General features: G+C 40.7%; 6 protein-coding genes across 10 annotated transcripts; 1 reads left to right on the forward strand and 5 right to left on the reverse strand.

Annotated features, from left to right (window-relative positions):
- Positions 1–822: 822 nt before the first annotated feature.
- Positions 823–1,834, reverse strand: LOC116261142 (vacuolar iron transporter homolog 1-like). Its single transcript, XM_031639772.1, has one exon. It carries the CDS (start codon positions 1,792–1,794, stop codon positions 1,099–1,101), a length of 696 nt encoding a protein of 231 aa, XP_031495632.1. The 5' UTR covers positions 1,795–1,834; the 3' UTR covers positions 823–1,098.
- A 7,072-nt stretch (positions 1,835–8,906) lies between these two features.
- LOC116260558 (autophagy-related protein 13a) lies at positions 8,907–14,666 on the reverse strand. 2 transcript variants are annotated; one of them, XM_031639001.2, is made up of 4 exons: positions 14,314–14,666; positions 12,035–14,108; positions 11,752–11,933; positions 8,907–9,400 (listed from the first exon to the last, which is right to left on the reverse strand). In XM_031639001.2, exons 2-4 carry the CDS (start codon positions 13,748–13,750, stop codon positions 9,097–9,099), a joined length of 2,202 nt encoding a protein of 733 aa, XP_031494861.1. In that variant the 5' UTR covers positions 13,751–14,108; positions 14,314–14,666; the 3' UTR covers positions 8,907–9,096. The 2 variants fall into 2 exon arrangements, with proteins under 2 accessions (XP_031494861.1, XP_031494863.1); XM_031639003.2 differs by having other exon boundaries at positions 12,035–14,111.
- A 2,801-nt stretch (positions 14,667–17,467) lies between these two features.
- On the reverse strand, positions 17,468–18,748 carry LOC116260967 (RING-H2 finger protein ATL79-like). The gene has a single exon (XM_031639522.2). The coding sequence runs from the start codon at positions 18,382–18,384 to the stop codon at positions 17,878–17,880; it is 507 nt and encodes a 168-aa protein (XP_031495382.1). The 5' UTR covers positions 18,385–18,748; the 3' UTR covers positions 17,468–17,877.
- A 3,150-nt stretch (positions 18,749–21,898) lies between these two features.
- On the reverse strand, positions 21,899–31,546 carry LOC116260365 (sphingoid long-chain bases kinase 1-like). Of its 2 annotated transcripts, none has more exons than XM_031638661.2 (9): positions 31,219–31,546; positions 29,430–29,910; positions 28,956–29,321; positions 28,571–28,664; positions 28,406–28,443; positions 25,449–25,595; positions 24,366–24,465; positions 22,650–23,584; positions 21,899–22,479 (listed from the first exon to the last, which is right to left on the reverse strand). In XM_031638661.2, the coding sequence occupies exons 2-9, from the start codon at positions 29,853–29,855 to the stop codon at positions 22,330–22,332; spliced, it is 2,256 nt and encodes a 751-aa protein (XP_031494521.1). In that variant the 5' UTR covers positions 29,856–29,910; positions 31,219–31,546; the 3' UTR covers positions 21,899–22,329. The 2 variants fall into 2 exon arrangements, with proteins under 2 accessions (XP_031494521.1, XP_031494520.1); XM_031638660.2 differs by having other exon boundaries at positions 29,430–29,913.
- Positions 31,547–40,097: 8,551 nt separating this feature from the next.
- On the forward strand, positions 40,098–42,199 carry LOC116260686 (uncharacterized; the record flags this gene model as incomplete). The annotated part of the gene is made up of 2 exons (XM_031639123.2): positions 40,098–41,489; positions 41,672–42,199. Coding segments are annotated over 2 exons (1,572 nt in total), but the record flags the coding sequence as incomplete, so codon positions are not given.
- A 21,679-nt stretch (positions 42,200–63,878) lies between these two features.
- LOC116260311 (trihelix transcription factor GTL1-like) lies at positions 63,879–68,762 on the reverse strand. 3 transcript variants are annotated; one of them, XM_031638553.2, is made up of 3 exons: positions 67,771–68,762; positions 65,538–67,116; positions 63,879–65,066 (listed from the first exon to the last, which is right to left on the reverse strand). In XM_031638553.2, exons 1-3 carry the CDS (start codon positions 68,163–68,165, stop codon positions 64,854–64,856), a joined length of 2,187 nt encoding a protein of 728 aa, XP_031494413.1. In that variant the 5' UTR covers positions 68,166–68,762; the 3' UTR covers positions 63,879–64,853. The 3 variants fall into 3 exon arrangements, with proteins under 3 accessions (XP_031494413.1, XP_031494412.1, XP_031494414.1); XM_031638552.2 differs by having other exon boundaries at positions 63,879–65,108; positions 67,771–68,761; XM_031638554.2 differs by having other exon boundaries at positions 64,955–65,104.
- Between the last annotated feature and the right edge of the window lie 2,154 nt (positions 68,763–70,916).

Raw genomic sequence — 70,916 nt, forward strand, 5'->3', positions numbered from 1 at the left:
CTTCCTCAATTTTTTTAAAATTTACATGTAAATTTTAGAAGTTTTATTTATTTTATTTAAAACTTTTGAAAATTTTTATATTTTGACTCTTGTTAAAATTTTGAAACTATAATTTGGCATTCCTCATAAAAAAAAATTTGTATGTATACGGGTACAGATATGTATGTATGTGAGAGTAAATAAAGATCAACAATACCATTCCGTTATTAAATATTTCATGACTGGTCTTCCACTGAAAGTGTTGTTTCTCTGATATTAAAGAAAATTAACGATCACCAATGTAAGTAGAGACAGTAATATATTTTATCTAAAAAGTTTGCATAGAAGTGACACTTTCTAACAGTGGAGCCTATGACTATTTTCCTGATCAACTTGATACTGACATAAAATTTTATAACCACATGGTAGGCCAAGTTATAATAAAAATTTAGCTTGGTTTGTTCCCTACACAAACCACCTGCCGTGGCGGGCGGTGAGTCAGGGTTCGTGTTTCTTTTCATGCATCCTGACTTTTGAAACCGGCGGCGGCAGCCATTATGGGAACTAATAGGTCAATCGATATATGGCGACCTTTTCAAACCTGTTCTGCCTAGCAAGTGCTAACCTCTCCTATGGACGCAGGATAGCCATTGCGCTCAATTATATATGATTAATAGTTTATGGTTGATACGACCTGATATAGAACACGGGCAACCGGCGAGAGCTTACTGTCCCTTTTTTTCTGATGAGTCCTAAACGGAGCTGGAATCGCATTGGTTTCACAACGTCCACCATGTTGCTTTGCTCTAGCTTTCTACGAGACAGAAGAAAATAATATGCATCCACATAACTAAATTAACATGCAACTATTCTCATTGATCGTCATCGTTATGCCATCTATCTCTCGCGTTGATGGCCATGAGACAAGATACATACAGAGAACATAGATATATTTTCAACAATACATTTAGTATCTTACACTAGCCGATCTCTTAAGAAGCCTAAAACTGAACATAAATTTATTCACCGGGCATTCAAGAAGGAAGGCCACGACTAGGTTTCTTGAACCATGACGACCCTGGTAGGTACAAGTATCCTCTGGATCATGGTAGAGCTGAACTAAGCCGACTGAGATATGTCCAATTTGAAGGCCATACCAAAGAGCTTAAGCACCCCAAAAGTTACAAGCATGGCTGCCCATCCTCCAACAACAACACGAACCGTCGATTTTCCTACTGACGAGCCACCGAGCTTAGCGGCGGTCCAGCCAAAGAGGGCTAGAGCTAAGGTCGAGACACCAGAGACCACGCCCACCCTGGTCCATCGTTGCTTGATGAATGCGCCGCTCAGCAACGGCACCACTGCCCCGATGCCAAACGCCAGTGCCGATGCGCCGGCCGCCTGTAAAGGGCTCGGCAGCTTCTCCTTCTCCTCCTGCTCCTTCTCCGCCGACACCTCAACATCGGCATACCGCCTCTCCCTCTTCATCTGCGCGAGCTCGATGTCGACTTGGGAGTAGACGGAGACGTACTCGCCGATGGCCATGCTGAATGCTCCTGCGATGAGGCCGGCGAGACCCGAGACGACGGTGGCTTTGACCGATTGGTTAACTGCGCTCACACCCAGCATGAGGGAGGCAACAGAGACGAGGCCATCATTGGCGCCGAGGGCAGCGGCCCTGAGCCATTGTGCACGCTGGGAGTAGTCGAAAGGCTCTTCTTTCGCTACCGTGTCGGCCGGACAGCTGTTCCCAGGCTTGTCCACTATATGGTTTATTTGGTTAAGTTGAACAGAAGAAGGCAAGTAAGCGGCCATTGCCAACTGAAGAAAGAGAGAGAGAGAGAGAGGGTGTTGGGGGGAGAGTGTGGAGAGCACACGCCTGGCTTCACCAATTTATAGAGACAGAAAGTGAACAACGTTGATATGCGCCTTTCTGTTCGGCAGTCAGTTGCCGCCGGAATCTCAGAGCCGTCGGATTTGATGAATAAGATGATATCTTCGGGGTAGAGAAGCGGTCAAAAGATATGACGTGCCACATCCTCTCGGGGCCTGAGAGGAGCCCATATGTCACCAAAGTAATATTTTATACGTCAATGATGCCTAGAAATATACCATTGCACAAGCTATCTCCAAGTCAGATAGTTTGATCGCATGAAACAAATTAATAATTTAGTTGTAAAGATGGGAGCAAGTCGTCTCATCTATTAGATTAGACGATTTTTGGTGTCTCTCGACAACTCAAGTCTTACATTTCACATTCTGATCAGTCTTTAACTTGAAAATTATAGTAAGAAAATGGAATGAGTCGAATCCAGGAATATACAGGAAGCAAAAGATGGCAGCAGCCTTGCATGAAGGCATGAACCATGTCTTTGAAGGCGTGAATGCACGTCCTATGGAAGATGGGTGCATGTCAAACAAGGCGGATATCAACAATTGAAGAATTAGCTAAGTCTTGAACTCTCTTCCTCTCTCTCTCTCCCCCTTCCTTCGGGTTTAATTTGCTAGTCAAAGATCTCTACATTCAACTGTTGGAGCCAGGAGGCGGGAGTTGTTCGTAGATAAGCGCATTCGGAGGCCACAATATTATTCTGCAGCTGTTGGCCGTCCATTTCTAAAACCAAGTCGTGTCTTCGGCTCAGATCAAGTAAAGATGCACGCATTGCAGCACAGGTGCTACATAGTGCACAAATAATCAGCCCCAATAAACCAAAGTGTAGGTAGACCAAGAAAACACAGAGAACACACACACACACTCTCTCTCTCTCTCTATATATATATATATATATATATATATAATGCATCATACTACTCAATTACGTTTAGAATCTCTTTTGTGAAAATTTTGAACTGCCCAAAGTCATTTCACTTGCAGAGTTTCATTTATATATCAGAAACATCGGCTTGTAACATTGACCGACTTTACAAACGTGGAGATGACGTGTGTACAAATATAAGTTTAATAAACATTTGTAAATTGGAGATCTTATGAATTGCTTCATAATTGCGTCGGTTCAACACATAACTTCGTATGTCCAATTCTACGCAAATGAGAAATATCTAGTTTCATCTATAGTTTCATAACTTTTTAGTAGCAGTAATAGTATGTGTTTGTCTATATAACCATCAAATTCAAGCTTTCTGAAATTATATATGGAAGTGAGTTTTCATGGGTGCATTTCTGAAATAGATAAATTGAGAGAGAGAGAGAGAGAGAGACTAGGAATTATTTTCCTTCGACATTACCTTGGCAAAAGAAACGCGCAAAAGAAACGCCTTCAAGATTTTGGAAGGATACAAGTATACCAGCAACAAATGAAAGAGTAGGATGAAAGCGGCAGAAAGGCAAGCGTAGTCTAATAATGAAGAATGCTAGTAGTATGCTTACATAAGATACAGAACAAATAACATGTCTAGAACCATCCTCTGCAAGCAAGTTTATAGTAAAAATAAAAATTTCTGTTGTTATTGTTATTCTGATTATTATTGTATTGGCGGATATCGTGCTCTAGCATCTGATTTGGCCGATACTATCGTTTTCCTTTCCCAGATCATTTCAATGCATGGTGAGCGATACGTGGAGGCGACAGCGAGAACTAGCAAGGAGATGATGTAATCAGCTTCGGTCTATCCTGCCCATACCTTCTTACAGTTTAATGGGGATCGCTGTTGCCATCCCCACGCGCTCGAGGACGTCTCCTTGGCCGCGGAGGCGTGGCGCGCACGCCTTGAAACCTACGGCCGTCTCTCTCCTCTCTTTCTTTTCCTCTTTCCCGCTATTCTTTTCTTTTTTCTACTAATAACAGTCTTCTTCTTTTTCTTCCCCTGGTTCAAACCTGCTCCAGCCTTGATGTCCTTCCCCCGAATAGAAAAATAGTAGCAGCATGTGTCACACACGCGGTCACCCTCAAAAAGTAAGCGGGCACTCGCCTTCTTTCGTGAGCTGCCCACAATCCACTAGTTATTTAATGATGATCATCATGCTGACTATACACTCCTCTTCCTACTTCTTCTTCTTCTTCTTCTTCTCTGTGTGCTTGTTTTCGTACTTCTTTTTTTTCTTTGGCTAGTGCTGTGCGACCTACGTCGATCAGATGTAATGGTGTGCCTTGACTTTTTGGTTTTTTGTTTTTGTATGTGAAGGAATTCCATCTTGGTGAAGTAATTATGTGGGCGTAGATATCTTCAAACTAATTTAATGCACCAAGGAAACGAAAATCCTAACATCCCCAGACGGCTTCTCCCATAATTTAAAGTCCTTCGGCTCAACCCTTGAGGCGGCGAAAGGATCTGGTGCAATGTAACCTTGCGTTTTTCTGCAATCATATTTTATTAGAAGCCTTCTGTTTATGTGTTTTTTTTTTGTTTTTGAACATCTCCAATGCAGATCCGCAGTGGAAGCAGAGTCTGGTGGGGTATTCCTTAGATTAATGACGACAGAAGATGGCCTAAACATCAGTATAATCTTAATGATATAGCAAAGAATGGGCCCTGCAGTTCAAGCATTTGATTTGTCAACCATCTTGTAACGTATGATCACCGTGGCAGAATGAGTTGGATTGTGTTTGACATAATGGTATGTGCCAGAATGAGTTGGATTGTGTTTGACATAATGATATGTGCCAGAACACTAACACATCGTTCTGTATTTGAATAAGTCGACACAAACATTGGACAGCAGAAAATTCTTGAACTCCGGGTTCCCGTGGTAAAGAACAGAAACACTGGACAAAGTTCTTGCGACCTCCTTCACAACGTGCATTCTTCTTCCCTCATCTCGCCGCTGGCTTCTTCTTTTGTGATGTTGACTTGCCTCTTGTTGGTTCAACAGAGAATTCAGTTGCAGAGGTGTCTGATTTAGGTGACGAGATTAGTTTCATGATGCATTTGCAGAACTCTATTGAGGGAAAGAGATTTTTCGGCGTGGTAGTTCTGGTGAGACCTTTGGTAATTTCATGGGTTTATTTTGGTGAAGTTACAGCAAAGTGGCATCCAAAATCAATTCCAAGGAACCCTTTCTTTCGATTGATGTGAAATGGATGGAATTGATTGAAATGGTAGAGACATGTTCCGTAGTTTCCGTTTTGTCCTTGTTTGTAGGTAAATTACAATTAGAGAAGGTAAAGACAAATCGGATCTAACGCGATGTAAAACTAGTTCTCCATTGTTTAACTGATCAATTCTGAGGCATAATAGCACTCTTGCACGGTTAACTTCAATTCTTCTACCTTTTCATAGTTTTTGATGGTAATGCTACTCTGGTTTCTCATCTGCAGAAGATTTGTTTTGGGTACTAAATTGGACAAGTTGGAGGGTAAGCTATTTCTTTGGTAACCTTTTCATATTTCTTGTTCTTTTGATATTGAAGAAGAACATTATCGTACAATGGAAGTTCTCCTCATTATTGGCTAATGTTGCAGTTTTTATTTGATATTTTGCTGTAATTTTACTGGTATTAAGCGACGTCATTATGAATTGTCTTGACCACGGTAATCAAACGAGTGAAAGGAATCACACGCTTGTTCCGTTCCGTGGAAACCAAACGACGAACAGACGTACAGTAATGCTTCCTTGACTAGCTGCTCCTGTTCCGATGAACAGCAGAACAGATCATCTATTCTGCTTATTCTAAGAACAGCAAATCAAACATACTCTTTAAGTATGAGTTATTCAAAACTCGAAATTTGGGCATTGTTTCAAGTTTTTTAATGATCTTATATATATAAACCTTTAAAATATAATATTTTCAACAGAATTTCCTGTGTTTCTTCCATTCTCGGAGAAGCATTCAGGTGCCCTTTCGGTAGGCTTCTCGGAAACGCATTTTCCATGAGCCCAAGAATTGATAACCATGAATGACGAAACTATAGTTTTCTGGTACCATAGTTTCAGTACGACAGTTGGTCACTAGGATTGGGCTTCATAAAATACCATGCAGAAAAGTAAATCCGATTACCTGTCAAAATCACATTTTCACTTGGTCTCATCCGATCCTACTCGATGCAACTTGCAAGTGCCGAGGAGTGAGCTACCAAAAATCTATCCTTTTGAATTAAATGTGTTTTGGCAGTTCGTATGATCTACGATTCCTCTCCAACGACTTCCCAGATCTTTGTCAACGGAAGAAAACTGAACCGACTCACACATAGACCACATGATTAGAAAAAAGAAATCTAAAGCCACATATCCATGAAGAAGGCTCTCCATCATTTTTTATGACATTTTTTAGATGTAATATCGAAAGGCTCAACTTCTTTTCATTTGATATGGCGTTCTGAATCCACCTCCATCCATGGGACTCCTCTGCAACCGGAAGGAGCTTCTGTTTCATCCTCAAAACACAGAAGGGCTACCGGAGAAAAGCAAGAATGACAGCATTCATACTTTTCTCCCCTCCTCTGTGCTAGTTCAAGTGGGGAGGAGAAAGCAGAATGACAGCATTCATACTTTTCTCCCTCCTTTCCTCTGTGTTGCCTAGATGTTCAAGCATGTGGGAAGGGTACTTACAGATTCACAGGGAACAGAGGACAAACAGGTTGTCACTTCTCTGGCTGCGATATGATACTTAGTTGTGACTTTTTCTGTAATCCAGCAGCTTCTGATAAGTATCGACAACTTGTCATCGTCATTCCCCATCGATCGTCATCCATCTATCTTAGTTACTTTTTAATTTTGCTGCTGAGTCAACCCTTTCACAAGAAACCTGGCTACCACCAGTCGATATCCAGACCATCCTATTCCTATATATAATATTCCACCAGGAGCACCGACAGGCGGTATCGGAATAAAATGAAGTAGCGCAGGTGTTTAACTTAACTACAGCAAATATGGGAAAGTTGGTGCGTGCATAGACGAGGCTTGTGGGGAGCACAAGCTTGAGGAGACTTCCATATAGTGGGAGAGTGTGGCGGCCACATGCGCAGTCCTACAGGAATAAATAAAAGAAAGAAACAGCTTTAATTAAAAAATTGCATGCTGCCGACACTGGATACGAATGATACTCTTTGGAAATTAATTATAGAGTATTATGTAATGGAGATTTTGATTGCGCGAGTTGAATTCTTGGAAAGATATTCTTTCAGGGACTGGTGCAGCCACATATCTAAAAATTATATAATTTGCAGATCTTTGCTCATCTTTTTTAATGTCAGTGTCATAGAGTCGCTTTTCTTTTCTTCGAACAGGAAGCTTTTGAAAGTACACCGAGGGTTTGGTAGTATATGATAATGAACAAACTCAGCCTGCGCTCACTGTTGGTAGAAAAACAAATCTAACATTTTTACGCTTTTATCATTAGTATAAATTGAAGCAATGAGGTATGGTGATCAATCTGATCAGGCTGTCCTTTGTCTGTTTATGTTTTTCCATCGACCTTAACCTATATCCGGCACTACTTAGTAACTTTGTATGATCTTGAAGATCAATAAAAGAAAATTATCGTGTTTTTCAGATCATTTTAGATCATAAAGTGTTAATTTTGTCACTGTCGACTAATTGAATGCGAGAAACACAAGGACCTGCATGTTATCTAAACAAGTTAAGATCATCCTTCATTATCACCACATTCTTATGTACGCTAATCAAATTTTTGCTTACGTCCGGGTTTTCGCTGTAAAAATCTCATTATACCCTGAAGCTGATCTGTGCAAACTCATTTATGCGGTTTGTAAAAATTGAGCACATACCAGACACAAGTAGTTGAAGCTTAATCCAAGTTCGTGTATGTATTAAGTTCAGGAAAGTAGCGCTGAACCAGATCCAAATGTAACTAAATTCAATGAACAGAGAATGATCATATAAAATTATCTGTCGAAAAATCACAATTAAGCTATTCGCCGGAGCTTATCTCACTTAGGATTCCTTTTTCTCAGTATATTCTGCATTCGTTACGACCTTGTGCTCTTTATATGGTATTCAGATCCAACCACGACCAAGGCTGAAGCGCTAATTGTAAAGGCGTCCAAGGATCACGTTTTACCCGGGCCAAGCTCGTATTATTTCTGTCATTTTCCGTGTTTGGATCCAAAAAGTCAGGGATTTGGAGTAATGGCCTTCTTATATTGGGGGAAATATTATTTTCAAGCCATATTTTAGTTTTGCTTATAATAAAAAAAAAATTTGTTATTTATCTATAAAAATCCACACTTTCCATGAAAACTGTCAAATGAGAACATAAAGTGAATTTGTGTTAACTCGAGAAAAAAAACCAGTCATTGCAAATTTCCTTTTAAACACCCTCTATGACTAAATCACACTCTTAAAGTTCAGCTAATGTGTTCTGTTCTTAAACTTAGAAGAACTCTCCTTGAGGCCCGTATTTCCCAGATTTTATGAAGGGAGGCCTTTACAGAGAAAATCGCAAAACTTAGTTTTTTTTTTAAATTATAAACAGTAGATACGCCTAAAATAGGAAATTTCCTTGTATCTGGCCGACCACTTTATTAATGAGATGCTTGGGTTTCTCTATAGCATGACCATCCAAACCCCAGGTTCGGGTCTAGTACCTATTAATTCAAAATGGGAGATGGGCTATTAGTGAAATCCAACGGACGTGTATCAATCCAGTACCACTATGTGCTCGCCCTTTTATTGTATTTCAGAAAATAAAGTTAAAGGCTCCTATTTCAAGTACCATAGTTTAGACATGTGCCTAGTGATGCAAGATAATGCGGGGAGACATAACATATCTGGATCTACCGGTAGGAAAGAAAATTTTACGAAAGAAAGTTTTAGTATTACCTATCAAAATTTCAAGAAAAAAGGCGTATTGAACGTTTTCAATATATACCTTTTATTTTTCAAAACTTCAAGGGAGACCAAGGCCCCACCTGCCCTCTCGCCTCTTTTTCTCGATTCTCTGAGCAATGTTATATATTAGTATATTCAAATAAAAACAAAAAAAAGGGATGAAGAAGATAGGCGACAAATTGGACAGAAGACCATGGGCAGTCAGCATTAAAACAGTGAGGTTTCGAATACAGCAGCAGAATATTTACAGATGCTTGATTGGTAGGCAAAACACACCCCTTTATCAGCTCAATTTACGTAAGAAGTTCGATCCGATTTCCTTCCAAAGCCACAACCAATGTGTAACCGCTTACTGTCGCCATGACTGCTTCAGTGATCTGATGGTTGAATCCTACTCTGGGAAAGAAGCAGGTCTTTCATGGCCTTGTAGCTACGAAGTTCTTCCAGTGCATCAGAAGCCTTCCGGGAGATGAGAAACCCAGATGCTCCAATGTCATTAAGGTCACCACCATCAAACTCAGATCTAGATGCCTGAGAATAGTAGCTGCGATCTTGCCGAAGAGGTGGCGCGGTCCTTAGCATGTGTACAAGCATGCCAACAGCCGCATCTTGTGACTTTCTTGCTGGAAGGAAGACTTGTGCAGGATCTGAAGATTCTTTACTGTCAGCACTCCTGCAGAAGGGCATTCCCTTTCTTAATACAATTGAATTACATGAAAACCAACCAAAACAATGGTGCAAGCATGCAAACATTTCATGCATAACTTTGTAGGTTTATCCTGCTCTCTCTCTTTTTCCATCGTGAGTTAATATGCATGTTGGAATGTCACTTAAAAAAGTCTAGTTTTGCATTGAAAATTGTAAGAGATCTTCAAATACTTATAAAAAAAGTTCTCAAGTGATTGGTTGTCCTGGCTGGTACCTAAATTGCTAGAAGGCAGGTTGGGATTCATCGGACCAGAGGCCCAAGACCGGTGCACAAGTGGGCTCGGTTGCTACATTTGGACCTGAGGTCTCATACGCATAGGCGCATGTGCCTTAAGGGGGTGGATTGTTATGTCTCACTTTGACAAGTTTAGTCATGTATTGAAGATGGTGAGAAATCTTCTATGGCTTATAAACATGGTTGTTAAGTGATTGGTTATCCTGATTCTTTTTTTTTTTTCAAGTTGAAACCGAAACTGCATGGATGCGAGTTGGGATCCATTAGACCAGGGACCCCAGCTTGGTGAGAGAATGGGTAGGTTGTTACAAACCCTCTTGATAAGTCTTCCAAAGATTTCTCACAATCTTACACACAGGACTAAGCGTTACAATCCACCCCTTGTAGGGGCCATTTGGGAACAATAACATTATATTGCTATCTCATACATCTAATTCAAAAATCGGTTAGATTCATTGTACACTTAGAAAAGTATTCTATCAATCTGCCCCACTTTTGGGGCAAATGCATGGAACAATAATACACTGTTACTGCTCCTAAACAACCCCTTAAGGCACATGCATAGATGCATGTGGGATCTCAGGTATGAGTATTGAACTCTTTGATACCAACTCTCACATTGAGCTTAGGCTCTTGTTTGATGGATCCCAACCCGCTTCTAGCAACTTCAATTGCAACCCTAAAAAAACTACGAACCAAGACAATCAATCACTTAACAGCCTCTTTCATAAACTTTTAAAGGTCTCTACAATCTTCAATAAACTTTTCAAAGTGGGGCATTACACATGTTCTATTGAAGATATTACTAAATACACAGTATATTGCAATTTCCAGCTTATAGTCATGAAGAAATCTGAAAATCATGGATCAAATTAAAGGCAAGAGCAAAATTACTAGGAATTAGTTTAAGAGCATGAAACCGGATAAGATATTTTACAACTTCATGGTGAAGAGAAGAGAGACACATCTAAGGTGGAAGGAGGTTGTGAATCAGTCTATTCCCTAGCTAACCAAACCCCTTGTTCTCCAATGATGCCTATACAGAGACAAAAGAGCAGGGCCCTCTAGAGCATTACTAATGCTTTTCCACTTCTGTCCCATTTGAAATGACGTTCCTCATACGTAAGGACCAAAGGAGTTGAACCATCCCAAAAAAAAAAACCAAATTGAAATAAATTTTAAAATAAACCTGTTAACCCAGGTTGGAGGAAAATGCAGCGAGAGAGTAGTCTAGCATATATATATATATATATATATATATATATATATATATATATATATAAGGAAGACAGGACTAAAGCTATGGACAGCTTAAAAAGAAGCAGTTTAAGAAGAAAAAAAAAGTCATAAAACTATATAAAAGAATATGAATCACTGAATGAAAGCAACTTAAAAATATATTGCCACTGACAAAAAAATACAACAGACAAGAAATTATCAGGAGAACAAGCAGTGAACTGCCATATATATCGGCCTCTATAGGTCAGGAAAAGCACAATTGATGTACAAGAAAATAAAATGACATTAACCACAAAAAAGAATCAATTTTAAAGAGACATTCCAAAGAAAATAACAAAGTTACAGAATGCTAATAAATGTGTTTTTCCATACAAAGACTGGTCCCTTTTCTTAGATGAAGCCTCAAAAATTTGAAAGGTCAACTAAATTCAAAAAGACAAAATTCAGATTATTTGTGAGGGTAGTATCAGAGAAGGATTGGATTTGGCCATGAAGTTCACTGTTGATTATCTAACACTTCTGTTCTATGCTGTAAAATCAGACAAAGTTGTGTATGCATCTTATGTGGCAATGTGGAACATTGTCTTGAATTTTACTCCATTTAGTAAGCATAGATGAGGACCTAGAAAATTGATCCACGGCAACAAGTTGTCAGGAATGGTGTCATCCAGCAGCTCAACACGCATTGTATGTTACTCATATAAAAATGTACCGCAGGAAGCTCGCAAACATATACATGAAGTGTCAGTGTTACTTGCAAAGTCTATCTATATGCTAATGTTGGCCTTTCTATTAACATGCAAATGCAACTTAGATTAAAAAAAACAAGGATTGAGGACTACCTTTTCGGAGAATCTGACACATCAACATCATCCACAGCAAATGGACATGAAAAATCATAATCATCTAGCTCATCTTGGAAAGATACCCTGCTTGAGCTCCTTGAAAATCCAATGCGTGGTGAGCTGCTGGAAGACACCATTCCTGAGAACCGACCAGAATCATCTCTGCAATCTTTGAGCACCTGAGGAAGAGAAGCAGACACAGGTTGAACAGGCAAAATTATGTAAAACAATTTCAAAATGGTGCAGAATACTAGCTTTTCATTAGAGCAAATACCATTACCTTTGAACCAGAGTATATATGCAGGTTTGTGGTGCCTGGGTAAAATTCCCCTGGTTTTAGAGAATCCAGCTTCCTGAAGCTTTTACTTTCAGAATATTCCTGATATCCTAAATTGTTGCCAATGGAAGCCCTACTGCTATCGTCCTGAGAGAAACTCTCGGGCTTCGAAAACTTAGGGGATGGAGGTGGGAGAGGAAACCTGTTTGATTCAGACGAGCTTGAGGTTGGATATCCTGGACTTCGACCAGACAAAGGCTGAGGAATGCTCACAGGAGCACTTTCAAAACGTCTACGAGAATCACGAGACAATAATAGATTACGACCAGATGAATTTGTTGGTGGAGATGGGGAAGAAGATGGTGAAAATGGAGGTGAGGGCCAGTACTCATCTGTATTCACAACCTTCTTATGAGCTAAAGATCTACTACTAAATGATGAAGATCGTTGGGCATTCATTTGTGAGCTTATAGGAGGGGAATTACCTATCAGATGATGATTATGATATCTGTTTTGATGCATATATAAACTTGAAGGTGAAACATTAGCATCTGATGATGTGGACGGTGAGGGGGATGTAGCAAGAGGATTTGATGGGGATGAGCTTGTGTGGGTATATGGGGCAGCTCTATGAAGACCACTTGTCCAACTATGAGGACGCTGAAATGGGGCAGAAGAAGGTGACTTGAACTGTTGTACTGGAAAAGAAGTGGCTCGACCAGATCTATCCATAGATTGAGCAGGTGATCCAGATGAGAATATCTTCAGAGGATCGGCAGCAGGACTACCAACATAGTCTACTATTATCTGTGGTGCTATCAGTGTGGAAGACTCAATATTCAAATCTGAGAGGCATGTGCGGTACCATACAGATGCATTGAGCTGACCAAAAGGTGTCTCTAAAGGGGAGAAATTGAACAGCTTCATTAACTCCTCTTCTGTGCGTGAAAAAGGTTCTGAAAAGGACGAAACTTTGTAGCTAAGATTAAAATTGCTGACATTGTTTGTGGTGTTAAGCATTCGAAAAAGTCCATAGGCAGGCAGGAGTCTTGAAGTCGCATAGATGGAACGCAAACTTATAGTTAGCCTCTTATACATCCGCTTAATGACAGGGTGTCCATCAATAGAATGTGTGGACATCTGTGGCGATCCAACCTCAATCCCTCCAGTATTACTCCGTCCACTAGTGCTTCCGTCTTCATACTTTGCATTTCCACCACCTGCCCTTATCTTACCCAATGAAAAATTCCTAGTGCTTCCCCTTAGAGATTCACACTGAAGAACCCATCTCTCTATGATTGTCTGCTTGCTTGTTCTTGATGAAGTAATATTATCACTTCCAACGCCCCAGGAATTCAGAGGCTGCCCCCTAGGAGAGGACACACCCACAGAGTTCTGCTTCAATAGTCGTCCAACACCCAAACTAGAGCCTTCCCCTTCTGATCCTGTTTCCTGAACAAGAATTACATCTAAGACCAGTGGACCTCCAACATTCTTGTACCACATATTCATGCACTCTGCAGCCATTAAACATTCTCCAACGGCCAGACTGAACCATTTGTCCCTCCGCTTTGAACGGGAAGAGCCTGACACGCAATGGTCAGTGTTCTGATATTGAGAACGTATACAAGGGATCCTCGATTCCAGTATTATTTGCAGGCTTTTCAAGTAAAACTCGGAAATGATCTGCTCTGCTTTACCCGAGTCTGAATGCGCCATAACGTGCAATTGTGTGATGTCTATCAATTATAACCAATGGAACTAAAAGGTTGACGATGGACGGATATACCTATGATACCCAAACCATAAAAAGGGGTGGAGACCAAATGAAGCAGCTGAATTCAAAACATAATTTCTATTAGCGCCTACTTTCAACAGCTATCCAAATAAAACTTCGTCCCACATTCTTTAATAACTCCCAGTAACGCAAAGTTTCAGTGCCAATCCCCGAAAACGTAAGTCGTGATAAAGAGTTCCAAATTCAGTACGCCGAAACCAGCATCACCATGAAAAGGAATTCCTTAGATCATGCCCCCCGTTTGTCACAGCGAAAGATGATTTGAAATCCGAAAAATACCTGCTAGAAATCCGTGGACGAGTTGCAACATTAAACGACCGGGATCCAAAAACACGGAATTTTGGGGGAACCTCAAAAGTGACAACCAGAATTTCAAATTCTCAGGTCAACCCTCTTAAAATCGTAGCAGAACGAATCATATAGCAAAACTAAGAGAAAAGGAAATCAATAAGGAAATGAAGAAACGAAATCACGTCGACCTTACCTGAAGAAAAGAATTCCAAAAACAGGAAAAGGAAACGCACAAGACCAGAAACCCCACACTTCGGGTTGATCAGAAGGCCCACCAGTCGCGATCGGAGACCGGACCAGCGGTCCCAGGGGCCGGCGGTTTTCGTCCGGTCAGCGCGGCCTCCTTCACTCCGAGAAGCGATCTCCGGTTCACGGAATCCGGTGCGCCGGCGTATCTCATGGCACCCCGATTTAATCGCACCAGTTGCCGCCCCCAGCCACTCTCCCCTTTCACGGCTTCTCGAAATCCAATGGGCGACGAGATTAGAGGTGTGATCCGACCACCCCCTCTCCCTCAGGCGTGCCGCAGACACATTGTTCTCCCTCTATCTCTAGCTTTACCAGAAGTGGAAGGAAAACGTGACGTCACGATCACACGAACAACTCAGAGCAGTTGGATCTGAGCCGTTGATTTTGATGGAGAACGTGCAAGGAAGGAAGCGTGGGGAATTTGAATCAGCCAAATATGCGTAAACAAATCCAATTCTGATCAAAATTACGGCCACTTTTAATCCTGACTTATTAGCGCAACTCGACGGTAAGGTAATTCAGATTAAAAGAATTTAACTGAGAACATTAGTTTGCATTCTATCCAAATAGAAATGTTAATGAATTCAATTCAAATTGGATCTTATTTATCAAATATTCACATATTTGGATTCATAATCTGAATCTGACTTTAAATGCAAAGCTGAATTTAAACCACATTCTGATAGGCTAAAAACTGATTTCAAAATATATGGGTATTGGGTATAGGATATCTATTTAAAATTGATTCTGAATCTAAAATCGGATACTTGTCTGAAATCGAATATGAATAGGATTGAATGTAATTGCTTAAATTCGGATCAAATTTCTTAGTTGGATGTTAAATTTTTTCTACGTCCAACTTTTCTCCAGCAATTCAATGGGATATTCAATCTGAATATAATCAATTGACATCTAGACGTATCTAACAAATCCAAATCCTAACCAACTTTTTGGGTTTGTCGTGAAATATGAACGCATGCTCCGATGTGCACTTCTGCAACCTAGAAACTTAAAATTTGAACCTGATGTGAGTGTGGAATCAGTTAAGGTTCCGCTCTAATTACTTCATGATCCGATTCCAAATGCAATTGCGTAAAAGCCATGTAAATTGAATTTGGAGGATACCAAATATGGCCGAAAAGGTTCGAAACTTCAGGAAGTCATTGATAATATTTTCTGAATCCTTTGAACGAAAAAGGATGTTTGCGGGTCTATTTAATCAAAACAATCCTACCATATTCATACAATCAAATATGTCCTTATTAAATTGATATCAATTTTGTATGTGACACAACTAATAATAATTGTGCTTCATTCATCGTATGCTTATCTTATGTCTAAAACGAAGGTAGCTTCCAGCTTTCATGTACATATAATAAGAGGTCGTTTGGTAACAATAACATATTGCTACTATCCCATGAATCTACCATAACAAATGATGCTGATTCATAAAACATTATAAAAGATACTATTCTATGAACCTATCTTATTTTTTTAGATAGATTCATTGGATAATAGCAGTATGTTGCTGTTGTCAAACAGTTCATAAAAATAACAAAAACATCTATTGTGCCATGAATTTTTTAGTGCCTTTAATTTCTGCACCACTTTTGACTACGTTGAAACTTTGCGTCGTTAAAACCCAAAAATGCTTTCAAAGTTGAAAAAACCAGAAAAAGGAGTAGAGAGACCTACCTTATCCAGTTTCGGAATTCTTATGCTTTTTAAGTTCAAATTTTTACATAAAAAGACATTGATAATATGCATGAAGTCAATAGGTCAATAGTATGCGATAGGAAGCTGCACCGCCCAAACACAAAAAACGTACAGTCGCATGACAGCATGTGAAAATATATTGACCTTCTACCATAGGATCAAATTACCATACACTAGTGATCTTGTGAATTTGGATGCCACATTTCAGATCTACCAAGTGTTTCGAATAATTTATTTATCATTTTCGTATGGTTTAAGCACCTTTACTACTACTTTGTCATGCTAAGAAAATAAATGAAAGGGAATGGTGCATAACGACATTATTGACGTGCCTCTAAGCATAGGTAAATAAATGACAAGTTGTAATATTACACGAAAAGGTTTATGAAACATGGGCAATGCTTATGAAAATAAATGACAAATTATATTGCATTCAAGAGTTTGCTGAATATGGGCAGTGCTAAATATGAGCACTAACTGTGTGCACTAACAATTACCAATAGATATATGCAGAGAAATTTTTCCAAATGATTGTACAGTAGTTGTCTATTGAGTTAATATCTTCTCTTGTTTTTCTTCCACACATGAATAAAAGTTTCTCCTTTTTTTTTTTTGAAAAGGCATGGCCCCTTGAGGCATGCATCGGCTTTTGGCCTAGGAATCTCATGGGGTTTGGATAGGGCTGTACAACTTGGGCCAATTTGAGCTCGACTCAAACTCACTTGATGAGGTTCAACTCGTTTGTAAACAAGTTGAGCTCAAGCTTAACTGAAAACTTGAGTTTATAAATGTGTCGAGTACAAATTATATAAAATTCGACTCGATTAAACTCGAGTAAAGCTCGTTTAATATAGGTTATCCTTTTTTTTTTTTCATAATTTCCAAAACTTAAAACCAAGAGAAAACATTAAGTCAAATGGGGAGTTTGGTAAAATGGGTTTAAACTAAACTAATGGAGCTCAAGCCAAGCCTCGGTCTATGGAGTCAATCTCGAGCTGACCTTGTATAGCTTGACTCAAGTTTGAGCCCATCAATATTTGAGTCAAGTCAAGTCGAACGACTCAGCTCATGTATAACCCTACTTTTGGATTTCAATTGTTTTCATGATAACCGAACTCCTTGGAACTAACAACCTTCTTTGTTGTTGTCAGCAGTTTTTATCAATGAGTTTTTTTTTTATCGATTAATATGAATAGTATTTAAGATGATGAGTGCATGCACATTCTTACATTCGGTCCCTCTCATTTTCTCTCTCTTCGTTTGAGTGTGTGTGACACGCATTGAGTAAAACTAGAGCTAGTGCATTTAATCTATAGGAATATAAGACAAACTGGGAAAACTGTATGGTCTTGCTCTCTTGCGTAGGGATTGAGCAAGATTACTTTTTACGAGTGGGTAAAAGAGCTCATGGACCACTCACTACCTTTTAATGTCCAGCAAAAGGTAACAAATAATCAATGCATCAACAAATCGATAAACAACTAAAAGGACTCCAGAACTACCAAAGTATACGAATCTTGAAGAAAGGGAATGAAACAAAAACAATAAATTAGAAACGAAGAAAAACTTTGCCTTTATCAGTAACTTCTTTCTGCAGAGAAACAAAAGGCCACGTCGATGGCTTCACGCAAAACCAAGAAAGCCTCACGACTTCATGACATGAGAGGAAAAATCCGAAGATCAAAAACTCCTTCCCATGATAGGAAGAAGACAGAAGCTGCAACAACTCTCAAAGGGGCAACGTAAATGGTTCTAAAGGTCTTCCAAATGACTGAAACACTGCCCTTCCTTCTCAGTTGGCCGGGACCGGGAGGGGCATCTCGGGGTCCGCTTCCGCGCGGCAGGTCGGGCAGGAAGCGTGGGAAGCGAGCCACGCTTCGATGCATTTGACGTGGAAGCCGTGGCGGCAACTCGGCAGCACCCTGACGCGCTCGCCATCGGCGAACTCCGAGAGGCAGATGGCGCAGGCGGCGTCCACCCCGGCGAGCTCCGCCCCGGAAGAGTACACCAGCGTCGGTGGAGGCCGCCTCTGGAGAGCAACGCTGGTGGGGCCTTTTGCCTCTTCTCTCTGGTCAGCCTTCCACCAGCGGAAGAAGAAGCGAATGGTCCAGTTGATGGCAAGGCCGCAGACGAGAGCACACACGAGGAAGATGACGATGACGAAGATGTTGGACTTGAAGTCCTTGGCGCCGGAGTAAGGCCACCAATTGCCGGAGGAGGTCGCCGTTGTGGGAGAGGGATGGTAGTTGGGAGGAGGGGCCGAGGAGACGAATGGTGGCTCGAGGAGAGGCCTTGTCATGGCTTTGTGTGGGGTGCACAATTTTGTTTCAGAGGAAGATGGAAACGAAAGAAGAAGCAAAACGCCGAAAGCTGTTTATCACTTCGATACTGCCGTGTCTATCCGAGAGAGAGAGCGCGGCACTGCTTTCTAGGTGGTAGTGGAAAATGAAAGCGCGAACGGAAGAGGAGGCTGGTGGCGGGGTTTCATTTATAGTGGGAGGGGTGCAGAGCCCTCTTGGTTTTCACCTCCTTTTTTCTACTGTGATCTTCTTCACAAAGCCTAACCACAAAAGAGCGCGAGAGAGAGTAATTCAATCCAAGCTTGAAGCTTATGTTGGCAGTCTTTTAAGGTTCAAAGTCTGAGTTGCTTATCAAAATTTAGCAGTAAAAAAGTAATATAATGTACCATTACTTTGTTGAGAAACAACAATCCAATTTCCACAAGCCCCTGTCTGGAGAATTTAGATAATCATAAAAAGTACCTTCATGCTTAAAGGTTAAATAAATGTTTACCCCTCAAAAGAACTCACTTTTTCCAAACTTCGTTCTTCTCAAATCGATCTTGTATAGATCACATTCAATGGGCAGCAAGTAGAAGTAAAATATTGAGATCTGCTAGGGAGTGACGGCATTGTTACGACTCTTATCTAAGAAACCCTTTGGAGTATAGCTTTTGTCTCTATTTATTGTTTAGCACTAGTAATTAATTTGGATGAACGACTTGCGTGTTATTGTGGCCCAACCTGTGCCATGCTTGAAAGCGTCTTTTTTCTGCGACCGCCAGCACAATTACTGTTCTATCCAGTTCTGATCTTCAGGGCGAGAGAGTGAAGTTGATATGAGCAATGGCTTGCGTAGGCCTGTAAATGGCTTGTACCAATTTTAACCGTCTCAGGCTCTCAGTGTGGGTCAATCTACGAAGCAGAATCGATGGGCTTGTGTTACTACCTGCGTTGAGCATTACCGGGGAGGGGAGGGATGCCTAAAAGAAGACGGAAGTCTCTCTTCCTTTTTAGTGAAGTTTAGGGCTGTTTTCAAATGAATAAGCATTCCTAGAAATCAAACTGAGCCACCAATTCGACCAGCTGTACTGCACCCCTTCAAACAGGATTACAGGGATATGGCGAACACGTCTAATTCTTTTCATCTATAAATCATAAGAATATTTACTTTGAAATCTCTCAAACCACTTATTTCATATGGGTACGTGACTCCCCATTTCTTAATTCGTGTTTGTTTCAATCTCAAACAGACTGTCACTGAATGTCAAAATCTCAAGCAACTTAAACCAGGTGGACTCTCAACATGTTGATCCAATTTGAACATGGCATAGTAGCACACATACAACAATATGCGACAAGTTAACTTTAAGTCCACAAACCGAACCCTAGTTGGGTCATGAAGCTCACCATGCATGACTCAACTTGAGTTAGGGATGCAAGTGGTTAGCATATGGTTTTGGCTCCCAGTTTTTTAAGCGTAACAAATTCAATCAAAATCGAGGTTTAATGTGTTCAAGTTACCAGAATCCGAACCGTTTACATTTATAGTTGGAGCCCCGGACCTGGTTCTTCCAGGTGACTGACTCTATAGAGGAAAAAGGCCTTCGGGCAGGGCTAATTTGGGACAGATCTCTGAGAGTTTATCCCACCTATCCTTGTTGCAGAGATCCTTGTCTTATTATGGATGCGAGGTGGATGGGCCATGAAAGACTTTAGTGTTAGAATGTGATGTGGGCACTGTGGATTGGTCCCTCTGCATCAGTTGTGGTGCTTTCTTTTGCCCTCCTGTTTTGGCTCCAAGGCTACCATGTCAATGACTGAAAAGGGACCAGAAACCAACCATATTTATGAGCAGCAAATATTGGTCGGGCCCCCATTGTACAGCAGAGCCTGCATCTAGACTTCCCTTGAACGCAGGGCAAGCAGGTAGGTAAGCCCATTATTTTTGTGTCCCGCCTTCTGAGGGCATGAGCGCTCTACATCTTAAACATGTGGCAGAATTTGATACGGATGGAATGTTCTTCAGAATTCTTTTTCGTTAATGAAAATGGACAGAAATGCGGGGTAGTTTGAAGATGTTTGGTCCCTCCTCTTACTAACACGCACATCATATCGATGTGTGTTATCCGACATTTAGGAGAGCCAAGGTTGTAAGTGTATAATACGCATTTGAGCGGATTAATGCAATCTATTGAAATAGGAAGAGCTCCAAGAGCTGAATGATGAGGAGAGCGGTCCGTGCAAGAGTGTCTAAGATATATAGGATACTTTTAGGGTGAGCAGGGAAGATGTGTTGAAGCTCTTACCCAATTCATATTGTCCTCCTAAAGTATATAGGGTCTACTTTTCAGGTGTCTCAAGTTGTCGTTCCTGCTGCATTTCAATTTATACATTGGTGACCCTGACAGGAGGCAAACCATTGCACACACCACCTTGAGACAGATACTCGTGGCCTACTAACTCTTCAATCCAAACCATTGCACACACCACCTTGAGACAGATACTCGGGGCCTACTAACTCTTCAATCCAAACCATTGCACTCGCCTCCTTGACACAGATACTCGTTCATGAAGGATTAAATGCGGCCAGCAGGGAATGGGGGCAGTGAAGGTCGTGTTATTAAAAGCGAGGGGTCAATCCCACCATGGTTTCACCACTTCGCCTTGAAAGAAAGACGCAGGAAACGACAACAAAAAAGAAGAGTATACAAGAAGTAGTCAGGCTATCTCAGACCATTAATGCGTTCAAATGTAAGCTTCATAGTGGAGGTGTTTGATCGGTGACTGCACAAGTATTTTACGTGTCCATTACGATTCACTATCAAACAGTACTGGTTCGTTTTTTTTCTGGGGTTTTTTAGTTTATCCTTTTCAGGGCAAATCTATATCACCATGTATCTCGACAGGGCAAGTGTTAGTATGGACTCGTTAAGTATAAAACGGCAGAGATTATTGTGCCAACTGCCTATAAATCAGAAAACTAGTTTTTCCGTTGTCCGAGGAACTATGAAAAGATCGAACCACTTAATGGCAGTATACCCACATGCATGTCCTCAGGTTACCCATGTTCAGCGTGTTTGCGAAATTCATGGGGGTGGAACATTCCTGTCGATCGATCACGTGAAAAGTGGCATTATTAGAACTTGATCTTGGGTTTTCACTTCAACACTAATTTTTGCTGCATCCTTTCTACTGCTTTCCACATTGGTGGTTATAATATGTAGCCTATTGAGTGCAGCCCACCATTTATCATTCATTTGGTTGGAACATAGCCTCTATTATGACATGGCAGTCGCGATCAGCAGACATGGGTTTTCTTAATGCGTGTACATTACCTGGGCAGGTTTTTCGAGTGGCATAGAGGTTTTGATTGCGGGTTCATAATAATTAGGCTTTCCAACGGATGCACAGATCTTAGGCTGCGTATCTGAACCATATATTATTGTGCAACACGGAGAGAGGTGCATCCACTGATCAAAACGCCCCTTTGTTTAAACCTCTGGACAGGAGACTCCAATAAAGGTAAGGGGATAGTAAACTGTGCAACTTTCTGTAGTGATTTCTCTTGATGAATCCGCCACAACAGTACATATTTTATATTCCAGGTTCGTCACAAATAGACTCGCAAAAAATGTCTGTTAAAACATTTAAAACCAGAGTCCTAGGCATAAGGAAAATCCCACCACGGAATAATATCTCGGAACTACAGGAGATGAGGCCAAAAAAATGTACATTGATACTCACTGCAGTTTCCGGACTAACTCAAAAAAAAAAAAAACCGAGGAAAATACAACGGGAAAAAGAATCGACTCTCATAGGGCTGAAGAAACATTAATTTACATGAGCATCAAAATAGGTAAAAAGAAGAGGTACAATAGATTGAATGTTCCAACAGCGTAGTGGTTGCTGGAAGTGGAAGTAGAGCAGACCTCTTCAGAAGCAACGGCTCGAAAAGAAGATCACTATACACGGTCCTGGGCTGGACGACCAATCAGTCTGCACTGTTCAGGAAGCAGTGAAACAACAACCTGACCCTTCATGGAAAGTAGTTCACCATCTACGCCACACCCATTATGAGCATTTTTCCCAGGTTTAAGTCTCAATGACTTTACCTGCAACAGCATCGAGGTACCCAATAGTTAATTAGCAGTTTTCATAGAATTGTCATAAAATAAGTGTCATTAATTTTTTTTTTTTTTGGGGGGAAGATAATCACAGGGTAATAAGCACTTTGGGTGCATAGACGCATCTACCATTGCCCAAAAGTGTAGAAGGGACATACCTGTACGTACTCCACATAGGGCAGTGAGAGGTGTTTGCCGAATTGCATTAGCAAAAAGAATCTCAATAACTTCAGCCTGCCATTTCCATGAACTAGCAACAAATCCAATGCCCTGTCGTCATGCTCTGCTTTCGGGGCCAACACCTGCGAATTCAGATTTTGCACAGTCTTGCATGCATGGTTACAGAGCAAAACACCAAGAAACTCGCCTTTCTGACCAATCCACTTTTCCTCCTGTTTCGGAATTTCATGTTTACATGCTTCTGTATCGCCACCCAGCCCCAGAAACTGAAGTGGGTCTTCAGGAAAGCAGTTGAGATCAGTATCCCACTTTGGCTCTGCATCCCAAATTGGCCCTGGATCTGACAGGGTTGATGAAATATCTTCTTTGTCATTACCTGCTGCATGCGCCCACGATCCCCGTGAATCATTTGTGGTAGTAAGAGTCCAACCCTTTTCCGTCCTTGATTTTGATCTTGTCCTTGGCCGACTAGGGGTTGCTGATAGCGCCGGAGGATGAAGAACTTCTTCGGGTTCATGGGTTGCATTGCTTCTACCAAAAGACATACGCTTTGCTTTAGGGTCTATACCACGCACAAAATCTGAAGGTTCACTGCCAGCAATAGTACTGGAAGTTGTGTCTAGTTCTCCTGACATTCTACTTGGAGTCAAAATGGAGTCGATACTTGATAAGCTTGATGCCCTAGTGATTCCAGCAATGGTAGACTTCCTCATGATATCTGGATACAAGATTGATGAATCTTGAGGATCTCCATGTGCTGCAAGAGTCCCTTCAACATCTGATATAGCCTTTGATACAGGAAGATATTCCACTTCAAAGCTGTACCTTGGCAAACATAAGAATTTGAGAACCCCTGCAACTAGGTAGCGGAGAGGACCAAAACGCTTCTGATACTTGTCAGAGAGCTCCAGTACTGCAACAAGAAATTCAATTACATCAATACAGCAGCATACCCCCACCAAAGAGAGATGGTTGCATTTTGAAAGAAGTAATATATGAAGAAACAAGCTAAGCTCAAACTTTTTCTAGAATCAATGCATTATCTGTTCAAAAAAGCCAAATGTGCATCAGAGATCAAGTCAGCTCTAACATGTCAAATGATTAATCTATTAACTTGATATACCTGCAAACTTTATTCACAAAATCAGGAGTCTAGCATGCCCATAGAGAGTTAGGACCATTAGGTAACAAAATAAAGAGTCTAAACTCTGAGCAAATAAATCTAGTGGGAGATTACTTTGAAGCATTGAGGCTGGCGCAGCGCCAAAACAAGAAGCCTGAAACCAGTTGGGACTAATCCTAAGGGGGCTTTTGAAAGACTGAAAAAAGAATTCAGGCTAGGTTTCTCCACCCCCATGATGGGTAGATGATTTCAAATTTTCAACAAAGATAGGTCCGTCCTTCCCAAGTCGACCTTTCCTGAACAGGTGAAAGTTTCTGAAAATTTCTACCATTGTTTGATTTCAATATGTAAGAACAGGTGGAATTTCACCCATAAATGCATTTCTGAAACTCCTCTCTCTCTCTCTCTCTCTCTCTCTCTCTCTCTGTGGTGTGTATACACATACACACATGCACTGTCTTGCATCGAACAAAAAGAGAACATGGAAGCATGATGAAGTATCCAACAAAAAACAATGCACTACTGTTTAAAGCTAAACCAGTTGATTTTCTAGAATGGTTAATAAAGTTACCGTCACTAACAAATCCATAATATGAAACAGTAATTCCAAAATGTATTCCACCACTTTGTATCCACTCAACAGCAAAAACATCAGTAGCCGTAAGGCCCCCCTGCATATAACAAACAAATTCCAAAACCAGAGTAAAGAAAGGATACCCAATAAATTGTTAAGGAACAAAAGCATTGACTAGTTCCCTTTCATTCAAACAATTCCGATAATGAAAGAAATCACATGGACAATCAAATGCAGACTAAGCAGATTTCAAGCAGATGAGTTAACTATGTTTGAAACTTTGAATTACAATTTCAGTGGCTATTTAATTGTGACGAAAGTTTAATATTGGTAAGGTGAACTTGTTAAAAAATTATACTCAACAATTAGTAATGAAATTACTAGCCAAAATTTTTATGATAACACATAAGCTTAAGAAAGCAAACATTCCGAATGCAACAGCAACAGAGGGTAGAGACTCAAATAGACTAGATATATCTGCAGCCAAATTAAGCTTAGGCTTCTCAAGATCAGCTGTTAAAATTACCAGCAAGCTTAACCTTAGATTCATATCACCTTAAACACAAGGTCAGTTACTTGAACACAACATTTATAAGCTGAAATGATTGCTCAGTTTTGAGTTTTGTCCAAATCATCTTAACTGTACAAACAAACAAATCCTGACACATGATAGGATAAGTGACAAAAGGTTGAAATTTTTTTGGGTGAAACTTTTACATAACTTCTTGCTAACTTGCTTCTCTGAAGGTTGCAATAATTCATCCACACGAAAAGAAAGGGGCAGAAGATTTGGGTAGTTTCTATTTTTATTTATTGCAGACCATTTGACGTACTGAAGATCTAGTTCATCCAAACAATTTTGGCTCTTTGTAATTTTTGAGTCTCCTACATGACCTACAAACATATAGTTTCAGGCTTGCAGCACCACTTAAGATTATTATGCGGTATGTCAAAAACTAAGCCCACTGGCTTGAGACTATAAGTAGGAAGCGAAGACAAATATATAGGAATAGGATTCCATAGACAGGAATTTCACCTAGGGAGATAAGAATTTAATTGTCAGGTGTACAATGTAGCTACCTTCACTATAGTTATTGCAGCAGATACAGGATCCCTGACTCCCAGAACAGTCCAAACAAGTGAATTATCTGAACCAGCAGGGATTATGCCAATTGGAATTGAAATGGCTTCTTTCTGATCCTTTCGGCAAAGCAAACCATTCAAAACCTGTGAAAGCTCATAAAATTAACTATCAGTCTGTCCCAACTCAACCAAATTGCTCAACCAAGAGTTAACATCTACACTGATAAGTAAAAGACATAAGTGATATCATATTAACTTTCAACTAAAACTAAAACAATATGGCGCTTAAAAATGCTCATACAGAAGATGCCTACACAGAACACCGGGACCAGGACATGGCGACATGAATGCAACAGATGAACAAGTTCATGTACTCATACTCTCTAGTAAAACTATCATGCAGCATCAAATCGTCCTGTTTCAATAATGAAGAATTGTCTCCTGCATTCTAGTGCGCTATGCAAAATGTCAATATAAAAGAAAAAAGACAAATCTTCAGTATTTTCATTGTTGATATGTAGGATGAAGATGTAAAAGGATCACCACCAATAACATTTAACTATAATTTGTATCAATTTGCAATTGCAACAGGCCAAATTCTCTTTTTTGTCGTCTCAAACTGCACTTTGAGACCTATATTCAGAACCTACCGCTAATGATGCTACCAAGATGGTTCTGTCCTATGTCCCACCTCCCTCCCAATTCTCAAGGAAAATTTTTTAATTGTATTACAAAATGGAGCACATTATACAAATAGTTCCAAACAACCAGCACCATAAATAAACAATCTTCTGTCATGTTGCAGAAGTAATACAGATATCTTCATACCTATCTGAAGGGACACTGCATATCATCAGGTACCCAGGAAAAATGCTTAAAAGTGTGTAACCATTATTTTGATAACAAAACAAAAATATAAATATAAGAATTATCAGATCAAAACTTGAATGTTAGCAGAAAACTTTGTAGGTCAGTATGATATGTTTATCCCCATTCCATGCATTCAAGAATGATGTGTCCTGTATTTTATGCTTGTAACATAATGTTTTCAAGGGGAGATTTGAAAAAATGACAAGAAAGCAGGATAAGATAAAGTGACACAAATGAAAAGTAATAACAAAGGCTGGTGGAAACTTTTAATTAATCCATTCATGATAAAAAAATTCACGCCACAGTAAAGTGGTTATTGTACTTGGAAGATGTAGAAATACAATGTCTAGTACTGCCTATCAAAGAGTGGTGATAGAGATGGTTTTGTTTGAGCAATGTCGGTGTCTTTGTCGGATCAGCAACTGGTTAGTGTTTTAAAGATTTTCTTTTCTAAGAACAAAATAGTTAAAAGTTAGAATCACCTTTACAAAGTATGCAAGAGAACCAGGCCTGTGTATCTTCTCTGGTATAATTTCATGGCATGAACCATTAATAAAATGCCACAATTTGAGGTTCCTTTGAGGATGAAGAGAGAAAATTTTGACTTGTATTTAAACAATGGTTAGAGAATCAGGAAGCATAAGTTAAAACATGTAAGGGTCACAATTTCATATCAAAACGATGCATCACATATTTTCCCTCATGCTGCCCTCACAAGAAGCTAAATGGATTCCATGTTTTAATAGGTTAACTTGAAAACAGGATATCCAAAGATGATAGACGCTAGGAATGCTCCCTTCACCAATAGTGCTGAATGCAAGCTCAACATGTAGGATGAGGTTTGTGTCCATGTAGCTAATTTTTAGCATGTCACCCATCAACATAGCCTCTGACATGAGAAAAAGTTAATTGTGAATGATTAAGACTCCAAGCACCACTATGTTAGAAATAATACCATTGGTTTTCGATTTAGGAAGTAGTTTTATTCAATATTCACTTATTCATTCTCTTTCGTTGTGTCCTGGATCAGGTTAGTTCTACATATGACCTGGGTCCATGCATGTAAGGGTTCCTTTATAAATACCATCATGTAACCTCTATTTGTGGTGGACCTTTAGGAGGCAGCTCCCTCTCAAAATGGAAGAATAGAAGACTACACTTTCCTTGTGTTACTCTCCTTCTTTGTCTTCTTTCTTCTTCTCTGCATTGATTCAGCAAGGGGGGGATCGGCATGGAAAAAGGCTTGAATTTGCTAGGAGGTATGTTGTTCTTTAATCCCCTTTCTTAGTTTCAGGCCTGAGAAACCAGTCTCAGCCACACCTAATGGGCTAAACGGAGCCATGCTGTATCAAGCTTGATGTAAAGATGACCAATGAAAATATTTACTCTGGTAAATTGCACAACTTCTTTTCCAGGATTCTACTTGGTGGTGCAAGGATTTCTCAAAACATTCATTAGGTGACCAAAATGGTGTCCATATTGCTGCAGACTGCAAACAGACACTCTAATGTGATTCAGGAGACATGCTGTATTAAGCTTGACGTAAAGGTGACCAATGAAGATATTGCTGCAGACTGCAAAAAGACACTCTAATGTGATTCAGGAGGCATGCTGTAATAAGCTTGACGCAAAGATGACCAATGAAGATATTTACTACAGTAAATTGCACTTCTTTGCCAGGATTCTACTTGGTGGTGCAAGGATTTCTCAAAACATTCATTAGGTGACCAAAATGGTGTCCGCATTGCTGCAGACTGCAAACAGACACTCTAATGTGATTCAGGACAATTAACAAAATTCAACCCTCATAAAGATCATACATCCATTATCAAACACCAGGAACCTTGCTATATAGTAAGCATATTGTCTTGCAAACAAGGTTTAGTGTGTGTTTATGATTCCCAGGTATTTGCATTTTTTCCACCCTCTGATACTAGTGTCTTCTGTAAATTAAACTATTAGTAAAAATTAAACAACGCATGCCAAAAATTTAAAATATATGACACTGCCCATTTTGAAGGAGACAGCAGATAAGGAATCTTAGCTTCTATTTGACAAGAAAAAAGTGTAAAACTAAATCTAACCTCATTAACAATTCCATCTCCTCCAACACATATAATTCCTGCCAACAAACAAGACACTGCTGTAAAAGCTGGACCAACATTTTAAGTTTTTAACTAATATGTACAAGTCACGTATGTGAATCAACATCAATCATATTAACGAAATTTAAAAGAAACAACCATTACCATCTGGACAAGTGTTAAAGTCAACAGTAGAAGCAAGAGTCCTTGCATGACCAGGTGACGTGGTTTTGACAACTTCCATATTGAAACCTGCAAGCTGATCAGCAGATGTCGAACTCGGTTGTAAGCATTTACAAAATACATATAGATAAGCTTGGTTTAGCTTCAGTTCTATAAATTGTGACCAGATAATAAGTGAACTACAGGGCGAGCATTCTCTTGCCAAAATCATTGAAGCACTCATTAGCATAAGTCAACCACTGGAGAACCAGTGCTTGATGACAACCTGCTTTTTCCTTCTTCTTTTTTGTTCCCAACTAGCAAAAATGCTGTTCTAGCATACCAAAACAAATACCAAACAAGTAAAATCCAAAAACAAGCAGCTAACCTTAAATATGGGTTCCACTTTGCTATAGAAAACTTTGCTTGAACGACCACGTCCAGAGCGTGGATTCAGTATGACGAGCAATGTTGGAGGTTTTTTGCGCATAATGTAAGGCTCAGCAAAGAAATCACTAGAAACCACATCAGATCCTTGCCTCTGGGAAGATACTGGATGAGGCAAGCAATTCACATAGCATTGCTGATCTGCAAAACCACTGACCCACTTAATGGCCTCTTCTGAGGTAGAGGCCAAGAATCTGAAGTCCTTTCTGCACCTCTTAGGCTTTATAAAGCAAGAAAGGCCACATGGTTTCCGCTGTATCGGACATGAATGTACTGTAAAATGTCTGAGTCCACTATTATAGGAGACCTAGTAGAAGTAGGAAAAGAATATCAGGACAGATAAACAAATTAAAGAGAAAAAACAGATCAATATTCAAACATGGAGTGTATTGTGTTATATGTAGAGGAAACTTACAGAAATTATGTCATTGATATAAAGGGTGTGAGTCCCCCAAATTAATGCCTTGCTCGTAAGCTTAGCATCAAATCCATTTTGCTCTATACTTTCCTTGGAAATTTGCACATCAGCATTTGTATTGCGAGTTTTCTTATCCAAGAAAAGCTTGCCTGAGACCACCACATAACCTAACAAATCTGAATGTTCATCTCCTATGTCAATTCTGTGTTCATGCACCTTTATCTTATCAAGATCTTCATTGAGAACATTCCCTTCACTTGCTCTAATGGATCTTACACTGCCACATTTCTCTGGAAGAACAGTAGGGGAAGACTGCTGCTCAGTCACTACCCTGGGAGACCTACTGCCTGAATGATTACCGGAATGTCGTGAAAATATGCGCAATGGATTAACATTTCTTTTAAGAGATCCATGCTTCTGCATCTCTACCAACGGTCAGCACGTTCTATAAAGTTCATGAAAGAACCACAGAACACACCTACTAAAAACAATATAGATTGGCATTAGCAAGCAATCAAGACAGAAATATGAGAACCTGTTCACCTTATAATCTTATATTAAGCAACAGAGTGACCATCAGTTGACTTATGAACACACAAACACACACGCAGAAGACAGTAAGGATTAGCAATAGCAAGCAAAAACGACAGACTTATGAGAAACTTTGCACCCTGTATATGTTCCAGAAATTAAGCATCAAAGTTCATTATCAGTTGACTTATGTGCATACAAATGGATAGTGTAGAGAGAGATGGATACTACTGAATATGCTTTGCCCACACAAAAAGTATGGGCGTACCTAATCTCGATACAGTGTCAGGAAGAAAATCAACCATGTGTATGCATTTGTACATGATTATTTATGTTGAACGACACCTGAATTTTTACCAGATGAACATTCCGCTGATTACCATTAACCATGTAACAGCAGAGCTTGCTAGAATTCTTTCAAGCTTCTACAAGGTATGCCTGTATAATGAGCTGTATAAGGGAGCAGCAACTAAAAGCATTAGCAAAGAGCGATGATGGCATGATATATCTATCTGACGCACACAATGGAAACATTTAGACAGGGAACCTCGAAGAAGGCATGCTCCTTATGATTAGTTGAACAAGAAAAAGGGATTTATTCCAGGAAGCAAATGATGCCCATCAAACCGAATTCTTTAAGACAAAATTACATAAAGGAAACAAATATTTTCAACTGATGCAATACCAGCACCTTAAGAACGACCAACCCAATAGGTACACCTAGAAATTGACATAAGGCAGTTTACGTTATCAAAACATATGACCAAGACACACTCGAGAGCGTCTGCAGCTTCCGATGATCAACTCAGGAACTCCAAACCAGCTCACAAACAGTCTCGTGACGGCAACATCGATTCTTGGATTGCGTTATCTCGAACTTGGAAGATTCGCTACGATCTTGCCATAGGTGCAACGCTTCGTTCCATTTTATAACACAGGTATCAAAGTCAGGGACAGATCAGAATGAATCAAAAGCTTCTTTTTGCATAAAATCTTGATCTATTCATCCAAACCTCTCGTTCACTTCCCATGTCGACTCTCGTCATCATCACGCAGCCTTACAATCAAACAATGTATAATCTCGGGAAAATAAACTGAGGAACTAAACCGACTCTCAGCTACATTTAACTCGAACCTAAATCTTATCAAACGCAAGCATTTCACAAGCATCAAAAGGCCAATTCCGATAAAGATGGAAAATAAACCCTAAAGAAGTCGCAATCCCAAGACAAATCAATAAAAGAAGATCGCGCACCTCAACCAGCTCGTCGATCACCTGCGCATTCTCCAACTGAACAAAAACGCAGGACAGAAAGGAAATCAGAGACCGTAATCCACCGTCCAAAACCCCGATCTCCAGTAGCAATAAAAGAATCGAATCAAAACTAACATATCGTCGACAGAAACGATCCGATCGATTCCTTCAGAAAGAAATCTTCAGCGAGGAACGAGAAGAGCGAAATCCAATGAGAAAGAGATCACCCGAACAATTCTCAGAGCCGAAGCTAACTTATTTTCCTCTCCCTCCTTTTTTTCTTGTTCGTTTTTTTTTTTTTTTTTCTGGGGGGACGGGTTTCTCTTCTGCCGATCAAAACCGTAGAAAAAGGGTTAGAGGTATTTATATAATCAATTTCCCTGGATTAATCGATTACTGATTGGAAGACTTAAGCCGAGACGCACGCGTACCTCTGGGCTCACCGCGACCGAGTCGACGAGGGGATCGATGACTCGCGAGACTCGGGGCTATTTCGGTAAAAAAAATTTAGAATGCGGCATCGAGAACACGAGATCTTGTCGCGGGTTTTTTTTCCGCATTTTGGGTGGGCGGATGCCTGGTGGCAGATACAAAGGCCAACAGTGGGTCGGGTATCTGATAGGTAGTTAGGTATCCGATTAATGATAAGTGAATTTAGGCTGGTTAGTGACGCTTGAGCCGACCCAATTAAAAAATTTAATTGGGCCGACTGGCCCATATATATATATATATCTTCATCCAAATAATATGACATTAGCAATCACTCACTTAAAAATTTTCACCAATAACTTCCTTAAAAACTCTTCATGTGTTCGCCCTTCAAAATTCTTTATGTGTATTTGATGGTACTCTTAAAAACTTTTGGCATGTCATTAATGATTTCTAAGACATTAAAATATAAAATATTAAAAGTTTTAAATATGGGTGGATATTGAACTGAATATTCGACAGCTATAAAATTGACACAGTCGGACACTATCTGATGACTAAACAGGCCAAACTTGGGCTGCCTGCAAAGTCTTTCAGTTAGCCCAAGGCTAATTTTGCCGAGGCTTGGGCCGGATGAACCCGATGCTCAACCTTAAGTAAAAAGCGAAAACTCTCGTTCGACCCCTTCTACTCATAAAATACAAAGTTTGTTTTCGATGCTTAGAACGCTTCGGTTACATTTCAATTTGTATATTGGTGGTCTTCTTTGACAATACAGGAAGTTGATGTCATTAACATTTGAAAAGAAACTAAAAGCCTACCAATCCCTAATTCAAACCGTGGTGCGGTAATATATAACTATCACTACTGAAACTCCTCTTTCTTAAGGTATTTAGGTATTTGCTCATTTCTTCTGGGCCATGATATACAAATATCTCCACTGAAAGTCCTCTTTCTTAAGATATTTGGTCATTTTCGACCCATAACAGCTAAGGGGCAATAATATATAACTAACTCTACTTAAACTCGATCTTATTAGGTGAGGTAAACAGCCCTAAATTCCCTGTATTACTTAACATATGCTTGCACATGGGTAGGAAAGAGAACTGATTTCGTACACTTGAACTCGACCTGCCCTATCAGTATTTTAGCTTCACGTCAATCTTCTTCTTTAAAGGTTTGGAAACACAAAATCAACTCAAGAATAGTATTCCCGCATCCGTGAAGTCGGTCTTTTTTTATAAAACTGCCAAATGCAAAGTATATAAAACTTACATTAGGCATTAACTTTCTGTGATAATTTTCCAGGTACAAGAGATAGCTGCATCGTTTAAGAGGTAGTGATAAAAGTTGGCATGCATTTAAGACTATCTGTACAATCAAACGCATATTTCAAGTTATTTTGGGTGCGTGAGAGGTTAACAACCAGTCAACCACCCACGGCCCAGAGAAGAGGTTCGAAAGCCCTAACGTACACCCTCCCAACCCCTTATCTCCCCAAACCCATTCTCCTTACCTCCAGAAGCGAAGCCAGGATGTTTTTCAGGGGTGGGTCAAACGGTCTATCGAATTTATCCGAGTAGGGTCAAACTAAATCCGAATATAAAAAATACATTACCCAACCAAAATTTTTCAATTTTTTTTTTCAAGTAGTTGGCTGAAATCCTACGCTACAGCAGGGCCTGGGTGAGCAATGGGTTGCTTAACAGACCACCCCACCTTTAGCAGTCCAATGGAGTAGCACCTATTAGAATTGCGACAGAGACGTGCTGTCAATACGCACTTCACCCTGTTCTTACTTGGACCAGCTATGCTATGGCCAATGAGGCACCCACTTTCAAGTTATTCAAAAAATGAAAAATGCATATCTGCAATTAAGGTCAATCTATTGGAATCAAATGAAAATTCTCTACAAAAGCTTTAAGATGTCATCTAACCCAAATTTGTAAAGACTTTGTTTTATGAAAATAAAGTCTTTTAATGAGTTTTGAAAACATGATTTCTTTGTTTGGTTGCCACAAACAAAATGCAGTTTTTACGAATAACTTGGTGGATGTGAGATTTGTGACTCAATTTTACAAAATATGGCTTTGTCAAAAAATGAGCTTTCAACATACCCAGTTTTGATGGCACTCAAACATTTTAAGTTTTAGAGTATCATCCAAACAACCCCTTAAATTGTGAGGGGATCATCGCTTATGGAGCATAGCTGCTACCCTGCTATAAAAACTTGGTGGATGAAAGTTGTCAACTGGTGCAATGGGGTGAGCATGAACTCAACAGATTGTATTCGAATTGAATATACTCTTACTTTTTTGAATATTAATATACTTGGCTTCAAATAAAAATGCAAAATAGTCATATCTAAATTCAAATCCAAATTCACAATTATGATTTCTATATTCATATCTACACCCAAGTCTAAATTTGGAATCAAATCTGGTTCATTTTCAAAATGTAAGAACATTGGATATAGGATATTTATTAAAAACTAAATCTAATTCGAATCTGATAGGATATTTATATATATCCAAATCTGAAGTTGAATCCAATCGAATGTCATTTCTTGAATTCAAAACCGATCTGATTTCTTAATCAAACATTAATTTTTTTTCATATTTGATTATTTCAGAATGGTTTGATTTGATTGGATATCTGATTCAAATAGGATATATTGACATTCTAAAAATTGCGATCAACTACATACGTGGTTCAGTTTTGATAAGGGAGCACAAGTCTGATGGGTTAGACGACGACCTTGGCGAATGGCTTGGACGCAGGGCGTATGAACACGCAAGTATTAACTTAACTGTGTCGAGTCTGATTCATATCCGACCCGTTTGATTTCTTAGGTTCCCAACCCATCGAGTCGAGTTGTTGGGCTTCGACACTTTAACACCTAATCCTGGAATCTATTTAACGCACGCCTCTGTGTGCCGCGATGTTGCGGTCAAGACTCAGAGAGTGGGTGGTTTCCTTTGCGGCGTAGTTGGCGACAGCTTGTATATCCACAACAAAGAGAAAGTTGTGTGCGTGCGCGCATGGTATGCAGTAAAGGAGGAAAAGACATTTTGGTAATTTATTAAAAATAAAAATATATTTTTATTTTTTTATATTTTAATTGTCATGTTTATCTTTACAAAAAAAATCAATATAAACTAAATGTACTTTAGTTATTAACCATATTAGTGCAAAAAAATTAGTGGACCAGTATGATGTATAACCAGTTTTAAAGGTTATGCCTCCATCAATTTATTAAAAGAAAGATTTACAAGAAAAAAGGCGACCACTTATACATCATTTTGGGAACATATGAACCGAAGAAATATAAGATTTGTGTTCATTGATTATAAGTCGCTTGATCAATTCGATTGATGGTTCACAAACTCTAGATATTATATTTTTGGTTAGATTGCAACACAATGCGATATGTGCGAATCTTTAAATATTCTCTGTGTGTGAGTGTTTAAGAGAAAAGTTGAGCCGTCTTGTTTTGAAACTTCTTTTTTAGACATTTTCCTGTCATGTAATCCACCACCATTAAAGTAAAGAGAATGATTGTCAACAGTTCCTCGATCCTGAGACGGAAAACGGATATATATATATATATATATGGTGTGCCTACCACTAAGTTGGCATGACATTTTTTATTAATATATATGTAGCTTAATAATTAAATACATTAAGTCACCAGTCTTGATTAAACCTAATTTTGATTCTTTAGAGGAAGTCACATGGATACTGGAATAGATATGGATACGATAAAGTGGCATGAGAACACTGTAAATTAAATGTATGATTAGAATCACGATAATAAAACACAAAAAATCATTCTTTTTTTTTTTAAGGTGAAATGATTCAATGTGTTTGGAATAGGGTTTAGCCCAGATCCAATCCAAAACATGTGATGACATGTTTGACTACCTGTATCGGAGTGGTGACTTAGGGCAAATTGTTGGATCTTTAAAATCGATTACGTGCAGAAAACAGGGCTTAGGTTCATGAACAAATATCGGAGAGAATTAGTCAATAAATAATTGAAAAAGTCGCACAAAGAATGCTAAAAATCTTCACCTAACTCCATGATTTATGGAACCAAATCCGGATTTGGCAAGGTTATGAGATCCGGACAATGTACAGCAGGACTTCGATGAAGGACAAAATTATAGTCCTTAATGAGGTTTTGATAAAATAAATGTCTCCTTGCATAAATTTGGAGTGACAACTCTGTCTGTGATATCGAACATATTAATACTAGCATATGGTTTACAAGCTAGCCCAATTCCTGCTGCTTTTCAAAGGAATACTTCATCCTACCCTACCACTTGATTGAAAGCGAAAGTGCCCACTTCTAGTACTTTCAATTTGCACAATTTAACAGAAAGTTCAAACAAACATCTAATATTTTATGTTGGAAGCCTTTTTTTTTTTTTTTTCAGATTTCAATCACGTCTAACAGTTTTCTAGAGAATCATTTTTTAGAAGTTAGAGGGACGCGGGAGAACTTGTTGGTACTATTGCCGGACAACTTGGCTTAGACATGATAAATGCTAAGTCGCTAAACTCTTTTATTTTTGCATCGAGTCGGGTGTGCACCGGACATGGGTGGGGCTCCAACTCACACTCAAGACCAGTTAAAATGTCATATTACTAAATTACTTATATAATATATGTTGTTCTGATATTTTTCTATGCGATACAATTATTCAAGTATGTTATATACATTAATAACTAAATTGTAATATTATAATAATACATACATGTTTATTCTGCTATATATATAATAAATTAAAACTAATAATAATAATAAAATACCATCACTGCACCGCCGTACCTACATTTTTGGGATGTGCCGCTTCGGCATTGGCACCGCACCCCGCACTCATGTGACATAGTTGACATGTTAATCAGTGCTGGATGCTTTCTCTCTAATCATGCCCTTAAGTGGAAGTGGGGTAGGAAGTCCTATGACATGTCAGGTAAGAGCATTTGTTTTATAAACGCTTCTCATTTAAGAAAACATGCGTTGATTAAATTCAATTTTTGTTTGTTAGAACTAAGAGTAACATTCATAATCGCATCATGTTTCCCGAAATATGAACGCTAATGAATTTTTAGAGTATGTTATGAATATGTGATTTTTTTTTTCATCAAATGTTTTTTTTAGTGGTGTCTATGGTTCTCATGTTATTTTATAACAAAAGAAATGTGAACATATCAGTCACCCATCTTGGGTTTGTCTGAAAATTACCTTTTTAAAGAAGCCGTCGGAACAAATGGTTTTTTTCTTTTTTCCCCTTTTTAATTAAAGTCACCGTATCTTAACCTTTGTAGATCGAGCCGCTCCTCATTGTTACTCTTCAGTAGGTAAAGCACGGTGCGCTTAAACGTGGGACCCACAAATTCTCCATCAGAATATTCAAAGGAAATATTGGCCCCGTCGGCAGTCGGTGTCAACGACCGTGCACAATAAAGAGAGCGCGGTGGGGGAAGCCCATGGCTTTCGCAAGATGACGAATATGCCCTTGATAGGTAAGATAGAGACGAACCGGAACTCGGCCGTCAGATTCAACCGGTTCGGTAAACGGATTCGGTCGAGTTGCCTTGCTCTGCATCTCCAAGATCCAAAAAAGGGATGCCAATATGGCAACTGTAAATGGATCGTGACACCGATCGGGTCACATCAGAACTCGATCCGAGTTTGAATATGGTTCCAAAACCCGAACGGATTTGATTTTGGTTAGTGATCCCGGATCCTGTAAAGAATGGACATGGAAACACAAGTTTACGGTTTACTACAGTTGCAGATCCAAATCTCAAGCAGGAGGGAGGACAATCGGGTTTTATAATCCCCGTTAATTATATTAAAATGCGACCATTTGGGATAAAGGTTGAATTAACTTGTATGCGACATTTCAATTACTCTTTACAAAGCGGAACTGTCATGTATCTCTTTCTCCCTCGCATCATTTTTTCACACATCAAGTGAAAAAATGACCCTTCTACTGTAAAAGTGTCGTTGAAGCAGAATGGCCCCCACGAGTCTCGTCGCTCTCATGCGAAGGTTTTTCCTTCGTCCAGAGCGCCTTTATCAGCAGCATCTTGTCACAAGCATCCCCACACTTTTCCTACCATCCTTCATGCTTCATGTCAGGTTTTCTCTTTGGCCACAAAGCAACAAGGAAAATTTCTATGGAAAGCTGAGACGGTAGGAATTTTTCAAACACCGTTTCGTATTCCCATGGAAAATGTTCTCATGAAATCTATAAAGGCTGTTCGAACACATTATTATTGTCTTATGAATTCTCTCGGCATGCATCACATTCATGAAACATTTGTTTTAGTGTTTTACGAATTTACAGACAGATTCACCAGACAATAATAATGCATGTTGCTGCATAAAACTCATTCCCCACAATCAGAAGCGAGTTGAATCTTGAAAGGCCATTTTCTTACAATATTCTCATACCATGAAGGATTTGAGTCACTATCTTATTGGAGTCAATTAATTTGATGAAGAAAAAAAATGTAACTGGCAAATAAGGTGTGACTTTGTAAGGACTTTCTTCAACCCTACCCAGCCTCTACCTCCTTCTCGTTGCTGGATCTGGTTATTGCTTAGTGTGGGTCGGGTTGGATCAATACACCATATCCATCCACCGCCAGCATGAAAACGATAGTTCACCGTGTAATTTATTCGCTTGCTTCTTCCCATTAATAGGGACCTCTTATTTGCCATTGGATTGACATTTCATCTTCTTCACATGTTAAAGCAACTGGTTGCTCAACAAGAAGCAGACCATTGTTGTCCAAGCATTATGAATACATATTATATGGAATCAATCTTCATTAACAAATATGTTTATTTTTCCATGAAAATAAAAATAAAAGTCACCCTGTTGTTGGTAGGTCTAGAAAATAACCAGGCTATGTGTTCAACTAGAAAGTGTTCTAGTCCAAACGTCCTACATTTGGGCTATGTTTGAAAATCTCAAAACCATATCCTAACCATTTATATTGGCAAGTATGACACTTATGATGCAGGTGGCATGAGAAAAATGTGAAGGGCATCAAGCATTTGATCAACTTTCAATGTGGTCCGCAAAAAAGTTATGAGGAGTCATTCTAATGTAACAAAATATAAATCTTTGCATTGTTAAGCATCATGAGACTTCCATGCTCACCCTTGTCACAAAATTAAAACTGGACGTCGGGTCGGATACCTGCTGGGTTTTGAGGCACCTGCCTGACGGTTCGAATATAAGATTATAATAAATATATAATATAAAATTATATTTAATATGTTCTATTCAAATTCTCAATATAAATATCATATTTATAAATGTAAATATTTTATATTAAAATTAGGTTGAGCGGGGTCAAAACCTGAACTTTGGTGGTCACGCCTGAGCTTCAAACCCGTCCGAGTCTGACTTCGAACCGGATGGGTTGGATCGGTCCTTAATTTCAACTTAGTCCATCCCATTGGCTGCCCCTTCTTCAATCGCCGCCGACTGGTTGTGGTCGCCAACTCCCCACCACCATGGAGTTTGGTCCCACGCGCAAACCCACAATATCGTGCTCCACCCAGCGTTTTCGACCATCGATCTTGAAAAATCGACGTCCGCACCGGTTCCACCAAATCGGATCCAGATTTTGCTCCCCATCTGCTCCAACCCTATGAAACGCTTCGCCGCCTCGTTCGAAAGCGCGGACCAGACCTGAGGTTCATTCCGACTCGTAGTAAAAAAAAAATCGGTTCGTCTTTTCACAAATCGAGTAACGCGTATCGCAATTGCAGCAGACTTGGCTGCAAAGATTGCAACTGCATTGTGATTCTTCAAGTCTTCGGATTCAAGTCCTGTTTAACTGACTGATATGGTACCGATCAAATTTAAATTATAAATTTAAAAGTCATGTTACTCATCCAATCTCATCTCTATCTTTCTTTTTTTTTTCTTTTTTTTTTTTTTTTTGCAAACTACCAAGAAAAGGAAGTAAATAGTTCAGAGAATTGAATATAACCCGGTATAGCCAAAAGCAAAATAAACTGCTGAAAGTCTCGCCGGAGACGAGATGGAAAGAGTTCACCTCCAGAACCCGATTCAGGCAATTACGAGTCGGATCCCGGGATTTCCGATTCCGAGTGTCGCTGGACTGGGTTCGCCTTGGTCCGAAGACGAAGACCGGGACCTCTTGTCGGTGCAAAAAGAAAAGAAACGGAGACAGGTGGACTGACTGCAGGCCGTCAAGCAGGCTCATCCCGAGTCTCTCGCTCCTCTCTTCTTTTTATTGTCTTCTTTCCCTTGGTTTGTTTCTTTTTTCGTATCCGCTTCTCCGTTTGGTGATGGTTGTGGGAAGAAGACCGATAATCGTCTCCGGGTGAATTTCTTTGGGGGCTTTTCTTGCGAGTCGATGAAATTGTTCTTCCAATTTTGAGAACAGCTTAATTTGGGAAGTGGAATCACGAACGCGGTCATGAATTCGAACGCCAGAAGAATGAACGGTGGCGGTGCTCCAATTGGAGGAGGTGGATCTGCTGCGTCTCTGAAAATTTCGAGTTCGATTTCGGTCTCCCAAGTCGGCAATCTTCCAGGCCGTTGAACGACCAGAAGACGCAGTACTCATCATCATCATCATCATCTTATTCTTCATTTTCTTATTCCGGAAATCCACCCGCTTCAGGGCCAAACAAGCCCTCTTGGAGCCACCAGCCGGCTCCGGCTGCCCGGCCGGCGCAGGTGGGGACGAGGGATGCGGGGATCGGGAACCTTTCGGGGCCGACGTCGATGGTGGGTGATATCTTCGGCAAGAGTTGGTTGCAGCAGCCAATCTCTTCTTCGGCTTCGAAGACCGGAGTAGGTCAAGCGGGGATCGTGGGCACCAACCCGAATCTGTTCAGCGATCTCGTTGGCTCGGCGTTTGGTCAGGGAAAGAGCTCCAACGCCCCTCTGAAGGATTCTGCTCCGAAAGGATCGTTTTCGATGGGGAATTTGGCGGGATCGCTTCCGAAGTCGAATCCTTTGGGGTCGGCGAATTCGCGATCTTCTGAAAGTCTTGGGAGTTTTGCATCAGAAACCCATCAGTCAACGAATGGCTCATCTTCATTTGCAGCGAGCGGAAACAGCGATCCCTTTGGTTCTTTAGGAACGGGAAATTGGCGACCGTCCGGTAATTCTGGTTCTGTTCCTATGACGCAGATGAAGAAGAATCCTGGCGTTTCGTCCTCTGAGAAATTGGGGGGCGACCCTTTTGCTTCTTTCGCCGATTTTTCCTCCAGGAAGCCACCTTCTGCTTCGCAACAATCTAGTTCCGCTGCAAGTAATTCAGATCTCGGATCTGGATTTGGGGATTTCCAGGCTGCACCTGCAGCCAACAAACCATCGTCCTTTTCTACCCCAAAGCAGTCCGATTCGTTTGGAATTCCAACTCCAGGTACCTACTCGCAGGAACCGGCAGGTAAATCTGGCGGTGGTGATTCATTGGATATGTTGTTCGCATCTGCTTCAGCTGCTCAAGCTAGCGCTCATCAACCGGCTTCAGAGGTCGATGATTGGGGTTTCAGCTCAGAGTTTGGAGGAAGTGCCGATACGGGTACCACTACTGAGCTTGAAGGACTTCCACCACCGCCGGCTGGGGTGACAGCTTCCACAGCGAAGTCGAAGGGATTAGAGAACTATAAGCAGGGTCAGTTCGCTGATGCAATCAAATGGTTGTCATGGGCAATTACGTTGTTAGGGAAATCGGGTGACAATTCATCCAATGAGGAGGTCTTGACTTGCAGAGCTTCTTGTTATAAAGAAGTGGGAGAGTATAAGAAGGCAATTGCAGATTGTTCCAAGGTACGACATTGCATTGAGTTGCATTGCCTTATTTGATTGAAGTTGAATCTGTTTTCATCACTTTTCGAGTTTGCTATATTAAAAGTCTTACTGTGTTGTTACAAATGCAGATCCTGGTCTTGAGTATCATGTTCTTAAATTGCAGGTTGTAAACTTAGTGTTGTCTTGTTTTCAAAATGCAGGTCCTAGATCGGGACAGCAAGAACGTTGCAGTACTAGTGCAGCGAGCGCTTCTGTATGAGAGCACCGAGAAATACAAGCTTGGAGCTGAGGACTTGAGAATGGTGATGAAAATTGACCCGGGAAATAGAGTGGCAAGGGGTACACTCCATCGGTTGACAAAACTGGCAGACTATTCTTAGCTAGTTTGTGTTAGCCTGAGAATCGTTGTCCTTTATACCGTCAAAATGTTCTCGTCTTCTTCTGGATTTTGCACTTCATGCTGATACATATATTTTGTTCAATGGGAGATGATATGTGATATAGGATACATATTCCTCAAAAGTAGTTTCGAGCTTGTTTTTTTTTCCTTCAAAGACTGTTGGTCGTGTTGTTTAATGTACTGTATCCGTTTTCTCTTTGTTGGTCCCGTTGCTTCTTAGAGTTGATTTTGAAGATTTCTTAGGTGATTGGTTTACATTCAGCATTCAACAAATTGTGAATCCCATCGATGTTATGCCATTCTATGATATTATTATTATTTTTTTCCACATCTTCTCTCCAGTCTTTTTCTTATGGAAATAGATGCTAACTGCAGGACTAAGGTATGAAATTGACAATAATCAATTATTAAAACATTCTTCTGGTGAAATACTCTGTTAATTGCAGCTTCTGCGTAACTGTTTTCATCATCGTTCCAAAAGAGGACATAGCGCTGGGTGGGAGGGAGAGGTGGTATTTCAGGTCAAGTTTTGTGAATTAGGTTATCATTTCCTGCATGCCCAAACACTCATACTATGAATACAAGTGTGCTATATTCTAATTTTTTTTATCTCCCCTCACATCATGGCGTGCCAATTTTTCAACATCATTGTTTGATTAATAACGACACGTTTTGAATGTTGTTTAACAGTCAAGTCCAGATGCTAATATTCATGGCCTTACACATTGTTTATCATATGTTTTACTAGCATAAAACTCTTACCGTATGAATAATCTGGGGTCTTATGCTGGTGCATATCATATCAATTTCTGATAAAAAATGGCTGGCTATAAGCATTTCATCTTCGGAGTTGCTGGAGTAGTGCTTGCAGGAAGTTGATAAAAGGAAACAAAGATGACAAAAATGGAAACTACTACATAGGATGAAAGAAAGAGAGTAAAATTGGAGAGTGAAAGATTTCAGCAAAAGTGCATATAGGAGAACAGAACTGAAAGAAGAAGAAACTGGTTGATATCTAGGACTTGAAAGCAAGATCTCAACAAATATGATGTGAAAGAAAAAGGGCGATAGGAAGGATATGGTTGTAATGAAGCTTTGGTTCCCTGCATATCCAACCTCAATGCTCTAGAAGATAAAAGGAAGAGTGCTTCGCCGAAACTTGTTCTCAGTAACCATCATTATTTAGGTATTTTATTTATGACAAAAAGTTCTGCCCAAGGCAAAATATTCCAAAAAAACATTGCATTGTAGTGTATAAGTAACATGATCGCCTTCTCCCCATAGGCAAACTTTTGAAATAATCATAGATTTTAATGCAGAATAGGGAATTTGAATATCTGATATTGTATTGTTGACAGTGAAAGCGTGCAACTTTGGTGTCCTTGGCTGTATTTTCTGACTTTAATTCTCCTTTCCTTTTATACTTGTAAGTTATAACTCAGGCTCTGCTTAACTCTGTTAACAAGGGATATTGTAATCCACTGCATTAACACCAGACATCATATTAAATGTTCTGAAGAACTTGCTTAATATTGACAACGAGCCTTTTTTGAGCTTTGTTACTTGACAGAGGTTGCTTGGCTTGGCTTATTTGCATATATTAGCTCAAACTAGTGGTCAAGCTTGACTTTCTAAAGCTCGAGTGGAGTTTTATATGCATTGAGCTCAAGTTTGAGTATCTTGGTTCAGTTGTGCCTCTCCTCCTGATCCAAATTCGCTCCTTTTTACATTGTAACTCTCTCTCTCTCTTTTTCTGTTCACAACCTTCTCTCCAGTTACAATACTCTTGCATCGAATGTTGAAGGTGCTTTTATCTTTTGTGGGTGATCACTTTTAACATTCAATATTGTTTCAATGTAGTCTAAATAGGAATGTGTTGTGGTTCATGACTCGTGTTGAATCCCTAATAATTTTGAAGAAATAGCAGCCGATCTTCTTCTCTCATCTTACTTATCTTACTTGAGAAGCTCCATGTTCTGGGATTACTTTACTGATATCTATAATCCAATTATTGTTCTGCCTATGTAGACTTTTGCAATTTCATAGTACGTCAATTCTTCCGTAAGGAACAACTAGGAGCTATGGCCATGCACATCTGTGATAAGTAGTTCCTGTAACTGGATTATTAGTAGATCGTAGACAGTTGGTTATTTCAACATGGCTAGTTCATTGTATATGTTCTTTTCTCTGTTCGACTAGTTTGGCTACCCAAAGGAGTGCTATTGACTATTTGATAAGATAATATTTGTTGGAGAAGCTTCAAGTTTCCGTCCATGCGGAGATACTAGGGCATGATAAACTCTAAAAGGTTAGTAACTACTTTGTCATGGCAAGTGCAATTACACTGCTAATGGATTTGTGGGAAGGTGGTATCATAATATACACTACACTTCCATTTGTGCTACCATTCAGAGCAACCATATGTCAAAACCTCTCAATTGTTTTAGACCTGAGATTTGTGTCAGTTTTGCAAAAACTGGTAAAACTCTGGCATACAGAGTTCAAAGCATCCCAAACTTGCTAACATTGGTATGCAGACTAGCCAAGACCAGTCCATATATAGCTACAGGTCAGGCTGCCAGTACTCGCGTTCCTTTTTTTATGTAACTTGCGAGTTTCCATAACCATGCAGGGACGGGTAGAGGCCCTCCTTATGGTTGCATTCCACCCATTTGTTCCACACCCAAAAGAAAAAGTGATCCGAGAATTCGAAAACAAACATAGAAAATGATAAAAAGGGGACGGCGAGTCTTCCCCTATCTTCGTTTCTATCACAGATACAGAAGTTGGGAGGCAAATGCCTTTCCCTAGCATATTATTTTTTTGTCGAGTGACATATTCCTGTTATCAATCTAGTGGAGTTTCTATGTTATCCAATAACTCAACAATGAATTGGAGCTAAAAAAAAGCGCAGATCTTGCACGCCTTATGCGTCACATCTGAGATGTATTTTTTAAGCAATTTAGCGATATCTGAGATTCATTATTTAAGCAGGTTAGCTATATTGGTCTATAGTCATTATTATTTGTACTGGAGAAACTCATAACTTGCACAACTCACCATGAAGATTCTACCACTTTTTGGAAGTTCTCTGTCGATAGCCTTTTCACAATTACCTGATCAGCATACCTGTTTATCTGTTTCCATGTCGGACAAGAAATGGTAATAAACGCTTGACTATTTCGTGCGGACTTGCCAAAAAAGGCTGCTGCACCCAAGTTGACTTGGTGCCGGGGACAGCGTAGGTGCTGCGTGGATGATGATGTTACACTAATTCTAATTCAATTGCATATATATCTTTAGATGTGATTATGAAGCTTAGCTAACAAAAATACACTCCATACCCAAGCTTTTTTGAAAAATGTTGCATCTGCACTTGCACCCTCTATTATCGAAGAAATAGTGAAACGAGCGACGATCAGGCACCAGATATCCGGAGGTGTGGAAAGTGCTGCTGTGAGAAGCAGAAAAACCAAAAAAAAAAAAAAAGAAAAACGATGATTTCCCGTGACCACAGAGACACCCCTGGGTTCTGGCAAACGGATCACAATATATGGGAGCATACCGACGGAATGGAAATGCGAAGAGTTAACGTCATATGGTCATAGATCTTAAGTTCTAACTTGATCATGAGCGAATTTGTTGATGTTGGTTCCGTTTTGATCTGCATTAATCCTCAGTCTTCTAGCAGAGGTCAACAGTGAGCCTTCTGATTTTCACGTGGCAAACTATCACTGCGTAGTTCTCTCCTTTATAACACTTCCATTTAATTGACAACGATGTTTTCCTATCATCACCCCTGATGGAACGACTGCATGGTTTGGAATTACATTTTTGTTGAACCAACAGGGCTTGAATTGAGACGGATTTCGTCTTTCTAAAGCTTGTAATAAATATTAAGATATGGCCAAATTACTCTAATTCCTGCAGTTGACACTAGTGATGTTCAAAGTGAACGGCCTTGTCGATTGGTCTTGATTTTGTATAGAAATATAGTAGATCCTTATAACAGTTGACACACCATACCCCATTCTTTGGTAAGTCATGGATATCCATTGTGTTATTTGGGAGGGGTAGCATAGGTGGTTGGATGGGTGAGCTAGTGAAAGTCAGATTGTTCGATTCCGTGAAGCTAATCCTTTAGAATGTAAGCAGTGATACTTTAGTTAATGGATGTACATTTTTCACTCATGTCATAGCTTCTCAAGTTGGTCTGATTCACATAGGGTAGGTCGAGATATGCATCCAAAGAGTTTAATTTACGGTCGTTCCTAAGACGATTTAGGTGCAAGTTCTACGTGACTCCCAAGTTGGTATTTAGGAGGAATCGTAACGGAGGTGGGCGTCATCGGTTTTCATGAATTATGGTTAAAACGTAAAATGCATCACATTTTTGTCGTGCATAGAATTCTGTACCAACTTCAGGGAGCCCTGATCGACTGTCGCCATCCCTTCTCTGTAAATCAGCTTCGCAGCTACAACATTTATCACACACCGTGCAGCAAGATGGCATGCTACCGTCACTTTCAGTGGGCCGTCGGGTAGAGGAAGGCGATTTTAAGCCGTCCATTGCTTGGTCTATTAAACCCAGTGGAGCCATCGCCGGTGCTGCCCGACACAAATTTAACTTGCTCAGTTTGGACATTGATCCCTCGAAATTCGTTATTTTTTGGAATTCATCCAGTTTGAAGAGACATCTCAATTTATGCTGTTCCATTGCAAGGGAAATAAAAGAAGAGGGAGAGACGCAGAGGTCAAAGTGGAATAAATGGTGAACTAGTACGTTTTATGTCACAAGCACAAGTTTTTCATTTTCTTTATGAAGTTCCCATTGTATACTTATATAATTCCTTATCTTAAATCTACTAAAATTATTTTGGAAAACCTTTTCCTTTTCATGTTCTAAGCCCTCATACCAAGATTTCTCTGTGTTTCTGTCCGCGAGGCCTTTTCTCACTCCAACATGAACCTAGCGTGGGAGCTGGGCGTTTTCCCTCTGAAATGGGCCTTCTTTTAGATGAAACAGAGAAGCAATGCCTCCATTAAGGTAGATATTCCCGCAACAAATTGCGATAGACCTTCCTTCATGGGGAGCCATTTTCTTCCATGGGCACCCACGAGGAAATTTTTTGTATCAGTGGCTTCATCTGAAATAGATGAACACACGAAATAACTAAGTATTGTTAACAACAAAGCGTTGGGTATGCCAATAATGCAGTGACCAATGGAGATAATAGGACAAACCAAGTCTTGTACATGAGCTGTTGATGTAGGACTAAGAGAGCTAAAATGGAGTTTACATTTTCAACTGTAATAACTATGAAAAGGATGTGGTACCTCCTAATCCGATCTATCAAATCTTTCAGTTCTCATTGTTCCATCATCCGTGTCAAATGGAGGTCGAAAACTTCACCCCACCTATAATCAGATCTGCACCACGGTCAGCCAGACTAGCAGACGTGGCATCCTTTGCCGGGCCAACATTCCAAATCTATGAGCTAATGAAAGCATCCGCCGGTGAAACAGATGGCCCTGAATCGGCCATGTTGTGCTTGTTTGGCCCATGGCCTACGTCATTGTCAGAACTAGTGATGTCCACTTCTGAAATTGATGCTAGCTGCAGTTTATTCCAGCCCAAGATTGTGTATCTCGTCTTCCACTGTGCCCATAATCAGCTTTTCTCAGCCTGCAAATTAGTGGTGCAAGTGGCCACCCATCTGATACGGTACCGCTGTACGGTCCAAAACATTTCTGATTGTGTTTTGGCATGTAGTAAGACCTCAAACATTTGATAATAATTGCAGAGATCCCATTAGATTGCCACGCGCCAAAAGGACTTGAAGAGGTTCACCTTGCAGTCAACTGAAAATGACTGCATTTATTTAGTGAACCTGCTTCTATCCTACTTGATAATAGTTGCAATGTTATGTAAAAGATCCCATAAGGTTGTCATGCAGCAAAAGGACTTTTACAAGGTTCATCTTGCAGTCAACTGAAATGACTGCTTTTTCTTTCATAAACCTTCTTCTGTCACACAGCATTCAATTCTTAACCTGCATAGAAGGGAAAACGCTTCGAGTTAATGTTACCTGTCATGTGTTTCTCTCTCGAAACTTCTGCTCCCATCTGGATATCGATCCTAGAAGAATAATTCCCGAATTACGGTTCTTACATATGCAAATAAAAAAATTTGTTTCACTCCATTGATCTTTTGTCATCTTTCAACAAGGTTAAATGCTTGCATGCATGTGAAAGAACCCTATCTATCATGAGAAAGAAAAGTATCTTTTCCGTGACATCGTCTCATCCTTGGTCCCAGTCCTATTCTACCGAGTAAAATCCAAGTTGCCACAAAACAGAAATTTCCATGAAAAGCAGCCCGTAAGAACAGCCTCAGCTGCAGGTGGTTGTCAGCAGCTGCACAAATGGAATCATCGTTAGCAAAGGTACAGGAATGCTTTTGATAAGCTTTCATTCTTGCACAAAATTTGACAAATGAAACTCGGACAATTACTTCAAAACAAGGTCACAAGCTTGGTTTCAGCATATCAAAGTAGGTATGCTTTTTTAAACTAGTTCTGATGCTAAACTAGGTTTTTAGAGCCAACTGAATGGACCTACTTTTGATAATCAACGCCTTAGAATCCCTTTCAGTGGGTTACAAACCCAAGTTCCTACACCGGAAGAGCCTATATAAACATACGCATGACCGGAGGAGTGACTGAAAAGAGATTTGTATATCAAACATTCGTGCTATACTAATATCTAGAAATATTTCTATCACTACTTTCTTCAACTTTTAGCTTGATAATGGCAACAAGAGCAATAAATCATCATTTAGAAGGAGCAGTACTAAGACTGATGATGTCATTATCATCTCTACTTCAACTTGCTGGGTACTTTTAGCACGCATATTTTGATTTAATGACTACGATTGGCCAGCTAAAATCACATGTCAAGTAAGAATGATGGGGGCTCTGAGAAATTGGTCAATGGTGATACGCAGTGCGCCAACTTCGAAATTTGAAATTTGGATGTAAAGGGGGCCACCATTTGAAATTTGAATGGTGGATCCTGTTGAACACTAAGCTGGATGTATGACTCTCAAATTCAACGACGTGGATCTCAATTCCACGCACCACATCTATCATGGGGTCCATGCTGGTACTGAGTTCAGGGCAGAAAAACAGTGAATCAGAGGTCACTCCTGCCTGAAAACCAGGAATTCTGAAATTTTAATTTAATTCTTTTTTGAAAAGAAAAAGTATCTCAGGCCTCATCCTGAAAGTGAGGGATGAGTCAGATGAGAAATAGGCATATTTCTACTGTTCAAATCCAAGAACCGACCATTCCATTTGGTCGGTTGTACATCAACAGAATTAATGGTTAAGAGCGGCTTATGGTTCATAAAGGCTGGAGCACAACGGTTGTCCATGCTTGTTATGTGGTAACTACACCGAGAATCTTGAGCAATTTGTTGGAGCTTATGAAAAAGGAAATGCCTTCTCTTTCCAAAATCTCCTTTTCGCTTTACCCTTTCTACCTTTTTCCATTTTTCTTTTGTTCTTCTGATTAACTGTCATATGGAACAGTACTCTCACACCATTAACTCAACAGCTCACATTGATCTCACCATTTGAGCTGTGACCAGAAGATGTCCCTTTCAAAAGTCACAAAATAGTGCTAGCACATGGGTAATCAGCATTTCTGCTTCAGCAGTGTATGGGATCATGGGAACACAAAATGTGTACATATTCTAAAGCATTGTCTGCCCCAAAATAAAGCTGCCACCATAAAATAATCAAAAGGCAGCCCTTAACAAGAAACCCTACTTTTCATAAGCATGTCGTGTTCCTCTAATTACCAGTGATAGAGGAGGAGAAAAGAAATCCAGTTTTGCCCTTGTTGAAAAGCAAAAAGAAATCTCAAATGTGCTGTTTCACGGACAACTGGAATTGACAATTTCTGCACTTAGAATGAGTAATGAGAAACAACTGGACTGGATTCCTGTCCAACCTACAAGAATTATGCCTTGGTAAAGTTTTGGGTTGGGCCATGCTGTATATGTATATATACACATATGCATTAACTAGATGTGTATGTGCATGCATATATAGATGTATATAAAGTACAGCTTTCTCACATTATTGAGAGAAAAAATTATGCTCATAGCTGGACTGTTGCTTAAGCTTGACTCATTATTCTTCAAATCGTACAAAGAACAATTGGAGGTCAGGCTGGCTTTATCTCTACCACTTACGCGAACCAGTTGGTTTGGACAACACAAATATAAAGGAAAAAAGTAAAGTAATCTCGTTTGATCTGGCAGCCATTATTGGAGAAGTGGCTGTCAATTATTCGGGGATTCGTATCTAACACCATATCCAAGTTCAAACTTAGAGAAAGAAATGACCCGGTTGGATGGCCAGCAAGTAGAGGACTATCTGAATTCTGTTTCAGAACAGCCTGTAGCTAATTTGGTATGCATCTGCAATACTAAAATCATAAGCGAAACATCTGGATTTGGATGGATCCAGATCATTCTTATCGTGACCGGTTGTGTTATGTGATTTGCCAGTTTAAATCATTCATATGGTTGAGATGTCATGCTAATGTAAATTTACATAATTATATACTGTACAAAGGACCAACTGGGAGGCATGTTCTTAAGAGGATGCACATGGGTGGAAATGGGGTACAACCATATTTTATGGTGGCAAAAAACATAGTGCTCCCCACCAACCTGAATATCATATTGCCCTCTTGGAAGCTTCTCATCTCATTCATAGTTTGAATTTGAAAAATAATCGCGTCTCGGCCATTTCTTGATAATCTATCACATTAGCATGCGAATCAAAAGTAAAACAACATGCCGAGAGCGTCCAATTCCTCCATAAACAAAGCCGAAATAATTAGGATTTGGGTCTTTGGAGGGTAATAAATGCCAACAATTATCTGTCATCGGGCCAACTTCTACATTAGAGTTTCGAAATTTGACAGGTCGATGAATTCAAAAAATGACGAGCATGTTCCTGTAGTTCAAAGAAGAAGACAAACTGTTCAACTGCCGAGCACTGTGCAGCAGTAAGAAACTTCCTGCTCAACCATATTCTCTCGAAAGCAAGAACATGCTACCTATTTCTTTAGCAGCTAAGCGAGCAGCCTACCCTCCTTAAGGGTTCTATGAAAAGGGACTAGTGGCCGAACCAGTTACTGAAAACGGCAATACTCCATATTTAAGAGACGGCAAACAGTTTTCTGACAGGCAGAAGTCTGCGTGAGAAGCCAACAGAATTTTCTGCAGTCTGCCATTCACTTAGGCATTTAAGAGCCAAGGCACCATATGGTGAGTTAGATTTGTCTACCAAAATTCAGTTAAGGAATAACATTTAGAAAAATCTATAATAACAACAGAAGTGGGGTCTGCTAGATCTACAGAGAGAAAGAGTTGCTTTTGAACGAAAAATGCATAAACTAATTCACTTGTCCGTGGGATATATCCGTCACATGTCAGATTACTTACATGGCTGAATGAAGCATGATCCTCATACTGTGCTATTCGGCTTAGTCGATTTTAAATACTCATCTTATAAAATGACGATGAATCTACTGCCTACTGTTCAACTGATATTTGGAATCTACCGTTCAGATTTCATGAAGATTAGGATAGTTAACGAAGGCCTCAATGCTGAACATTGAGGCATTTGTTATGTTCTGCTTGCAAAAGTTGCAAGCAGAACATAACAAATGCCTCAATGTTCAGCATTCGCTTTTGGTATCAGATGTACGTTACATCCTAAATATGATCCAATTCCCAACAAGTGTTCTGGTCTGTTCTTCTGGCTAGAGGGTTGTGCTTAACAACCTAAAGTTGGAGGATGCATGTCGATTACTCAGTACCCGCGATCTGTCTCTCATCACAAACTTTGCTTCAGAAAAAACAAGTACAATTAAGCTTGGTGAACCGGAATAAGGTTTTGTGCTACTGACACATGTGCACGGGCACACACACAATTGCGTTTATTTGCTGGGATGATATAAAGTGCTTGGACTGCCATGCCTAAGTAGTCTAAGCCTCAAGTGCTTCTCATCTTTGCAAAGGGCAGAGGTTTAAGTCCTATACTTTATGACTGCAGCATTCTAGTGGAAGCCATTTTACTGAATTTGATATCTAAAAGGCAATTGTACTACGTTGGCAGCTTAAGTATTAAATATCACTTACTTTTCGAGAGTTAAATGGGCTACATTTGCAGCATCCAAACAAGGAGTAATGACTTTGCATCTTACTCAGCTCACCAACTGCTCAATCAATTTACTGTGTGCCCCTGTTCTCTGTCCAAGCCAGGGGTTCGCCTTCTTCTCAAATAAGTGGGCTGAATAGCACCACGTCAACGGGGAACCATAGATCTAAAGTTCAGACAGGGTTGCTCTCTGCGGCCTGGCCAGAAGTTATAACTAGAAGCTTCTGGTTGTACTCCAGGGTTTGCTGGATTGGTCAGCTCGACCGCTTAGTTTGCTTCTATAAAGTATAAACAGAAGAAAAAAAAAAGGAAATTGCTTGGTTACTCATCATTGACTTGCTGCGTTAAATAATGAATGCTGAAGTAAGGAAACATCTTAAAATTGCTTAAATGCCGACCTTGCCAGTGCTAGTACATGATGGTAAAACCAACTTTGCCGGACGTTGAAATTTTACTTGAAGAAATCAGATAAAGAAGATCGATCGGAGAAATTTTCAGAGGCCAGCTTCAGAAATAAGTTATGAGAGTTATAGAATGCTTGTAATTAGCTAGAAAAGTTTTTTGTAATAAAATGCTGATAATTGTACGGGAAGAAGGGATCAACCTCGGAGATGGGCAATCTAAATCAGACCAGTACAGGATATCAAATCTGTTGGTTTCTGTGTTGCTGTCTAAGAAAATGCCGCCAGAGAAGCACGAAACGGTCCTCAACTATCAAATAACTGTCCCGTATGTAGCCACTTTTTATCACAAGTTTTCGATGCACTTATATCAATGTGAATGATTCACATGAGAAAGTGGCATGATGTTATCTTCTGTCTGTATTTCTGACATTTGTGAAACCAACGCTTTCTTCCTTTTCTTGATTAGCAGTAAGCAAAATTTCCTTGTCTAGTGAGTCATTCTATTTTGAAAAAGCTAGCTACAGAGGATCTTGGTCCCACAAAGGCATCTTTACTGATGGATGGTATTCAAGGTGCAGGATTATTTGTTCATAATCGCAATCTTTGCATTCACCTCCAACATGCGCACTGTAACTGTGGGACCAAAAGGAGCATAAAGTGTAACTAGCTCTTCAAAATCTCAAGGCCAGCCAGAAAGGTTACCATCCAGTTTTGCAGTAAAGCTCTTCCAATGCTTTGGCATCTAAAGTGGTACATTTGGGTGCTGATGAAAAAAACTAAAAAAAAAGGGACAATCAAAGCACGTTGACCTAAGAAGATCGAGTTATATGTCATTTTCCAATGTTTTTTCCAAAAATCAGAAAGAAAATGGTGAAGAAATTTTCTGCAGAAAAAGAAATTGAAGGAAACACGAATTCTACAAGTCTTAATTTCCATAAAACGAGAGGCTTCAGTAAGGTGGCACTGGCACCACACAATTTCTTTTTTCTTCTGTAAAATGGTACCAGCAGGAAGGTGCTTCTTTGAATGGCGCGCTTGTGATTTTATGAAACACTGTGCGCCCCATCCTCCTCCCCTTGTTCTTTTGCTCTCTACACACGAAAGGGAAAGTAAAAAGGTTGAAAAGAAGAAGGAGACAATGGGACCCGCCTTTGAGTAAAATGTAGGCGGCAGGCATGTGCACACAGCAAGAGGAAAATTATGAGGGAAATTAAACAATGGAAGGTAGGTAGTAACATGGGTGCCTTTACCTCGAGCTGGACTTTGCTGGCATGAAATAAGAAAGAATGGTGGTGTGCCTTCCATGACAGAACCATAAGCGCCATTTCCCTTCTTTTTCCTTCCTGTAATAAAAAAGAAGGGAAATTCATTTCTCAGCAGCATGTGAATATGAAAGAATCTGCAATCCCCAGATTGATTTGTGGGATGCCCATCTTTTCTTGGCAGGTTTTTTTTCTCAAACTTAGGCTGCGGTGTTGGGAATATTCAGAAGACAGGAAAGAAGTTGGAAAGAAAGCTCCCTCCATAGTAAGCATGAATTGTTTATGCCATATTTTAAGCCCAACAGCCTATGCCAACATGCTGCCCATTTGCCTAAAATGCCTAGGAAGGTTAAACAATAGAAAAAAAGCAGACCTAAGTTCTTTGCCCACTCTAAAAGTAAGATAAACCTTGGGGCCAGCTCAGGTTGTTCCAGCTGAAAGATTGGTCAACACTTCGAATCCTGCTGTGCACATCCATGCTTAAGAAGCAATTAATGGTTAGAAACTTAGAGCTCGTCACATTCGACCTATCAAGTGGTCAATTATTTTGTTGTTATAAGATGATAAACTTAGCTTTTCATTGGGAAACGATCCAGTTTTGTTGTTTATTTAAAAATAATGTTTCATCTTTTCACTTGTTTCTTCATAGAAGAAAGTATGACGATCAATGCAGACCACAAAACAAAAATAATAATAATAATAATAATAATAAAATGTTTCCAGCATGATCAATGCAGTTCAGAAAAACATGTGAACACCCAAATGTCTACAACCACATGTTCCAAGAGTGGGTTACAAAGAGTAGGCTTGTTTTAGTAAGAGTTCCTAAACATGAGTGCAATGTCAGCAGAGCACTGACACAGGCGGGGTCGACCCTGCCATGGTACAGCGACCAGCCGATGCTGATCCTGGTCGAGGAGGCTTACGGTGGGTCCAAGTTGGTGCAGCCAAGCTTGAACCTGATTGGTGCACCCCATGGGTAGCTTTTAAGAGCTTGTTGTTTTGGCACGAGACATTAGGGGCAGATGTGCGGATCGATGCTTGATCATTCCTTTTCCACATAAATATCTCAATTAGTGACATATGCGGAGGTAGGGCCGCAAATGGGTCCGATCTGGCCGCAAGCTTCTGTCATTTTTAGTTGCAGTGCATCTGCTTGCTGCTGCCTGGCCTCTAATATATTTGGTTGTTTCAGATCCGACCCATTTGCAATCTTAATGTGGTGTGTATGCGGCTAAAATGTATCTCCATATGCATGTGGCTGTGCATGCAATAGCGCAAAAAAGTATGTGTGTGTTTATATTCTTTTAAATGTCACTAAATACGCTAAAGCACTAAAAAGCTCAAGTTCAAAACCAACTTACATTCTTAAAACGTGAGAGAAATTGTGGCTTATGTTCGAATGAGTGGGAGTACCTTGCCGCTGCTTGCCCTCAAGGTCAAGAGTTACGTCAGTGGTTGGTATGGGATTCTCGATGCATGTCAACTAGTACATTACTCCGACCTCATTTCATTTATACAAGAGGAGTTTATACTTATGCCATTTTGGCGAATCAATGACTGACTGTTTACTAGCTGGGTGGGTTGCAGAAATACATGAGTGATGTTAATTTAGTTCCACGATTAATACATATTAATGGCCACGCTTAAATTATTATTCCTTTAACAACCGCATGGCTTTAGGCCCGAGATGATGTTGTTCTGGACATCTTTAACATCTTCTTAAATTTATTTGACCTCCCAGTTTCACATTGAGTATTTTTTTTTTTTCACAAATCTAATTATATAAATAGATGCAAAATGATCAATTTTATAGAATTAGGAAATCACGAGAGAGAGAGGAAGGAGATGGAAGGGGCATGGGAGGATGGCAGCGGCGGCCTTTCCCAGATATCCTTCCTTTATCAAATTCAGTGCCTCCATTCCCCTCCTCTCCTGCTGGCGTCATATCCGGCAAAAAGCTGAAGAGACGGGGCCCGGAGGACCCGGCCGGCCGCACGCCCATCTCCGGTCTCCGGCTGACCTCCTTTCCTTTATTTCCATTCTCTCCCTCCCTTCCTCATCGCTGCTGCTTCCATACTTTGATTTCTTGAATGGCTTTCAAAAATTAATTGGTTGTGGGGAAAAAGGAAGGGAGGAGGGGACCAGGACGTTGACGTCTTCTGCTGCATGGGGAGGCGTAGGAGCCATAATCAATTGAAAAGATGTTGAAGGGATAGAAAAAGAGATTCCCACCTCCCCATCACCAATTACTGTTCATTCATTCCATTTCAGGGCCTCGCCCTGGAGGTGCCTGTGACCGTTGAGGTCCCCTGGGAAAGAGCATCTGCTTACACAAAATTGGCATCTTAACTATTTTCCGGCAACAAAGCGACTCACACTCAAAAAAAGTTTAGGGTTCAAAGCCTGTAGTTGCCGTCATATTTTGATGTATTAACTGCAAAAGGTGGTAGGCAGGTTAACTTAAGAAACATAAGGGCATAACATCGAAAGATCAATCTGGCCTTGGAGTACTGTATATCCTAGTAGCTGTGTTTTCTTGTGAAGTCGAATGAGCTCACAAGATGTATGGCCCCCAATAGTTCTAACGTGATGGAACGTAGACTTGGGGTGCGGCCAGGGTCTGAGATGGTCGGAATACAGTTGGAACTTGAACATTGTTTGGTAAGTCGGCCCCTTTTTCCAAGTTGCCGAAAGAAAAAGATGAGTTACGTAGAATGAATGGAACCAAATGGGCTCAGGGTCTGCAGTAATTGGAATCGTCCGTTTCTGGCCATGCAGGTGGATCCATAACTTGCCATAAAAGAGACTGCTTCCATTTCCAGTCATTGTTAAAACCCACGCCCATAGAATTAGAATCCACGACCAATCGTCCCTTCAATCCGCGCGTCAAGAATGATCTACAAATCGCAATCGCCGCAAGTTGGTAGGATCATTTTCTCTTTCTCTCTTGGATATATATATATATATATATATATGACGGATTCTTTCTTTCACTAGTTCTTTTTCATATTTTTATATTACAACAATCTTGGAGAAGAAAAGAAAACTAGAAATTCAGTGAGAAATTGAGATTCTAGAAGAAATTGAAATCAAGGAAGAAAATTATGGATAAAGGAAATCTAATAAGTGAAAGTGATTTCCACGCATGTCCGGTATACAAAAGAGCCCCGCCAAGCTTATTTGTAATTAGTTTCAAACGGCATAACATAGTTGGTTGGTTTGAATATTGTGTTGATGATGTACCTTTAGTTTGATTATTGTAGGTGTTATTTTTTTAAACTACTACAAACAAGAACATGCACGACGAATATTTTTTTTCAGTTTTTTTCTTTTGGAATTTGTCTTTCTTTTCATCAAACGTTGAGCAATCGTTCGTTTTAGAAAAGAATTAGTCACAGACCCCCACATACATATATCAGTGACGCCTTCGCTTCAACTCAAAACTTTATAGGAACAGTTACATTTTAAGAAGAGCAATTATTATTTTTCTTTGCATTGCATTTGCATGGCATGAGCTTGATGCAATTAGTCAACAACAGATGAATCCAGAACAGGAACGTCTGAAGAGGCGGACGCACATAAATAACTTGTTAATGGTGACGTTGACGGGCACTGTTAGATCCCTAATTTAAGTCAATCATTTCTTTAAAAGAGGACAACCTTATTCAATGACTTCACTGCTTCATTTCTTCCAAAAATAAAAGCCAAAGTCTTGTGGCGCTTAGAGAAAGTTCGAAAGTTCAATTAAATAATCTTACTCCACAGTTTTCCTGAATATTTTATCAAAACCGGTCATCTCTTTATATAGAAACATATATGAATTGGCTGCTTGGTGTTGAAGGATAAAATTTTGGGGCCATTTCTTGTAATATGATAGCGACAAGCGGGGCCTGAGAGGGGAGGAGATTAAAATGCTGCCATGTGGTTGGTGCATGCACTCGACTTTTCCGCTTGGTGTCCATGCGATCAATCATCATCATCATTTATAGAAAATATTATTGAAATTGACATATTAATTAATGATATATTTATTTAGTACTTTTTTATGTATGTGCCCAAAAATGCATCATAGGCTACTTTTTCAAGATCTCTTTCGCCAGCCAATCACATCCTACCTAAGCTATACCCAAATAATTAATAGAATTATTCTTTTCTTTTTTTCTTTTACCTTTATATAGTTTGCTTTTTTTTTTCCATCTGGTTTCACTATTTTCTACTTCCCCCTTTTTCTCACCAAGTAGGTAGTACAATGGGTGGGACTGTGTGGTGTATATAAATTGAATTTCTTTACTATGAAAAGAGCCTTCCATTTTTTGATTAACTTAATATAAGGTTCTATATGTACTTACACACACGCACACCAACAATTTAATCAAGTCAATTCATCTAATATACAGATTGATAGTTGAAAGAAGAACATGAAAATCAATAATAAACGACGAAAATGTCAATCACATTTTTCTTTTTGTTTTTCTATTAACCATTCATATGATAGAAAGAAACGGTCCTGATTAGATGGTTGGGTGACTTTGAAAGGTTAGGGTCACCATTCAAACTTTCAACATACATACCATACCCAATAATATTCAATCCAGTCACCAAACTGAGCTTGAATTGCATAGGTCCTTTTTTGATTACTAATGGTGAACTTTTTTTTCCAAAATGCATTTTTTTTTTCGTACTTGAGCTGAGAATACTTCCATCCACCCCAGTGCAGCTCCAATTCGGCTCATTTACCACCTTATTAAAGAGTTGTTGAACATAGATAAACTGCCAGCATCGTCTCGTATCGTTACCTGTTACCGATACGTACGAGGCTGCTCTAGGTTTATTTTTATTAATTATTTTAAAATTAAAAGATTGAGAAAGGATGGCACCGACTGGTACGTGACGATAAGTATGAGGCCATGTATCGTATCGGTGGAGGAACCGATACGGAGCCAGTACCACTGTTTACGAGATTGACAAGGAAATAAAGGACCTTTTACTTTTACAATGGGGGTTGGCTGTGGCTGTTTGTACATGGAATGGATTTACTTGGGGACAGTAAAATTTCTTTTGCTTTGGGAAAGTAGTGGGCATGCAAAGAGGACGGACGGGGTCAGGTGAGGTGGGGGCTCCTTTTTTTCTTTTTGTCCATCGCACCTCGCCTCCTGATTCCTCCTCAAATCCAAGCAATTTGGTTGATAAAACGACACCCAGGTTCGTTCGCCTCCCATGTGCAACAGTCCGCATTATTCCCGTTATCATAATGCGGGGAACCACGGGTAAATCTCACACAGTTATTCACTTCACTGGTTTAGTGTAACCGGTTGGACTAGGGGTCTATAGGTTAGTAGCTGGTTCGATTTTTATGAGCATGCGTTGACCTTTTGTTAGACAAGCGACAGAGTCTTTCAACCTAGGTGCGGTTTATTCGAGAATAAAAAAAAGACACTCTTGTTGATGGTGTACCGTCGGTCTACCAAAATCCTCAAATAGACTTAAACTGGAGAAAGATGAAAAACTTTTCGCTTTTCTTATAGGGCGATGAGATAAAAAATTTCTCCGCTCACCCTTTTATACAAGCCATTTATACAATATGTGGAGGTTTTACATTAAGAGGGTCATATCTCTCTCTCTCTCTCTCTCTAAGGTCAGCTTGCATGGTATTTGTAAAACAATGTTTTTTTTGTAAGTGTACGAGCGACATTGTTTATTGAACTATCTAATCAAGTTTGGTGGGCTAGTTTTTTCAAGTGCTTTACCAGCAAAATAACATTCATCAAACAAATCGTGTTCAAGCTCCAGGTCTATCGCTATCAATATTTAATCCCTCCCACATGAGGCAACAGTGGAATGGGATTAGCTCCAAGTGCATTTTACATAACCCTTTCGACCAACACAAAAAAAATCTTGAGCATGAAAAAGAGGTGAAAGGTAAAACCCTCGCATCAAGTCCCATCTCTGCCTGCTACTTAGTTTTCCCCAATTATATCATAAAATTTCTAGCTACGCTAGAAATTTTTGCTGGTTCAAAAATTAACTCACTCAGCTTTAAGGGCACAACTATATACAAATCACAAATCATTTAAAGTACCAATATGAAAATAAAGGATTTGTTTGACACCCTCGGAAGCGCGATACAGATTGTGGAACATTTTCAAGAAATGTTCTTGTTGCCAATATGGAAGACACTTCCAAAATTATGCATGATATACCAAATCAACATCGAGTTTTTTATTATAAAATATACACTTATAATAGGTGTTCTGAAAATAACGTGTTCTTATTTCACGGAAGATTGCTTTTGGCTATACTCGATATTTTAGGTGTTCTGAAAATAACGTGTTCTTATTTCACGGAAGATTGCTTTTGGCTATACTCGATATTTTTGTACCGTTGAACTTGAATCTAAAAATTCTTGCTTCTTCGTATCTTCTCAAAACGGCGTTCTTAAAACTTCGTCCACCGGCCACGGCTTTTCAGAGCGGGCGACGGGGAAGTGCCCCGTCGCCGGTGGGCCCCAACGGTCGAGGCGCGTACGCGATCCAGTACGACGTCCCAACTCCAAGAACCCAACTGGTTTTTAATCATTGCGAGGGCATTTCGGTCATTGAAGCCAACTTCGTTAACTCGTGGGGCACGCCCGTCGACGTCTGGGGCCCACACAAACGAGGACGGCTCAGAATTTTTCCTTTCCCCTCAAGAGAACGTGGGGGCATCGACGTCATTTCGCCACTTTCGAGCAGATGGACGGTGGAGATATCTCGGGACGACGGATTGATAAGATATCGGTCCAAATCAGGAAAGCGGCCAGGTCCTCGGATCGCGACGCGCTCCCCGGCCGTCCACGTCGGACAACGGCGCTCGTGCAAGAACGGTTCGGGTACAAATCCGTTCAACCACGACCCGGTTGTTTGGGACTAACATATATATGTATAATATAAACATGGGCAATTAAATCTATGAATTTCAAGTAGATTTCGATTTAATCAAAGTCCAAATGAAATATGACGCATGTGGGCTGTTATTAGACCTAGGTCCGACTCCACAATGACAATACAAGATCTGGATCTAGGAATGACTGGACCAACAACATGAAAACTTGTGTTAAATGTTCATGGATTGGGCCATGTTGAATCTATTAGGTGGCGTTTGATAGTCTTGGATCTCATACACGAGAATATGTATGAGATCGACCGTGAGATCACTAGGGATCTCTGATCTGCGACTAACAAACACACCCTTACAGATCCGAGTTGTAACATACATTGACTTCATTAGTATGAGACCTGAAAATGGAGGACAGGCAATCCTGCACATCAGCATAGAACGCTTCAATTTGAACCAATGTTTGATGCCAATCTTCTTCCCAAGAGTCTTGGATATATTAAATTTATTTAGGTGAGATCCAATGTCAAAATTGAATGTTCATCATCTCGTTGACCTAGTTAAAAAATTAAATGGGCTTACCCCTAACCTGTTTCTCCAATAAATAATACATCTTATTTGATAGTACGACTAATTAACGACATAATATTGATCGTTGGAACTTAAACGAGTCAAGATCGAATCAAACTTAAGCGAATGAGTTTGAGACGAGCCTTGACATACAGAAGAATTGTGAATGTGGACCGTGATGTCAATTGAAAACAAAAATATCATGAGGTGGTTCTCTTTTACTCAACAAACAAATTCAAGCAGGCAACTGAAAATCTGCGATGAGTTGAGCAGGTATCCGTAAATAGTGGAAATATAGGAGGCCCCCAACTGCCAAACCGAAAGAAAGCCCGGAATCCCGCACAGGGATTGGGCCCAAAGGAATAAACAAATGGAAGCAAAAGGCAAAAGCGTTTATGCCGCTCCCACGTGGGTAAACCGTCAGGGAAAGAATAAAATTACAATTTCGTGCTCCTGTCTATGAAAATTTACTGAAAACGTCCAGAGGTTTTCTATCTATACATTTTAGGTCCTATGTGTGTCTGGTTTTTTTTTTAATGCACGACTTTCCAGGATCAACCTTCATATGTCTAATGTTATATAGATTTGAATGAACAGACGGATGCATCGCATCGTTCCTTACTTCTCCATTGGAAAAGAAGGGCTCTAAACTATAGATATATATATATGGCTATAAAAAAAAAATAGTTCGATGGAGACGACAAGTTTTGGCCGATATTTGAAGGACGCACTCCGTTTTCTTCTCACATGCACTTTGTGGTCCTTCCCTTTCTCATGCAAATTAAATCTTCGGAACTGCCTTCTGTAGGATAAAAAGAAAGAGAGCATAATTGCGAGTATCTTACAAATGGTGGACCTGGGTGAAAAAATATAAATTAAATAGAAAAGTTAGAAAATGAGGAGCACTGGGCCGCTGGCGTCAGGCTCACGCGGCTATGGGTAGAGAGAGAAGGGAAGAAAGCATGGCCTTCTCCTCCTCGGGATTTATAAAAGGGAAAAGAGAGGGCTGGCTTTTATTTTATTGTTTAATGCTCCACAGGTATTACATGCATTTTCAGGGTTTAGAGTCAACCTGACGAGATATTTTAATTGAATAAAACAGCAATTTGTAGCAAATATCTTTAGGGTCATTTGGGTATTATTATCACATTTTAACTCATTGTAACAATTAACATAATAAATAACTTAAATATATTATGGTTACTGTAAAAAAGGCCGTGCAAATAAAATGTAGGTCAGGAACTTAGGAGCAATCACCAATCCCATGAAGTTAGGAAGGCTTGAGATGAGATAAAATGGATATAGCGCTAATGGAATTGAACCATAACCCATTGACGGCAGCTGCAATTAATCTCCTTTATGATAAGCACGTTGGATGTAGCCATGCTCTGTCAAGCAATTTCCTCACTTCTTCAACTATGTTCAATTCCTAATTAAGTAAGTGAGACTCGCATTGATAAAAGGACTTACAAAAATGAAGCAAATGCCCTGTAATTTTATTTGAAATCTCTCTCTCTCTCTCTCTCTAACACACACAAAATATATATATATATATATATATATATATATATATATAGCCAAACCTTGAAATGCTATATTATTAAAGAACGATTTCAACTATTGATTTCTTTGTTCCATGTGAAAAGTTGACAAAATCAGTCTTGGCACCAACCCATTTCTCTTTCTCTCACTGTAAATGAAATTTTAATGGTGACTTTCTTTATCCAACTGATCCATGAGGCCCATAGATTCAGTGTCATGGATGGTTGAGATAAAAACAAGAAGAAAAAAATGATAAACATTTTAGTCATATAGTATTAGTTCACTCTTTTTTTTTATTTCTTTGACATAAAATCCACAATTCATGGCACCCAAATATTTAGCTGTTTGGCTGACTCGTATAAGTCCAATTCAAAAAAATCAACAGTAAAGGTTTGTTAAAAAATAATCAAATTTGATATATAAATTAGATTCTACAGTTATTATGTGATTATTCTCGAGTTTTTTTTGGGCCGAAAAACCGCCAACAAAATTTTGATGGACTCTTGTCATATCTTTAATCCATGGATTAATTAATCGAACATTTTGCATCTTAATTTTTAGAAACAATGCATCAAACTGCTGGGCAACCACGTCTGAACACCTTGTAAGATTCTTAACATATGAAATTTAGTCTATGGCTTTTCAGAAACGTAGCCCTCTTCTTGTTATGAATCTAACCCAAGCAAGAACTCAAAATTCTGAAACAATGAAATGTCATTTACAAAAATCTGATATCCAAATCAGGTTTTATAACATGAGTTTAACCAATACATTCGAATTTTTTACCTCAAAATTCAATCCACGTTTTTTCTTTATCTTATAATTCTTAGCATAATGAGTTCATTTAAACAGTTAGGTTTATAAAAATCGTCCGTATTCTCTCTCTCCCCCCTTTTAGGTCCAATACTCGGTTATAATGTTATACAATTCTCTCTCTCTCTCTCTCTCTCTCTCTATCTATATATATATATATATATATATATATACAGAGAGAGAGAGAACATGTAAGCAATGAAAGCCAGAGTTCGAACAATCAAGGAAAAATAATCAGGTAAAAGAAAAAAAATGCACGAACCTCTCCCTCTCCTTCTCTCTAAAAAGAACATACTGACTTAAATGGAGGTGGCTGAAAACCAATTCGATTAAAGGAACTCAAGATGAAAACAAAATTGATCGCAGGAGGAGGAAATTGGCAAGAAGAAAGTGCTTTTTTTTCCCTGCTTACAACACCACCAACAACAAAACTTACAGAGAACAAAAAGGATGAACGAGAGAAGACAAAACAGAATCCTGAGATCAGAAAATGTACAGATACACGGGCAATTGGGACATCAGGAAATTCAAAATAAATTTAGAAAAAAGCTTCAATGGAAAACGAAATATCATCCCCTCATTCATTCTCTCCCTCTCTTTTTTCTCTAGCTTCCTTTTTTTTTTTTTCTATAGCTCCCCCAAGAAATGAGAAAGGGAAAAGAAATTCCAGATAAAGCGCAAAAACAATACGAATTTCGAGATCGAACGGCCAGAGTTTCATCTCTCAAATTTGCACCTTTAAACGGAAGCCTTTCATCTTCCGGCCACCATCCGAACTCGCCGGCTTCTCCGCCGGATATACCAAACTGCACGTAAAGCCGGCGATCTCCGAATCTACTTCTCTTGTGGGGATTTTCTGTTTCCTTTCCCTTTGCTCTTTTTGTTTCTGCAAGATTAGGGGATGTCCTGTCTTTCGATTCAATCTCCGCCGTCGATGTTCCGAATATTAATTTATTAAATAAATAAATAAATAAAATGGTTTTTTCTTACTGGAAGCCATGAAGAAACTGGGTGGTAGGACTCGAAGAAGAAGAACGACTCGAGGGGGGTTATTCGCGAGGCCTGTCCGGAAGATTTCGGCCTCAGAGAAATAGGTACATATGGTACACTTTCAAATCGAAGATGAAGAATGGAGGACAAAAAAAAAAAAAAAGAAAGAAGAAGACCGACCGAAGAAGGAAACGAAGGAACGACAAAGAAGATAGTAAGTAGAAGAAGAAGAAGAAGAAGAAGAAGAAGAAAAGGAGGAGGGAAGAAGAAGAAGAGGGTGGTGGTTATTGAACCATGGTGATGAACGAGCCAGCGTTGCCGGTGGAAGTTGGTGCCCCCTGCCTTGGGTACTGCGCCTCGTAGGCCGCCGGTATCCGCGTGCTTGGCTCCCTGTCGTCGTCCTCTTCGTCGTCGTCGTCTTCATCATCTCGCTCCTCATCGTCGTCGGCCTCGACGTTGTCGCTGTCGGGATCGTCCATGTCCATAACCGCCTGGTGCTGCAGTTTATGGCCCATCAACCCCTTCACAATGTCTTCTGGCTTCAATCCAAAGCCACAATAATTTCAATGAATTCGGAATGAAGGAAAACTAAAAAATGAACAACAATTGATTATTGATTCGACGACGAACTTGGTGCTTGTATTTTTGTCCCTTGAAGCTCAGAGGATCGACAGAACGAGCGACGCATAAGCCAAAGCGAGAACAATAATCACCGTGATCATGATTTGTGTTCATGCCTTTTCTTCTAAACCAAAAGCGTCCTCGCCCTCTCATCATTAGCACAAGATGACAGAAACTGTGTGAGGAAATGACTAAACCAGTCTCCCCCCAACGGAAACTCCGGCATGACGGAGAGGCCAGTTTTGTCATTTCTCCTCCACACACACAGAGAGAGAGAGAGAGAGAGAGAGAGAGAGAGAGAGAGAGAGAGAGAGAGAGAGAGAGATCTGCGTCACGATCATTTTTACCTTCTTCGCTCCCACGCCGTTGCCTTCTTCCACTGCGCCCGAGTAGAAGCCTGCCCCGTTGTTGCTGTTGTTTTTGCCCTTCTGTCCCTGCATTGCTGATCCGCCGTCACCCCCACGGCCGTTTTCTCCGTCGCCGCCTTCTTTCTCAGGCGGGGCAGCCGATATCGGGGTTGGCATGATCGCCAAGATGTCGCCGCCGGTGTGGTGCTCTGGGGGCAGGCTTGGCTCGCGGGGCGACTCTAGGTCGGGCTTGCTTGAGTTGCCGCCGAGGATCTTCTTGCGGTAGAGAGCGTCAAGCTGGGGGAAGTAGGGGCACGTCTTCGAGTCCTCCGGCCGCTTCTTGTTGCTCTCCTTCACTTTCTTGTAGTACTTGTTGATGTTCTCCCACTTCTCTTTGCATCTCTTGGCGCTGCGCTTATAGCCCATCTTCCCCATCTCCGCAGAGATCTCCTCCCAAAGTGGGCCCTTGGGTCCCGCTTCCTGGTACCTCGACTCGAGCCCACTCCGGAGATTGATCAGCGCTAGCACCTCCACTTTCGGCCACCGGGAGCTCGCCGTTTCGAACCCCCCCGAGCACGGCTCCTGCTCGTGAGCTACGATATCGGTACTCGACGATGGCATTGGCCTTATCTCTACCTGTTGCTGCTGCTGAGGCGGAGGTGGCGGCGGCTGCGGCTGGTGGTGTTGGTTGTGGTGGTGCTGCTTGTGCGGCGGCTGCACGGCTGGAATTGTGACGACGGGAGCGGTGGAAACAGCCGGCGCGAGCTGCTGGGGGGGAGGCGGCTGTGGAGGAGGTGGGAGGTGGATAGTTTGGCCGGTGAACTTCTGAAGGAAGGCGATCATGGCGGCGTCCCTCGATGCCGACATTGCGCGTTCTTGAGCAAGAACGTCGAGCTCCTTATTTAGCCTAGCCATCTCTTGGCGTTTCCACGCTTCTTCCCTTATCATTCTGTCTTCTTCTCTCTTTTCTATGGTCTCTAGAAACTTTTGCTGCAGCGCCACCTGCTTCTCCACCACCTGCTTCATCAGCCCCTCGAAGAAATTCATCATTTTCCGAGTGCTCGACTCGGAAGATCTCTTGCGCTTTCTATGGCTTTGTTCCTGGATTTCCTCGGACGAGTCTCCGGACGTTGAGGACCCGCCGGAGGATAGGCTGATCTCGCGGCTCAGATCGGTGGGGATCCTCGTTAAAATTGGTGGTCCGGGGATGGTCGGCCGGCTCGGTTGGCTAGGGGCGGCCGCGGTTGTGGCACTGCTTGGCTGAGTCTGCATTCTTGTGGCACTCCCCATGACACCACTTGCCACGACAGTGGGGCTGTGAATTGTACTTGCGGCTGCTGGTGGTGGCGGCGCAGCCACCGTGGTGACCGCTACTGGTGTTGTGGTAGAGGTGGAGATGGCGTTGGAGGTGCCACTGGTACTGCCATGGAGCGCCTCCAATTGCTTAAAAAATCGGTAGTTCTTTCCGTCCTGCCGGCCGGCCCTTCCTTCCTTGGTCCTCTTGTAGTACTTGTGAACGTTCTCGAATTTCTCTTTGCACTTCTTGGAGCTTCTGTTGTACCCCAATTCCGCTAGCTTCCTGTGAATCACAAGCAAGGGTAGGGCGTGAGTTCAGGGATATAGAGCAAATGGCATAATTGCTTCGTGCCTATAGATAGACCTGTAGTGAAAAAGGAATCCAGGACGCGGAATATTATATTTGCAATTTGGGTGTCCTTTTTTTCTTCTTCTTTTTGGACCAAAGATTGAAGGCCAGGTGATGATAATTCTGATTGGTGGTGGAGATGGAGATGACGATGAGGGTGATGATGGTGAGGGTGATAGAAGTGAGATAGTCGGAGAGAATAGCATCTCCCTAGCAGCTAACAGCAAACAACAGAGTCCCCTATGATCCGTGGTACGACATAATTGAATCGTTACCAGTCTTTTTCTCTATTTTCCCCCTTTTTTTCGGTATATCGGACTATGTACTGAAACCCTTGCAAGCAGCACGGTTGTCCGTGAAGTTTTCTTCGTTACCTGGATCTGCGAATCCCTCACAACCTAAATTTAGAGAGAGGGAGAGAGAGAATGAGAGTTGAACGCCAAGGGTTCTGTGTTCGTTGAATTCGTTGTAGGTCCAGTGTTGAGAGACTATGGACTGATTGAGAGAGGTTGCTGGGTCTCCATCGCATTCACAGAAAGCAGAAGGGAGGAGGTGGAGAAGCGATTTCGTGGTGGTAGAGAGCCATACCTCGACACATCTTCCCAGAGAGGGCCCTTGAGGGTGGCGTCGCGGAAAGCGGCGTCCATTTCCGACCTGATCTTCAAGAGGGCGAGAGTCTCCTGCCTCGGCCACCGGTTCCCACCAGCTCCCCTCTCGGCCTCCTCCCCCGCAAGCGCCTCATCGTCGGGGAAGCCACCCCCCGCCCCCACGGGCACCAACTCCTCGAAATTGGCCGATCTGGCTGGCGGCCTCGAGCTGATCGGAGACGCGGCCTCCGCCAGTGGCTGCTGCTGCTGCTCCGAGTGTTGGTGCTGAGAGGTCGATATGTCGTGGCCGCCGGAAATTCCCATCATGTGGCCCCGTCCCCCGGCGGCCCCTCCCCCATACTGCGTCACTTCATATGGAGACCCTCCTTGCTGCATATTTCTTCCGCCGCCCCCTCTCCCTTGCCCCTTCCCTCTTTTTACCTATCTTGTCCACTCTTTCTTTTACATAAAACACACAATTCCTCCCGTTCCTTCCCCAGGGAGAGAGAAAGAGAGAGAGCTAGGGAAGGAAATCTGCAAGGTGGGGGTGAAAAAAAAGGAAGAGGAAGGGCGGGGGCCAACTGGAAAGCTGTGGGGGAGATGCCAAAGAAATCTAGAGATAGAGAGAGACCGTGGGGTGAAGAGAAACGGAGCAGGATTGACAAGGAAGGAAAAGGAAAAATAACTTGAAAGAAATAAAATAATCGAAAGGGAGGCAGAGAAAATTAGAGAAATGGATGGATGAATCATGTAAGAGATGGGAGGGAAGGAAGGAAGGGGGAAAGAAGGAGATGAAGAAGAAGAAAGCGGAGAGTGGCGACGATTATTATGAGGATGATGGTGGTGGTGGTGGCGGTGATGATGACCCCCTCAACTTGATAAAACAAATAGAGATGCTTCGTTGTCAGCCGAGAGAGGAGGAGGAGGAGAGGAAGCGGAAGAAGAGGAGGTGTAAGTGGTGTGCTTGCTTTGCACCTAATAACATTTGTTAAAAAGAAGCCCCGACTTCTATATTTCCTCCTTTTCCCCTTTTCCCTTTTTTTTTTTTTGCATGTCCGAACCCCCAGCACTACTCAATTCCCCCAGCAGTGGTAGTGCTGTTTTTGCTTAAAGAGCTCACGGTGAAAAGAAAAAAGAATCGTAACAATACCTCTCAGTCTCAGTCACTGAAGAATTCACCCTCCACTGCAGTCACTCCCTGATAAAAAAAAAAAGCTCCAAAGAAACCCTAGATCTTCTTCTCTCCCTCTGTTTTATTTTTTTTTTTTTTACCTTGTGAGATATGGAGGGGGTGAAATGGAGAGTGCTCAGTAAATTCGAGAATGTGGAAGGAGGAGAAGAGAGCAGACAGGAACACACTGAACAGCTGTAGCGTGGGCCCCCGTCACTTGGGTGGGTGAGGTGGGGATCGTTCCGGACGTGCTTCCTCCCGAATTATACCATACCCCCTTTCACACCACCACCAGTCCCTGCCAACGGCCGGCGGCTTTCCGGCCGCTCTCCGGCGTTCACGCCCGCCATATCAGCAGCCTTCCTTCCCTTCCGCCCTGACGTGCAACATCGAGTTTAAAAATTTTACCATGAAAAGAAAATGACGGTGTTACCCTTGGCACGGTTGACCTCAGAGAAATCGCGCCGATCGATGAGAAGAAGATAGGGAGGTCGGGAAGGGGAGAAGGAAGGGGGGGGGGCAGTTTCGTCTCCTTCGTGGGAGATCATCCTCCTTCCCCTGCCGCTGCCGCTGCTTTCCTTTCTCTTTTTTAATATTCCGTTGTCTTGGATCTCACGCGGTAACTATCTTTTCTTTTCTTCTCTTTGTCCTCTTACGTTATTATCTTTTACCCTTTTCCATTATTAAATATCAGCAGCAATTTTCTTTGCTCCTCTCCTTTTCTTTTGTTTTTACCAGTCTTTTATCTTGGTGGCAAAGAAAGGAAGGAGGGATGGAATTGGAGCCCTCCTTCCTTCTCTCTCCTTTTTAACTCCCCGTTCATAATCACGTCCCTACCACTTGTCGCCTGATTAAGAGTTATCCTTACTGCCACGTCACCGTCCGGCTGCCTCTTTCTCTCTCTTGTTGTATTTATTTATTTATCTTTTTTTAACTCTCTCTCTCTCTCTCTCTCTCTCTCTGAGTTGGACGGGCACATGGCTGCACTGCCCCCCACTATTCGAATGACGGCCGCTGCTCTCCCCACCGGCTCGGCTGAGCTCCGGCCTTTCGGCTTCGACCATCCGTAACCGGATGACCGAAATGCCCCTGCTTCCAACGGAATCACGTCCGGCCCCCCCACCAATTCGGGACAATTTTTTCTTTTAGTTTCAAGGAGGGCAGCTTCGTCAACGGGTGGGGGCGGGCGGCCAGATTCCTCCTCCTCTCTCCGGCGGCATGACCTTTTCTGACCTGATGGCTATAAACAGAAAATCCGAAGCCGTAAATGACGAGATTGCCCTCTTTGGCGTCCGGCCGGTTCTTCAGGGTTGGACGAAAAGACGGCGTAAGAAGTCGACTGACAATCGGAGAAGAAGAACACACTGTTTCTTCCCCTTCAATTTCGTGGGGTTAAAGGTCAGCCGTCAACTCTATGATGTTACCATTGTTTTTCCTTTCTACCGCGCGGTAGAAAACTGGTGGGAGCTGTGGTGTGGTGAATTTGAGAGTGTGACTGCGGAAGCAAGCCATAAAGATAGGGAGAGCGAGAGGAAGATCACAAGGCTTCTGAAAAGGACAGAATGGGAAGAACGGAGATGGGGCCATACACTGCTTCAGTAGTTTATCTTCTTCTTCATCATCATCGTCGTCGCCTGATAGTTGGCAATGCGTGCACATTAACACAACCCATCAGACCCACACTCCTACGCTACAGAAAACAAGGAGGAATCCAATTAAAGAAACCCCATAAAAGAGAGAGAGAGAGAGAGAGAGAGATCTAAGTTTAAGAATACAATTAAACTTTTGGCAATCTTCACACTTTTTTCCGGTTTTATCTATCTGCCAACTATTTGCTTAGGTCCCAGATCTCCTCCTACTTTTGGTTCGGTCCCAATTTAATTACCAAATGCTGGAGCCACTACATTATGATCGGGTTTGTGTTTACTAGATACGTGTTTGTTTTCTGGGCCAACTGGGGACGGCATCTGATCTAC

Source organism: Nymphaea colorata, chromosome 9 (assembly GCF_008831285.2).
Source record: "Nymphaea colorata isolate Beijing-Zhang1983 chromosome 9, ASM883128v2, whole genome shotgun sequence".
Lineage (NCBI taxonomy): Eukaryota > Viridiplantae > Streptophyta > Magnoliopsida > Nymphaeales > Nymphaeaceae > Nymphaea > Nymphaea colorata.

What these genes read in the sequence shown, in the direction of transcription:
- LOC116261142 (XM_031639772.1), bottom strand. Translation starts at nt 1,794, where the DNA reads ATGGCCGCTTACTTGCCTTCTTCTGTTCAACTTAACCAAATAAACCAT.
- LOC116260558 (XM_031639001.2), bottom strand. Translation starts at nt 13,750, where the DNA reads ATGGCGCATTCAGACTCGGGTAAAGCAGAGCAGATCATTTCCGAGTTT. An exon ending in ATATATACTCTGGTTCAAAG is followed by an intron (nt 11,934 to 12,034) that starts GTAATGGTATTT and finishes TCTCTTCCTCAG; the next exon opens with GTGCTCAAAGATTGCAGAGA. An exon ending in GTGTCAGATTCTCCGAAAAG is followed by an intron (nt 9,401 to 11,751) that starts GTAGTCCTCAAT and finishes GCCCTTCTGCAG; the next exon opens with GAGTGCTGACAGTAAAGAAT.
- LOC116260967 (XM_031639522.2), bottom strand. Translation starts at nt 18,384, where the DNA reads ATGACAAGGCCTCTCCTCGAGCCACCATTCGTCTCCTCGGCCCCTCCT.
- LOC116260365 (XM_031638661.2), bottom strand. Translation starts at nt 29,855, where the DNA reads ATGCAGAAGCATGGATCTCTTAAAAGAAATGTTAATCCATTGCGCATA. An exon ending in CTGCAATAACTATAGTGAAG is followed by an intron (nt 24,466 to 25,448) that starts GTAGCTACATTG and finishes TGTTATATGCAG; the next exon opens with GGGGGCCTTACGGCTACTGA. An exon ending in CCTATGTGGAGTACGTACAG is followed by an intron (nt 22,480 to 22,649) that starts GTATGTCCCTTC and finishes ATGCTGTTGCAG; the next exon opens with GTAAAGTCATTGAGACTTAA.
- LOC116260311 (XM_031638552.2), bottom strand. Translation starts at nt 68,165, where the DNA reads ATGCAGCAAGGAGGGTCTCCATATGAAGTGACGCAGTATGGGGGAGGG. An exon ending in CTCTGGGAAGATGTGTCGAG is followed by an intron (nt 67,117 to 67,770) that starts GTATGGCTCTCT and finishes TGTGATTCACAG; the next exon opens with GAAGCTAGCGGAATTGGGGT. An exon ending in ACGGCGTGGGAGCGAAGAAG is followed by an intron (nt 65,109 to 65,537) that starts GTAAAAATGATC and finishes TTTGGATTGAAG; the next exon opens with CCAGAAGACATTGTGAAGGG.